This window comes from Mytilus galloprovincialis, chromosome 12, assembly GCF_965363235.1.
Source record: "Mytilus galloprovincialis chromosome 12, xbMytGall1.hap1.1, whole genome shotgun sequence".
In the NCBI taxonomy this organism is placed as follows: domain Eukaryota; kingdom Metazoa; phylum Mollusca; class Bivalvia; order Mytilida; family Mytilidae; genus Mytilus; species Mytilus galloprovincialis.
Window position 1 is genome coordinate 25,049,500 of NC_134849.1, and position 72,089 is coordinate 25,121,588.

Sequence of the window (72,089 nt, forward strand, 5' to 3'; positions counted from 1 at the left end):
TAATACAAACTATGAATATAAATAAATAAATGTAAATAAAAAATATCATCGTAATAATGTAAATAAGAGGTACTTTAAACAGGAAGAACATACATGTATGTGCTGTTTAGTGTTGCATCTATTTCATTGAAAAAGTACATATAATTGTTTATGGCTGTAACAATCCTCCGAAAGCGGGGTTTTCTTGCAGCGGTGATGACTCATTTAAGTTTCCTCGGGATTATTTCTGCTTTTGGTTTTGTTGTTGTGGTTTTAACACATTCCCTATTTCCATTCTACATGTGTACATTCAAGTAATAATCAATCCTTCAGTAAATTTTCAGACTGATCTACTACGTGAAAGTCAGTACTGTTCATGTAATTAGCTAGCTGTCAAATATTAGCACATACTTACAACTTCTCGTCCAATCAAATTGCTTGAATTTGCCTTCTAATTTTCATAGTACATACTTTTTGCGTGTACTAAGTAACTACGCATGAATGACCACAAGGGTAAGATTTCATTGTATTGTAATCAAGATATTAGAACAAAAATTGCTACTGGCTATTTTGAAATAAATGATGTGTTCCAAATTTAACTTAAATAGTTTGTAATTAGTTTTCAAACAGATTTTTAACATCCTACTAATCAATCTTTTGCTCTAAATTTTGTTTTGACAATTAAAAAAGTTTCTTTCATTTAAATAAAGAGTAATAATAATGGTGCTTTATACCTTGATTAAAGTACAACTCAATCTAAAATGTGTAATCCTTTATCTTCCATGCAATTACTTTGTACACAAAAAGAGTCAACCATGAATCTTTTGAAGGGAAATTATTAATAAAGCAATTTGAAATATTTAGTCATAAATTGGTCGATAATTGCCTAATGTCCAGTGACAAATATTTCATGCATATAAACTACCCACTAGACTACCTATGGGTACATACCAGGGACAGATCGAGCCATTTTTAAAAGGTGTTTCAACCAAAGATGTGGGAGGGGGATCCAACTGTTTGTGATAGTTTTAGGTTTTATGTGAAATAAAAAAAATGTTTTCAAGAATGTAAAGCTTTCACTGCAATTTAAGAATTGTCTGCTCTTGGTCAATTCATTTTGTCCTCTTACCATGTAAATAAGTACATGTATAGTAAAACAACGCTTCGTTCATATCAATAAACATACTTACACCAGCAGCTACCTTCTTTACATTCTAAAGTCAAGGGCCTTTTGAAATCCCATTTTTACAATGATATTATAGTGAGTAGACTTACTAAGCTACGTAAATGAGCTTCATCCAGTCAGCCAAAACATATCAATAGACTAATTACAGGATTACTCAAGTTGTAAATATGTGCTAAATTGGATATTGCATAGAAAGGTATATACTATGAAAATAAGAGATTGGGGCAAAGCCCCTCGCTCTAATTTTCATAGTATATACCTTTCTATACAATAACCGAGACATATTGGTCTGACCGTACAGTACAAAAACATACTGAAATATCTGAAAAGCTATTATTTCATGAAAGGTTGAAGGTTCGCCCCTGTTAAAACGGTGTAAAGCGCGGCATTTTTTTGCTTCTGTCCTAAATCAGGAACTTTTATTTCAGTGGTTTTGATTTGCCGAAGTTATTTCGTAAGTATTTACCGTTGGGGTTTCTATTTGAATTGTTTCACACTAATCATTGTTTGGCTTGAATTTTTTTCCCTGTGTGAGACACGACTCAGTGTTAAAGGACGTACTAAGACCCATTATTATGGGTCAGCATTAAGCCAGTTCATTAATTGATATGGGTTTGAGATTATTACATGAGTTTCTGTGGATCTACATTATCCTTTTCTGCGGTATATGAAAATTAAAGATTTTAGGTCATTGAAATAAATACTTTTTTGTTTGTATTAATTTTCATATAAGAAGATGCCAAGTAATTATGACAATGAATGTTAATTGTTTTTTATGCACAGAATATGTGACCCGTATGTTGGGATTGCCCAAACAATGTTTTTTTTAAAGAAAGGTACCATTTTCTTGCATTAACTCTCGCTTGGAACATAGGAAATGATTTATAGTATGCGTATCTGTAACCAAACAGATTGAAATGAAAATATCATGTCAAGGATTTGTCATTTGTTACGAAGAGAATAATTTGCTTTACTGTATGAAGCTTTCTGATTTAAAGTTGCAGTATGAAGCAGTTTTTGTAGTATAAGATTATCTTGAACTACATTTCACTTATGAGTATAAACTGATTAAAGTTTGCGTTAGAGTCCGTATCTGAGATACAACTCCTGGAGAATAACATTTTGTCAGTAGATGCGTCTGTAATAGTCACAATCGAGGTTCCTAAAAAATATGTCATCTTCACATAAAATTCATTAATAAGTATATAAAATGAAAGGCTGCGTTTAAATCCATATTTGAGATGAGGAATACAAATATTTTGTCAGTAGATGCATCTTACTTTAATAGTCACGAGTTTCAAAATCAAGTCTTGAAAATGAATTAGATAATATTCAATATCATCAACTGCACAATTAAGTTATATTTTATAGCATTATCATAACTAATTAGATTGGACTAGTTCTGGCAATTGAGGATAAAAGTCAATTTAACATACAGATTGTTTATATAATATTTTGCACTTTTTTTACACCTTATAATCCATTATTCCGGCCAAAAAATTTGGTGTGTGCACCAATTGTGACCGTGACTGAGAAAATGGGTCCAGATGAGATTTATACATATTTTCAGTTTTTTACATTTTCCAATGCTACTAATGCGCTTACTATTAATACAAAATTTTATGATGATATTTTACTTGGTTTCGAAAATACAGCACATTCTAATAATGAATGCATTTGGGTACATAAATTTAAAAAAACGAACAAAACAATCTGACTCTTTTATTTTCTTTGGCACTTTGAATGTACTAAATAAGTCCAACCTCAAAATTGCCATGCTAAGTAAATATGTGGTTTCTATTGAATCAAAAAAAATATGATTTTTCAGTTTTTTAGTTTTTGTCATATATTTCACAAAAGTCATACTGTTTTGTGTGTTGTTTCTATGGCATTGTACTATTTCATATCATTACCCCACATCTGTTATTAAATGAATGAAAATGTTGTGTGTTGCCTTCCCAAGGCTAGAGTTAGTAGTGCAGTGGTTTACGTTGGTACATGTATGTCATATTTCATTTTTGTAAATTGTTTTTCTTCAAATTATGTCTTTAGTTTTCTCGATTGAATTGATTGATATTTTTTTATATTGGGTCCTTTTAGCCAACTATGCAGTATGGGGTTCTGTTATTGTTTAAGACTGTACAATTGCCAATGCTTAAAAATCCACAGCATTTGAACTTGCTGAAATCCGCAACATTTGACCTTTGATGGGTAGTTGGCAATCATACCACAGCTCTTATCTTTATATTGTTGACGATATCCATAATTTTGATATTGTTATTAAATGAGAAAAGAAGACAAAAATCTATTTGTGTGTATTTAAATTAAGTAGATTCTGCTTCCTTGATGGACATTTGTTTTTATTGGTATCCACATCACTGGTCAAGTCAACCTCACTTTTGGCAATTGTTGGCTTTGGACAAATGACATCTTTATTAGCCTCGCTATCACAATATTCCCTGATTTGTTCGTACAAATACCACTGTCTGGTTGCATCTAATCCTTTCGATGTTAAAGTGTTTGGCATAGTAAATTTGAAATTCTAGTGTTCCTTTTTTTAACAAATTGATGGCTATATGAACAGAGTCACATGACTCTTTAAAAACAACATATCCTGGTTTGGTTGAATCAACTATGAAGTGGTGATAAATGCTAATATGATTAAGTGTTTTAAAATACTGCTGAAGGTATTTATTCCAATCATAAAATATGAACGGTTTCTCACTATCTTTAACTAACTGGGAAATATTATGACCATTTCTGATGGATTATTTCATACGTTGTGCAATCTGCAAGATATAACAACATTTTTGCTATTACACAATCAACATGTAGTGTGCATGAGTTTGATGTAAATGTATTTAGAAGAGACAAGAAATACAAAATGGGTGTGACATGGACATGACTTTTTTTTCCTGCAATGGATATACTAGAAATGTTGGCATGCATATATGTATCTATACTATTAAACGAGAAGACCTCATTTTGTGTGTCGCTTCTCTTTTTTTCCACAACAAATTAATAATCATGCCTCTGTGTATTATAGGTACAGCGCATAGTCGCATTTGTCATTCATTCATATGAATATTCAGATTGAGTTATTTTGGGAGAAAAACGAGAAAAAAGGTGTTCGGCTAAAGTGTCCGTCATAGGGCAAAATTTTAAGTCAGGTTATACTTCAGGTTTGTGTTTTCTGTATACCTTGAACATAAATATACTTCGAATAAAGTGTATTTTCTATTTGATATCATAATTATATGGATCATTATGTAAGAAAACAATGAATAATAATTGCAACTAACCCATCAATGCAATTTCAAATTTAATATGATAAGAACTTACTGTGTCTATGAATACTTATAAAAACAACATTAAGAGGATTTTAAGACGTGTACTTTGTTGAACTTATGAAAGTTAATGATATGACAAGTTTAGAGGTGATTCATGTTTTTTTGTTCATTTAAAGAGAACTATAAATGTATTGTTAAGGCTGTAAAGTGATATAATGTTTTTTTTTGTTTTTTTTTTTATAAAATCACGACATCAGTATCATATATTCGACCTTGATAAATGTAAATTACAGGTGTTTAATGTTTAATGACGCACTTAATAATTGTGTTGGTCACAATTTAGAACTTTAGCACGGGTTACATATTTTCACATTTAATTTGAAATATAAATTCGGTGTTCTATTAATATAAGTTGCATCTTTGTTAAACAATTCTCAGATTAAGAATGGCCATGGTATAACAAAATCACACGTATTTTCAATTCATGCTCTGTATCAGCATTGTATTACTCTTCCAAATAAAAAAAAAAAAAAAAAAATACAAAACAAAACAACAATAAACCAAAAATGAACCAAAAATCGTCTTTATCTTTAAACGGAATGCTGAAATCATCAAAAAGAAAACAACAACGATACAATGTATATATCGAAAAGGGACCTTACTGCTATTAATCTGTGGTTACATGTTGTAGCGACTATTATGTTACTCATTTGTTCGTTTCACAGAAATGAGTGTTCTTGTGTTTGCCATGTTTGTTTGTGCTGTATTTCTGTTATGTAATGATGTCATTTTAGCGATGTTTTTTTTTAATATTGCTATATACGCAGTTTATTTAGCTAACCATTAACCCTGATTCAACCTACCATGTTTTTCTTTAAATGTCCTGTCGTTTGCACTTTTTTTTGTTGCACTTCAGTGTTTCTGTTAATCCTTTATTTTTTCTCTTGTAGTTGATGTGTTTCCCTCGGTTTTAGATTGTCATCCGAATTTGTTTTCTCTCAATCGATTTATGATTTTTGAACATTAGTATACTACTGTTGCCTTTATCTAACAATAAATATTCCTTTACACCTTGTATAAAAGTATACAACTATGTAAAAATGCTTCCCTTCTCAGTGACTATAAAGACAATTTTAATCAAACGTAGAAGGTGCTTTGCTGTATTCACTGCATGCGCTGCTTATCCATGTCATCCTAGATCACTTTTCGAAATAAAATACCCAACATATTTGAAACAGTTTTTGGAACGTAGCATAATATATTTATTATTAATTCAAAAATCATAAATCAAATACCTTATGCTTTAATAAAAAAAAACATGTTTCTTGGATAATGTACACCAAGCATGTTAACGACCGCCATAGGAGAGCTAAAAGTGCGAGACTAAACCCACTTTGATAGTTGTCTCACCGTGAATCGTACCACATCTCTTTGTGTACATACTGGAATCATTAAATTTAAATTAAAGACAGAGATAGTTTATTCTTTTTTGTTCGGGACAATGCATTTACAGAGCATGAATTGCAAATAAGTGTGATTTATTTTACCCATTACCAGTCTGAATATGAGAAGGTTGTTAAGGCTATCTCTTTCATTTAACAAAGATGTAATTTAACACAACACGGGATTTCTATTTTAAGTTAAATGTGAAAATATGTCAGCTATGCTAATGTTCTAAATTTTGATCGAAATATTTACCAAATGCGTCATTTCATACAACACATCCGCAAACTATTTACCAAGGACGAATATATTATACTGATGGCGTGATTATATACAAAAACATAATATCACTTTACAGCATTAACAATACAATATATTTATAGTTTCTCTAAATGGACAAAAACATTAATCACCATCAACCTTAAAAATGTCAAATCATTAACTTTTATAAGTTTAGCAAAATACAAAACTGCAAATCGTCTTCAGGTAGCTTAGATGTCTTCGTCCATCTTAAATTTTGAAATAAAAGATACCAATCGGTCCAAATCTTATAAAGTAATTGATATTAAATACTTTTTATTCTTATAAAGAACATAAAAAACATTCCTTTTTTCGACTTGGTCAGTATTAGGAGAAAACTCAGATAAAGTAATTTTCATTATATAATGTGTTGTGTGAATTTAACTATTTTATTATATAGCGAGAAAACGAGTCCGGTGACCCCATTTTGTTCATTTTCTTAACTGAAAGCATGTTAATAGAGATATAATTTCATAGTTTATCAAACTTATATGGTGTAGTTTTCTTTTTATCAATAAAAAAAGGGTTTCCAGGTATATTCTATACAAAATCAAAATAATTTTGCACAACCTATATCTTGATAAAAAAAAACGGTGATCCATACTATTTGATCACTCGTTTGTATGTATGTTGGCATTTGTTTTTGTAGAAGTTCAGTGTTTCTGTTGTTCCGTTGATTGTCTTATAATTGATGTATTCCCATCAGTATTTGGTTTGTTATCCGGATTTGTTTCAGTTAAATCGATTTATGACCATTGAACAGCGGTATACTACTGTTGCTTTTCTACAATACATTTTGACACAAATTATTAATAAGATCTACGGAATTTAATTTATACTTCCCGTTTTACCTTAATGTTGTAGGTTTCCTGATTTTAAGTAGTTGTAGGCAGGGGCGTAGCTAGACTTTAATTGAAGTGTAGGCACCAATCGCCAGGGGGTCTGGGGGCCGCTTAAGGCCCCCTGTGGGTCCAGGGCATAGCCCTGGTAGGGGGTTCAGGGGGGCGAATCCCCCCGACGGAAAACGGTTTTCAGCATTTCTGGATGCAAACTTTTCGATTTCGTTGCAAAGAAAACATTCAATTTACTGGCAATTTTTCTCATGAAATATACAAGAAAAAAGTTCTAAGTTTAATTATTTATTTAATAATTACAACTGACTGATGAAGACTGTCCAGAAATTGTTTTCAACATTTATATAATATGCACATGAGGACAATGTAAAAGTTCAAACATAAAATTAACTAATAAAGTACTCAATTTTCAGGGTAAACTATGACAAAATCACAACGTTTAAACGAAAATAAAGCGTCTGTTTTTTTTTCACTGAAAATTTGTCAATAATGTCTGTGATATTTACACTTCTTGCTCGGTGAATATGTAAAATGGACAAGTTCGAAAGCCTTTCATCCCCCATAGTCGCCCTTAAGTAGCTTTAAATACGGCGCATAGCGGTGAATGAGCGCTGACTGGAAGCTGAAGACACAGGCATTGTAAGAAGAACTGTAAGGATTGAATAAATGTTAGGATATAAATCCTTATTCGTAGCATTTAGTGTCTCTAATAGTTTCTGTGGACGCTGGCCGTCTACTATGTCCCATCTTATTTTCCATCTAGCAACCTCGTCATTAAATGCTTGTCTGTCCCCAAGATCTGCATGGAAGGTTTCGAAGATTGAGTTTGTAGTCTGATCGGTTAAGGCTTGGAGCTTTGAAGGAATAAGGTACTCAGCGGAGAACCTTCCTTCGTTCTTTATAACACGACTCGTTATTTCTGTAACTAGGTGATCAAGAAAAACCAAGTAAAGAGACACTCTCCAATATCCAGAAGGGTAATTTATTGGATGATTCTGTCGGTGCATCTGACGTCCAGCGCGCCTCGGAGTACTTGGAGGAATCTCGAATTCCTCTCCAACTTTAACTGCTTTCTCAAAAAGTGCTGTCCATACATTTGGATCAGTCCGTTCATTATCTAATCTTTGGACTACTATACGAGCTTCCTGCACAGCGTCTAACAAGTTGATATCAGTTTTTTGTAAATAATTTGTGAGTGCAACTGTAGCACTCAGGAGATTTTCAGCTACCACCAGTGCTATCATAAAATCGAATTTCAAAATTGCGTTTACATATTGTGCTGCTTTATCATCTCTGTCATCCTTCAAAGCCTCCAATGATGACACAACAACAGGAAAGGCATCGAGAAAAGTAAACAGAGAATCTGCTCGACTCGACCATCTGGTTTCGCAAAGTGTGCGTAGCTTTGTGCGTCTGTCTAGTTGTTCTTTAACGTTTTGATTATCTGATAATTCCTCAGAAAAAGCTAGAAGTCGTTTTGCAGAATAATCAAACGAAAAGGCGATTTCTTGTACGGTTGACATCATGCTACGTACACATACATCTTTGCTGCTGTGAATCAAAGCAATATTCAATGCATGTGCCTTACAGTGAATATAGTTTGCCTTAGGATTGAGTTGAAGGATACGTGCTTGTACACCGCTGTACTTGCCTGCCATGTTTGCAGCCCCATCATAGCACTGTGCACGGATTTTGTTGATATCAAGTTCGAGATCAGCTAGAAATCGAACAAAAAGATCAGAGATGGCAGCCCCCTTTACAGACTCGGCATGTCGAAAGCCTACAAATTCCTCTCTGATTATGACAGTGTTGTTTTTTTCGACATCCAAAAAACGCAAGCATAATGACGTTTGTTCCTTTGTTGCCTTGTCTGTACACTCATCGGCAATAACGGCAAAGCAGGATGCACTCTTGCACGCACCAATAACTTGATTTAAAACCTCTGTACCACATAACTCTACTTACTCATTTTGAATGTCTGGCGAAGTATATTTTGCCCTTGAAGCAGCACTAAATGCTAGATGATCGGACAATATATTGTCTGTTTTTGCTTTCTCGTGCAAAATTGCCATGAAGTTGCTCCTTTCTTCGACGTGGCCCCGCAAAGGTATATTCTGCCGTCCACATAACAAAATAACTTCAATTAATTTTTCTAATACATGTCTATTTGTTGCGACGTTCGTTTTATAACTTGTGGATATCATACTGGCAATTGAGGAACTTTTATTTTCCATGATACGGAGATATTCACTGCTACTTACTACACATCCTTGGTGTTGGGTTGAGCTCTCGTGCCTTTTAACAATTAAGGGAAGATTCTTCCAATCCGAAACAGGCGTTTTTGAGAACGACTTTTCTTTACTGTCTTTTGGTGAGAAAAGCGCACAATAAGCACAGTAAAGTGCGTCAGTTGATACCGAATAGCGCATCCATGGATGATTTTGAAGCCAGGAACTTTGAAGTTTTCTCTGCTTTTGTCCAAACACCCTGAAAATACGAGTTGTTTTAAAGATGATCATGTGGTTTGATAGTTCCCAATGAGACAAATATATCCACCAGAGCCGAAAGCTCGAGGATGATAATATCTACCGATATTATAGGTAACCGTACGGTCTTCAGCAATACGAAAACACATAATTAGATATAAAAGGTTCTTGCATGACAAAATGTTAGTTTCTGAGCAAAAGTTGTAAATCGAAGCAATCAAAGTAAATGTTAAAGAACAATACAAAAATCTACACATATACAACATACAACTCAACAGAAGTCGTAGTGGAAAATCACATTAAAAAAAAATGTTCTGACAACTGATGGACAATATAGGTACGTAATTTAAGCTAGATGCGTGCATACTTAAATTCAACACAAATTTATCAAATATATATTTTCTGATTTATGTACCTACCTGCTTGGGAATTTAAATAAGTGAGAGTCATTCCACTTTGTAGACAACAGTTTTTGTTTTATTAAGTCATCTATATCTAAATCTATAATTTAGCAATGTCAGGGTATGGAGGTTCAAATTTGCTGATTAGACTAAGAGTGAAATCTGAACTGGAGCTACATGTAGAAGGCGTCAAATCGGACGTAGCTGTCACTGCTTCACCTAAGTCAGTCTGGCTCTCACCCATTACAACTGTTTCTTCATTTTCGTCACTTTCCGGGATTTGATTTAATACCTTCGGCGTTTCATTTTGACTTTCTAGAGATTCACTTTCTCTTATTTTCTTAAACATTTCGTCTATAGTTCTATTTTTTAGTTTGGGTTTTTCTTTGGGTTCTGACATTTTTCACAACTGAATTCAATTACCGGTAAATGTCTGACTCGATCTCTATAGTTAAAAATTAAATACGGTTAACTCAGTTACTGTCTGCACATAAATTATTCTTTCAAACTTCTTCAATCAACAACAATATAATCAGGATATACTAGATATTTATATACAGTGTCGTTTGACACGATGATTAAAGAGTTGTGATGACTTCGCATGCATCTCGAAAGGGGTTGGGAAGGAATCTAAAACTTAGATTATTAAGGCTGTAAAGAGTAAAAAAAAGGTTTAAAATGAAAAGAAATTGCGTTGTCAATTTTTTCGACTTTTTATTTTTTTTTAGAATAATGTGTAGGCACGTGCCTATAATGCCTAACGGCAGCTACGCCCCTGATAGAGACATTATGTTCTAATTACATGTATGTTACATTTGTTAGTGTTTTGATTTTGGTTGGTTGCATTTATTATCCTTTGAGAAAAGAGAGGTATACGATTTGTCGTTCAATATGCAGTTTAATTGAGTTTTTCTTTTGTACTTCTGTTCTTTTTTTCTTGACTTCCATACTAGTATGTGACAATATCTTATTGGTTAATTGCTTAACTCGCAAACACGTTATTTGAATCATGAAGAAGAAGAAAAGACCCGAGGCAGAGATAGGTCTTGAAAATACATGTAACTAGTTAACACTTAACATAACATACACCGACTCCGTCATCATCGCTCAGATTTTCACTTTGGGAAATTTCTATTTGGGCAAAATACAATACGTCGACAATATTTAGCTCTTCAATAAACTCATCGTCTTGTTTGTCTGTTATTTCCGATGGAATACTTGGGCAAAACGATACAAATCTAGTTTGACTCATGACGATGACATTTCACTTCCACGTTCGATTTCGGAAAGGGAAGTAATTATTTGGGATAAGGCTAAAATACGGAATCAGGTTAACAATAGATATTGCAGACTTTAATTCAAATAGATAATAACGATAATCGCACACGTGGTAAGAATCTATCACAATATAATAAGTAAAGCTACATTGTTTTGGTCAGCAATAAATTAATTCGCAGGTGCTCGTCGACGTTAACTTTGCAACGTCATAGCCAAAATTACGTTTTACCGCATCTGGGCCCATTTTGTCAGACGTCGTCACAATTAACTCTCTTGTTTCATGTGTGGTAAGATTATAGTAAAGGACCTGACCATTCACACGTTCGTCCGTCCATGTGCAAACTTTGAAAAGACAATTTGTAATTTGAAGCAATACCAAAATGTTTGTTCTCGTTTAATGTTTGGGGTATAGTTTGGGAGCATTTCGCAAGATAATATTTGCTGTACACATGTACTACTGTATAAAAACTACAATTAAGTGCAACAACGAATATTCATTGGATAACGGCGTGATTTGTTACCAGCACGATAAGTAATTTAAACTAGTTATTTGAAACTACAAACAACAGCGAGCATTCTTTGGTACGTTTACATTCATTTTTATTTTGTATTTGTTTTACCTGTCATATTTTTGCTTATGTTTATGAAGTGGTCTTTTTGTATGATTTTATACACTCTTATATCGGTGCTTTGTGTCTATTATTTTTATGTTAGGCCGTGTTCACATTGACCTAAACTCGTTGTTGTGTAAGTGTAACTGACACGTAAACTAAACAAAATTACGTTCTCATTGATAAAACTCAATGTTTACATGTAGTGTAAAACATGTTTTGTCTACATGCAGTCGATACTCGATGTAAACCTTGCGTAGATTAAGTGTACACAAAACTAGGAATTTAAAACATTGTTTCACCGTGTATATTTAAGGAAGAAACAATTTTTGAATAAAATTGATATTTATAACAAATATTAATAAAGTTCTTAACAGAAATATTTGTCTTAACTTGATATATATAATATATATATATTTTAAACAACGTAGCTTTGTTAAGCCCTTATCAAGACTCAAAGCAGCATCATTGCCGAACACATAATTCATTTGAAAATTAAGGTCTTTCCGAATCGACTTGACTTACACAGAAATGTTTATGTACATGTATCTCACTTTCGTTAAATTACCCTTAAAACTGAAAAAAAAAAACATTACCCCATCCTTTTGCCAAATACTCCTTGGAGAAGAAATACAATTTGAAGCAAACAGAAAAGATAGGAATATAGTGATCCCTAATATATCATTCCTTCTTCTCCTTCAATCTCTGTACCGATGTAATGCATTGTTTTTATGAGAATAAAAATATTCTTCGCCTGTAAGCACGCTGCTGCAGCCTACGTTTTCTAATGCTTAATCGAGACATCTTTATTATTTTTAAACTACTGCAAATCATGAAATTGGCTTTCATAAAGAAGCAACCACTTAACTTAAGAAAGGGGGGGGGGGGGTATTTTGTTAATTTATCTGAGCCAGAAATTTTTCCGCGCAAATGTTTCATTCCGGTATTTTTTCGATGTTGGTAATCATTTTTTTTTTCAACATTTCATTTAACACTATAATGTATGGGGAAACTCTTGATTTAGAATATTTTTGTATCATCTGTAGGACTTATTTTTTGTCCAATTGGGGTTCGGAATATTACCATCGACCCCCCTCGGTCCCCCCCCGCCGATTTGAAGTCAAATGGTCGTTTCTTTACTGCTAGAAAACTTTGCATTCGGTTCTACGTAATGAACATTAAAATGACATAGAGTTTACAAGTGTGAACAAATCTTATGTACAGATAATTAAACAAGGTGTATAGATGTGAACAAATTTAATGTGAAACCAATGTCCAGTAATAAAAGTAATTGTAAACAAGTTTACTGTACATGGCGTTTGATGTGAACACGGCCTTCGATGGTTTTGTGATTCGTATCGATATGTTGTGTTATGTAAGCCTCTTGCAACTGAATTTTACAGCTTGTTCTTATGTTGTGCTGTAACATCACTGTCCCTGGTTCGGCGTAGGCCTAGGATTTTCGCGTTGCAGATAATAAACTAGCGCAAGAACTAAGCCTTGACCAATAAACCATGAACATAAAGTTATTGTAAGGTGAAGACTACCATACGGACCTAACGTAAAGTGACTTTTGTCTGTCTTTCAATGAAAAAGAAATGTCTGCATAATGTATTAGTGTCAAATTTTACAATGTGGTTCACCTTCTACATACTACAATGACCATATTTAAAGATGTTGGGTTAATTTCTCTCGCATTTGTTACACACAAGGATCAAACTAATAATCCTTAACTTCAATTTCTAAGGCTGAAATATAAAAAGATTGATAACCACGTATGTTGGTTTCAGTTAATTTGCGAATATTAAATATTCACCTTTTTAAACAACATGCATATTTTTGCAGTTTTCAACCAAACGAAAACTCATGAGACAAAAAACACCGCCTCAGTTATCTCGTGGTAGCGTGTTTGCCGCGGTGTCGAATATAGTGGTTCTGATCCCGTACGGGTTCTAATCTCCGCTGATCACGTGGTATTAAGGGATAAGAGCACAGACTTGTTATCTCAGAGTCAGATAATAGTGTCCAGGTAGGAGGTATGTCTTTCTGTGGACTGTTACATTGTAAACTAGCACGTTACAAATCATGGCACAAACAACCAATGGAGGGGCACGATATCAAGTAGTCAGCATTTCTGTGTTAACATGACTCAAAATTGCTATGGTCATATATTTAAATTGACTGATTACAAAACTCTGAATTGTTTGAAAAATTACGGATTTTCTATTCAGAAATAAGTCACATTACTAAAGTAGATGTATTTGGGTTTTGGGTCATTTATGGTCTTTTTTAATTCGACAGTCTTTTGTAGACGAAACAAGCATAATATCTTTGATTATGATGAGTTTTATCCTGTGATATTCTATATTCGTTTTTTCATTGTTACTGGTTTTTGAAATAATAGAAGACGTTTAAATATTTGATCAAAGATCAAAGAATTAAACAAATCTTTTATTAATGCAATAGTGTTTCATTCATTATAGAACGGTAACGTTAGAGGAAAATCAATATGATAAAATACGTCCACTGGCAAATACGTCATGCATATATATGATCTTTATTACTGTTGTACTTACATACTTGAATAATCAAAAATGTCACAAGGTGTCTTCGCATGTCGTATGAATTATAAAGTATGTTATTGTTCAAAGTCCTGTAATTTATTTTCGCCATCCGTAATAATTGTGTAAAATGTTAACTTGGCATGCCATACTTAATAGATATGCAGACGTAAAAGAAAGCCCTCTTCCTCACAAGAGCGTCATTAAAAAAATTCTGAAGTGAAAAGTTTTCCTCAAATTTAATGTTGACACCAATATGGATCTGGTGGGTATAGAATTTTATATTCAAATGGAATTTTATTTTGAAATAGAAAACAGTATTCCACGGAGATTACATGCTTAACAAATGTTAGTCCAAATAATTATTACGTCCGGAATTTAAATAGCCTTGTAAGACGTCATAAGACAATAACAATCAAAACCAAGGAGTAAACAAAGACTCACAAAACCAAAAGACATTTACATCAACAGTTATATATAATAAATAAGAAACAACACTAAAAACCAGAAGTGAAATCAGGTGCTCCAGAAGGGGAAGCATTTCGTGCACAGTATACGGCACCTGTCGTGTTATTTCAGTGTTCAGTTCGGTAATGATGGAAGGTTATTATGACTGAGGAAGATCACCAGATATGATTTCTGGCACACTTTTGTCATAATTGCCTATCAGCTCATCATGGCGACCGTAAAATTTCTTGAGTGGTGACCTTAATTTGATTGATTCATAGCCCTGTCTTACCAACTTTTGAGAAAGCAGTATTCCTCGTTCAACAAAATCAACGTACTGTGAGCTAACTCTAGAGTAACATATACATATACTCCATATGTTGGTGCCGCTTGGATGTTTCTACACAGAAATGGAAAGTTGACTATAGAAAAATTAAAATCATCGCGTTTGTCATAAATTTTGGTATTTAACCTACCATCAGAAGTCATTTCGAGAAAAAGGTCTAAGTATGAAGCAGATTTATCTGTGTCGGTAGTAACTTTAATTTCAAGTTCACTTGGATATATTAAATGTAAGTAATCACTGAATGTATTATTATTAAGAGACAGTGCATCAACAATATACCGAAAGGTGAAATCAAAAGACTGGGCTAATTGATTTTCTCCTTTCTGTACAAGCCCTTGGATAAATTTTGCTTCATAGGAATACAAAAACATATCTGCAAGTAGAGGAACGCAATTGGAACCCATTGGGATTTTAATTTTTTGTTGGAAGACCATAACTCCAAATTCAACAAATATGTTGTCAATCAAAAATTCCACCATGGCAATGATATCTTCTAGATATTTAAAACGTCTACTGCTCGTTTTGTTAAAGAAACATAAGCTGACGAGTTATTTCAGTCGAGCTTTAAGTTTAGTATGTGGAATAGTGGTATAAAGAGTTTAAAAATCTAAGGTTTGAATGTTGGTACCATGTTTAAATGATTGAGATTGAAATTTACCAATAACTCTTTTGAATTTTTCAGTATCCCCATCTGATAAACACCACTTCTTAAATATGCCGTTTCGGAATATTTCTGAAGTCCTTCTTTAACTGCAGTAATAACTTTAGGAAATGGTTAAATGGAACACTTAAAGTTGAACCTACAATATACCTTTCCTTATTAGGAATCGTGTGAAGCTTGGGAATCCAATATAAGGATGGAAAATCCTGGTCTTCTTCCTTTGAATTAACACCAAAGGAGATTAGAACCGATTTGTGGTTTTCCAGGATCTCCTGCTTCGTAAGTGTACTTAATGTACATGTATATGTAGGATTTCCAAGTATGTTATTTATCCCGAGTTCCTTAATCAGGCAGACGATGTAGTGTTTCTTGCATACAAAAATAATATTGTTTGAGGCTTTGTCAGCTGGAACGACAACATATTTGTCATGGAGGCAAGACAACTCCTCTATGATCTGATGGTCCTTAAAGATGGAAGGAGCTTTGGTGCTCGTTGACATTTAAACTTACTCACTCTTATCTGAATCAATGACCTCACTGATTTTACCTACTCCGAAAAAGTGTCAACTTCAACCTTTACTCTTTTTGCCCAGTTTTTTGCATAATCCTCAACAGAGTTCATTAGTAGTTTGAAGTTCTGCTTCAAATTGATTAACTGTTGCTCTCTGTATTTCGGACCCTTGGACAAAAGTTGTCTCAACTTGTAGTTATTTCCTATGTTTAGGTCTCCAGAAATTACATGGCCAGCAGGGTTATACACGAAAAGCGAATGTGAACAGGCACAATCAGGTGGTTTAGCTTTGAGGTCATCAATATAATTATTTGGATAAAAAAGTATCTGCAGTTTTTCGTTACAAAAGACGTATTTATGCGTCGACATGGGACAATATCCCTAATGCGCCTTGGAATTAGGAATTCACGTGTAAACAAAAAATCTCCGTGTAGTGATATTTGACACATTTCTATGATAAACAAATGACTGAGCTGAACCATTTGTGTTAATTTAGAAAGTAATTGAAAACAGAATAAATGTGTAAAAACTATGGAGCTATTAAATGTGTTCAAAGTATTAAATTTTTAAAGAACTTATTGTGTTAAAAATGGGATTTTTTCCATGAGGAGCCACATCGCAAAAGGATACTCGGTGTTTGCTAATTTACGGGAAAATGAATTACACTTCGTACCCCGAAAATTTAACCACATATGTAAAAATGTCTCAGCTTCGAAACAAACCATCATACATATACAAGTTTAAGATATGGGCTGAGCAACAGAAGAAAACGTTACCATTACCGCCTATGGAGAAACAATTACGCATATTACCCCCAAAAGCCAACCTAAGATTAAGGTTAATGTCCAAGTTGTTTATTTATTGAAATTTAGTAAAACAAAAAAAGTTTGAATATAAACCACTAATAAAATAACTCTGGTTTCATTATTCCCAAAAATTGAAGTTTGTCACAGTTCCTTATGATTTTGTGTCAAAACTCGACGCATTCTGCTAAACTCTTACTTTAATTTCATACAATTATAAATACAGGAGTATCCTGTGATCCTTTTTCGTATATGTAAAATTTAAGTCATACAAAAACTAGCCATTACAACACGAACAAAAATTTGTCATCGGATCCAGAGAATACCGGATCATTTTCGGTCTGCAGTTCGTTTAAATATTTCGACTATCCAATGAAAACTACAACAATTTTTTTTTCACATTTAGATTTTTTTTTAACTATGAGCGTACTTTCCGCCGACAAAGATATTTGAAATGCATCAACATTTAAATCGTAGGAATGCCAGGTATTAATATGATCGTGGGCAGTAGGTTCTGTCATAGTTTTATTTTCCGAAAATCATTTGAAGACTGCCATGCGTTTACCTTTCGCGATTCTGGAGGTGTTTACCGCATCAAAACATAAATAAAATCAGCGGAAATAGACAAAACTATTGAAGTTTACCAAAATATAGATTTCAAACTTTAAAAATATAGTATACGTATTATCATTGATGGCTCATCATCTTTAATCTAAATGAAAATTGGGGGCCGTTCTCTAATACTTATCGTACCTTGTCATTTTAGTATTTATCACAAAAATATATATCAAACCAAATCCAAAACTATATTTGAAGTACGGTTATGTATTAACATTTGGGAATCAATTAATATTAATTTTGCTACTGACGCTTTTTGGTGCAAAATTTTACAATTGTATCACTGATTGATTACTGAAGAAATTTATTTGTAGCAAACCCATATGAGTAACCATCTTTACTAGAAATATATTCAAAAACATGTTTAATCCCTACGCAATTTTGCGCCGGTCCCAAGTCAGGAGCCTCTGGCCTTTCTTAGTCTTGTAGGATTTTTAAATTTAGTTCCTGTGTATAATTCAGAGTTTGTTTAGAATGACGTTCAGTATCACTAAACTAGTATTCATATTTGTATAGGGGCCAGCTGAAGGAAGCCTCTGGGTGCGGGAGTTTCTCGCTACATTGAAGACCTATTGTTGACCTTCGGCTGTTGTCTGCTCTATGGTTAAGTTGTTATCGCTTTGACACATTCCCTATTTCCATTCTCAACTTTACTGTCATTGGGATCCTTTTGTATAATTTCGTGATGATAACTTATTGTTTGAAATTTTCGAAATTATTTTAAATTAAGGAATAAATAAGTAAGAGGTTTAGCTAGCTATAAAACCAGGTTCAATCCACCATTTTCTACACAAAGAAATACCTGAACCAAGACAGGAATATGACAGTTGTTTTCGTTTAATGTTTTTGAGATTTTGATTTTGCCATTTGGTATTTTGTTACTTCTTACTTCAATAACGCTCTGATTTCGTTTCGTTTGACCAGCTCTGAAACACTTGTATAAGAATTTGGATTTTTAAATGTTTTAGCCTCAAGCAAAAAAATTGCAAAAATACGAGATCGAAAATGCAAAATCGCGGAACTAAATAATTTCGTGTTTTCGCTTTCGCGATTTTACGGGTATCTTTTCCGTTTTATTGCTTTAGCATTGGCCTCTTTGCCTATAAACAATTTCGCGTTTTCGACCTTTTCCTTTAAATTTACAACGCAAAACGCGAATAAGCCGCATCCCGCATGCAAAAAAATGTTATACCCGCTTACAACAACATTTAATTCTTATATTTTGAATTCTTTTAACATTTTCAATCTGCATGTTAAAATGATAAATGCAGTTTCAAATTACGTAAAGTTAATGTTACGTCTTATCGTTGAACTTTTTACAATGCCGTTAGTTGTCTCGTTTGATTTGTTTTACATTGTCATTTCGGGGCCCTTTATATCTGACTATGTGGTATGGGCTTTGCTCATTGATGACCTATAGTTGTTAATTTCTGTGTCATTTTTGTCTCTTGTGGATAGTTGTCTCATTGGCAGTCATACAATATCTTCTTCTTATTTTTATATTTGCAGTATGAAGATGTCGATTTTTAAGTAGAGAGTATAGATAATGGTTTAAGAATGTATTGTTGCAAATTCCCTTTCATTATTCATGTAAACAACAATGTATGACAACTACTCTTTCTAGATAATCAAGTTTGCGATTTTCAAAACATATCTGATTGCTCTAATAACACGTTGATTGTTTAGGTGGGCAGAGTTGAAAATACTTGATTGAATACGATTCAACAAACTTACTAGACGTGTAAATTCAGAAATCATTGCGTGCATTTATTATTGCGATTTTTGAGAAATAAACAATAATGCAAGCTTAATTAATGCGATTTAAGGAAAATCTGGATACAAATATATGTATTGGATATATCAGAGGGCGAGTTTTTATTATTGCGGTACTCACCCAGTCGCATTACTCGAATTAATCATGTTAGTAAAAACCTTGCAATAATTTCTGAATTAACTGTTTCTCTCCAATGCAAGCTTTCATTGTTCTTTTTTTGAATGAAGGTTCAAAATTTGTTTACTAAGCAAACGAATTCCTTTTGCTAAAGAAAACTCGTTTTAATCGAGAACAAACTATTTTTGTGCGGTAACTGTAATAATATGTAATCATCTAGTTTATAGACAGTATAAGAATGGAAGTATGACTGTGTATGACCTTAAATATGCTATTTCAAATCATTGGTTGTGTTTTTTAAGATTTCACATTCAAAGTAAGTACGTTCTATCAAATTTGAGTATGTCGCAATGAATTGCAGACATATTTCCCTAAGGCTTTTGCATTTTGTTTACTAATTTTACCCTCCCCGAATTTAATTCATTATTGGTTTCGACCGTAGGATGCAATTCTCAATGTGTGGTATGTGAAGCAAGATAAGTTCAATCACCAGGAGCACTTAGTTTCACTTTCGATTTGATAGGAGTTGTTGTTGTTGAAGAGAATGTTTTGTTTACGCTTATGACGGTTAGTTTTGGTTCGTGTACCAGTTTTAGTGATTTTTATTAGTTCGATCGTATTTTTTTTTATTTTTATTTTTTCATAGTTGGTTTTAGTATCTTTAAAATATAACTATGTTTAATTATAGTTCATTTGTAAATACGAAAAACTCTATGGTAGAGGGATGACATATTTGATCTCATGTTCGCTAAAAAATATGTTTTTTTAGATATTGATGTATCTGTTAAAAACTTCCTCACACATAGTTGTTTTAAGTTTCAAATGAAACTATATATTGACAAATAAGTGAAAATCTTTCGTCCGTGAATACTTTACCTGTATTCAATTCTTATGTCTAGCTTATTACTATTAGGATAGTAAGTCGTTTAAAACCGTAGCTAAATTATAATTGATTTGTATAAAATCGTATATAAAACAATATATAAGAGATTTTACCACCTTTATTTTTTTTATGTTTACCATGTATGACTACAAGAATTGACACTTGAACAAAACAATGGAAATTTGAAAAAGGGCTACAAAATACAGTGTCTGCATAAGGGAAAGAAGTCAATATGACGGTTAGTTTTGGTCCGTGTACCCGTTTTGGGGATTTTTATTAGTTCAATCGTTTTTTTTAATTTTTATTTTTTTCCCGTTCTGTAACATAGTTGGTTTGATATTTTTAACCTTAAACTGTGTTTTAACTATAGTTCATCTGTAAATACGAAAAACTCTATGGTAGAGGGGTGACGTATTTGACCTCATGTTTGCTAAAAAATATGTTTTTTAGATATTGATATATCTGTTAAAAACTTCGTCACACATAGTTGTTACGTTTCAAATGAAACTATATATTGAAAAATAAGTAAAATTATTTCGTCCGTGAATACTTTACATGTATTCATTTCTTATGTCTAGCTTATTACTATCAGGATAGTAAGTCGTTCTAAACCGGTTTTCACACGTAGTAAAAGTATGACATTGAGTGATTATGGATTTACATCAAATTTAGCGTAGTTTTAATGGTTTAAAAGCATGGCAATTTTTCGTTGATCATGAATAACAGTATTGTGAGACTATATAATATTTTGAGTGTATAACCACTTATCATATCTTGGTGTATCGGTCATCTGTATTATATTACTCTTTTTCTATTTTTGGATATACACAAGGAGTGATTTTTAGCCTGTTTCTTTCATATAGTGATTTGAAAGAAAAACATTTTTGTTACGGTAATGGACCACTGGTCATTTAATTCATCCAACAGATACTTTAATGTAGCAATGGTAATCGATATGTTCCAAGAAGTACAATAAAAGGGTACGTAAATGTAATGACAGATAAATTATAATTGATTTGTATAAAATCGTATATAAAACAATATATAATAGATTTTACCACCTTCATTTTTCTAAGTTTAACCTGAATGACTACAAGAATTGACACTTGAACAAAACAATGGAAATTTGAAAAAGGGCTATGAAATACAGTGTTTGCAAAAGGGAAAGAAGTAAAAAATCAGATATCAAAAAGTAGGCATAAAAATGGCTGTTTCCTACGTACACATGGTACAATGATTCCTTTGAATTATTAAAAAGAATTACAATGTTCTTGCAAGTATTACAATTCATTTTTGAAGTTTATATTTCGAATTTACATCAACGGTGGTCGAATATATCCCCGATCTACCAGAAATGAAGATATTTTGTCTTTAATGAGAAATTGTTTGGTGTTTACCCCCTCTAAATGACATTTGACAATGCGTTTGTGTTATCTAGAGTCATGAGAGTTGTCCTTGGTTGAATACGATCATATTCTTTCTATGTATTAGGAATGGTGGGCTTTTAATAACGTCACAACGGCCAAATGAGATGGAGGCATTTTATTTGTGCCACTGAAAAACTCAGATCAAACGAGTGTTAATAACCCTTTCCAAGAAAGTAGTCGGCCAAAAGTAAGAGAAAGTTAAAGAAACAGGTATTTATTAAATTTCATTTGAATTCAATCATCTTTTAAAATAAAATATAACCATCGCAGCTTTTATAGTTTAAAAGCTGTTTTCTCACTTTAAACAGACCAAATGATTTTGAAAGTGAATAAAATAATCCAGTGTTTGATTTTATCAAATAACCTTTTCTATTGAATTATCCTACATCCTATACATTTGTAGAATTATCATTGGCTAAAAGCAAACACGTGGAGACCCTGTATATTCGATATATGATAAGTGGTCGTGTTTTTGAATACACGGTAAGGACATGTAGCAATGTAACGTCCTTTTATATAAACAGCATGACGTTGAAGAAAAATTACAACGTTTCGTCCATACAACAGATGCAGTAATTGATAATAAACGATTAAAAACAAATGCAGAACTCGTCTTAATATCAGCCAAACAATATTAATCTGTTAATTTGCCAGGCCGGGATTCGAAGTCAAGCTACTAAGATATCGTGGCACTAAATCGCCTCGCACTATGTCCGACGCACTGGCCCTATCGACCACCTAGACTTTCGATAATTAAGCTTGCGGTGAATTTACAGATCTAACATTGTTGGGCTGATATTAAGACGAATCATATGTACAGAACGTGTTTTCAGCCTTGCATCGCCATCACTGGTGATCCGATGGATAAAATCTGTCATAAAGTTGTCACTGGTTCCGACGTACTTATAATATAATCATTTCTGTGACTTTATCCTACATTTATATGTAAGATCCTGTACCATGGAAAATTCTGTTGAGGTGTAAAAGTTACATCTTCATGCCTTTTAGATTATGTACTGTGTTAAACGAAGCTAGATAATAACTGAGGAAGAAAAGTAACACCCGGCCACCGAAAGCTTTATGATTGTAGATTATAGTTGGTAAATAAACTCATCATAGATACCAAGACTAGATTTTATATATACACCAGACGCGCGTTTCGTCTACAAAAGACTCATCAGTGACGCTCGAATCCAAAAAAGTTAATAAAAATAAAGCCAAAGAGGTCGAGCGCGTCGGGCATAGTGCAAGGCGGCATGAGTATGAGTTCGAATTCCGGCCAGCGATGAACAAAAAAATTACTTCCGCTAATTTACAGTTGTTATACTTGCTAGTCAAATGCATTTTGATAAAATATACTTTATCACTTTTATGGTCTTTTGGGAAATGTTGTTTGTGTTGTGTTTAGACCCCTCTACGACAGTAGTTTTACATGCACACGTATAACAAATGCAGTTTTAATGTTTGCAGTATACCATCTGTTCCACAAATTTATTGTTTTCTCTTTGATAATAAATTAATAGTAAGATCCATTCTGTTACATATGGTGATCCATTTTTGGCAATCGCCAGTGGCAGTCAGCAGGTCTTAAGAACATCTGTTGTTCGACCTGCTAGTCAAATGCGTTTTGTTAAGATATACTTTTAATTCTATTTTTGTCTTTTGGAAAATGTTGTTTGTGTTGTATTGTACCCTTCTACGAATAAATTTGTTTTACATGCACACGTAAAAAAACTGACGTCCAACGCCATCATTGGATTGAACATTGTTTTCAATTTAGACTTAATATATACGAAAATACATATATTTCAAACGTCCTTTGCCATACGTCTTTGTATAAAGGGGAACTCGTTGTTTTCCTGATTTCCTGTAGTCTATGTGGTCATATAACAATCAAAGTTATTTTCATCCAAATATTGCACTGCAATTATTTAGCGCGATCTTATATTGTAATAGACCTTGAATATAATTTATCATATAGATTCAGGAAAAATAATCCCAAGGCGGCTTTTAGAATAGATGAGACATTATGTAATAAATGACAAACTAGTAAGAAAAGTATTTGACCAAAAATGATTTTTTTTTTTGTTTATCTGAGACTTTTAACGGCCAAACTATTTTCCGTTCTACTGATAAGTTAACTTAGATTTCTTTTCTTTTGAACACAATTTAATTGCAAGGTTGATAAACAATTTTATCCTGGTAACTATGATGAGTTTATTTGCAGTCCAGTGATATAAGATTTAAGGCATTTTAAGGGATTTTGTATAAATAAGGTATTTAGAACTTGGATCTGGATGGGAAGTTATCAGTGTTGCCTTTACCATTGAAGTCAATGAAACTGATTAAAATCTGAAAACATAGCAATGATGACATGCGCGTGGGATATAATATTGCATTATGTGCTTGTAAATATGACCTAAATCACAGCTATTATTTAGAGAAGCCTAAACGAGTTGACCGCATCAGCAAAATATTAGAGTCGATCCAATGATAATTAACAATTGTGTGAAATGATTTTCCCAAATTGGCCAGTTTACATGAACGTACGATTATTTTTCTCGGAAATGTATTGCAAATAAAAAAAGAAAATTGTCATGCGGGCAAATGAGACGACTATATACCATAGATGAAATAACTAAGATGTAAGCAACTATAGGTCACCTTACGGGCTTCAACATAAGAAAACCCGATACCGAATAGTCAACTCTAAGAGGCCAACAAAACGATTCAAACAAAATAATCAACAAACAAAAATATCAATTCAGCGAAAAATACATTCGCTGAATCATAAGCTCCTGACTTGGGTTATGCACATAATGCATGTGGCGAAGTGAAATTTGATAGCAAGCACTTAATCATCTCCTCATTTGAGATAGTGGTATTACGGCGAAAAAAATAAACAAACTATCGAAATCAGATAAAAAATGATTGACTCCTCAGTTCAAGACAAAGCACATACCAAACTATCAAAATGACTAATAACACAAAGTACCGATCTATGAGTACTAGCAGTTACTGTGAGCTAGCTCAGAGCCAATTGAAACAACTGAAATGACCAGCATAAGTATCTTGATATAGGAAATTTGGTTTACCACTGTTTGATATAACATATATAAATATAAGGATAATGATTTATGAGACAGCACCTTAATGACAAAATCTAAGAGATATCTCTCTGCGGTGATTTATATCTTCAAATTATCTTTGTCTTACGTATGTGTATTATCGGAAATAATGAATTTACTTATTGAACTTAATTGTACATAAATTACCGATAGAGGAATTTCCATAATCGGATATTATATGCAGAACTTTTGTAACAAAACTGTAATTACACATGTTATACTTTTATTTTTTTAGTTATATCATATGAAGAACAATGGCTCAAATACATATCAACGAATTCTCTTATAAAAAAGTTCAAAAATCAAGCAATTTTCTGCATTCTGTTTGGCAGCCATCTCAGAAACATGACATTGAAGCAAATGTTTATCATGATTATTACAAAAAGGGAAAATACAACTATGTTAATGACTTCTCGAATAATTGTTCGAAGAAAACCTCAGATTTATCACCCGAACATGTGGTATGCATCCACGAGTCCAACAAATTTGAGGCCTGGGAAAAAAACACATTACATTTAAACAGTGGAGTATTTGGAATAGACAGAAATGTTTCTCCGTTTCTTAGCGAAAGCATCATGTCATTGATATCTTCCGAAAAGGTAGATACTGATGAATTCCTAGATAGTTTGCAAATTCCAGAAGGTATGTTACGTTTTAAGGTCAAAGATACTTTGCAAGCATGTGGAATTGTAGATGCTTATTAGAAAAAGTGTATAAGTAACTTCATATTGTCGAAATAATACAATTTAAGATTGAAGTAGAAATCTAAAGGAAGCACATGAATATCGCAAAAATTATGAACTCATTAGACTTTTAATTGACTTTTCGCAGTAAGCTTTCCTCCAAATTTTCTTTGAAAATATGTTATTGCTACTTAATTTTCAGTTTTTATTGAGATTAATTTGTAAGGTGTTTCCGAATTCATGTTTGCTGTTTTAATCTAGTAAATCACTCGAGTAGATTTCGAATATATAGAAACAAATATACAGGAAGTAGAAGTAAAATCAGTCATGACGACAAGCTTACTTTCTTTTTAATAATTTTTGCATGCTTTTATAGAAGAATCAACTTTTTATACAACCATTAGAAACCCCATTTAATATAAATAATTATACATAAAACGAAAATTTCAGTAGCACTTATATATGATTTTAAAGAGAATTCATAGGACAGGATAACCATTCCAACTAATGATGGCTGATATTTTTGCGATAGAGGTATTTTATACATTTGTTTTTCTGCTTTCCAGTTATTTAAAATTTTCAATATTGCGAACTATATCAAAGTGACAGTTAGCCTTTTTTATGATATTCATATGCAGTTCTTTATCCACTGGCTGATTGTAAAATTGAGAGACCACACATTAAACTACCTTGTATCTTATGTTTACGTTCTAGGTATTTCTAGGTAATAGCTAGACGACATCGGGGAGATGAGATGGTTAATGGCCCATCAAACTACCTTGTACCTTAAGTTTAAGTACTAGGTTATTGTAGATAATAGCTAGATAACGTCGGGGGACACTTGTAAAACACAAGGAGACCAAAGAACCTAGATTATGCAATTCAAATACAGTTATATTGATGATGTTCTTTCTAATGACAATCAAAACGTTCGTGGTTGGATCCTATTAATATATTTTCCTGATAAAATGATTGAAGAAATCACAGATACAGCGTATGGGGTATACATTTCTCTACTCGTACGATATTCAAGAGTTTGAAGATGCTACTCAGACTTTGTGAAACGCTATCGTTGTGTGAATACAGACTTACTGAGCCAGGGCCTTGTCAAAGAACGTCTCGTCAATTTTCCCCAAAAGTTCATCGGAAAGTATCAAGACCTAGTGCTAAAATATTCAGTGTCCTGCTCTCATGCTTCATTTGGTCGTTCCTTGTGTAGGAGGGTCCTGAGTTGCGATTCGGACGCGATAGGTTTTGACAGTTTTGTTTCAATTTTGTTTACCCTTGTAACCATATTTTACTTTATTTGTACTGTATCGAGAAAGTGTATAATAAAAACATTTTGTGTTTCGGATGCTGAATCTCAACAACCAAGAAATGTTTGAGGTATAACGTGTTTGGTAACCAATTCATCCACTTATATTTTCCTTAACAAACGGAATTATGATAGAAAAGTTAAATACATTAAATAAAACGTTGAAATTTTTATCGATTACAATCGTCTAAATAAGCTGATTTATATATCAACATACACAATTAACATTTATAATTAGAAAACAAATTCTTCTAATACATTTATTGCTATGAATGTAGAATGTTTCGCATAGATTTATACATTTTTATTCCAAAATGAAAGTTACATAGATATAGTTGTTCTTGTTTGCCTTCACTACAAAAGTCAAAAAGTCTAAAAAGACCAGTTTTTGTCTGAATTTGCATGAATTTTTACTCGACATTCTTAATTTGTCTGAATAATTTTTAAAAATTCTTGACATAGTATGAATTTGTCTAAAAGGTTCTTGATTTTTCTTGACAAGTGTCTCGACAGTATGAACATTGTCTTAAAATTTCTCGATACTTCCTGTATCATCTGATAAGAGTCAGGATTAGTCTGGACAAGTTCTTGACTGTCTTAAATTTGTCTCGATCTGTCTTGACACATTCTTGACATTCTTAATAATGTCTGACTATGTCTTGACATATTCTTGACATTCTAAATAATGTCTGAATATGTCTCGACACATTCTTGACAGTCTTAAATATGTCTTGACACTATCTCAACAGTATAAATTGCGCCTTAAAACAATATGAACAGACTAATTCTGTACTGTTTATGACATGATATTGCTGTTATATACTTACTTTGGCTAAACTAAACTTTGAAGAATCAAGGAATAATTTGGTATAGTAAGATACCTTTTTGGTGCAACTTAGTTGGAATACTCTGAATAATCACCCATGTAGTTTCATTTTGATTAATTTTTATTAAACGTTTAATTAATTGTTTTCACTTGGAATATAAGTTGAAGTTACTGACAAACAGCATTTAGATTTTTGCCGTTCGCAAAACCGCCAGTCAAATTTGCCTTACTAACATTGACTAAAATAGGTGTCTTGTAGGCAGTTTTAAAATGTGACCATGCGTTTCTTCTGAACCCCAAAATTCACCTTTTTAGTTTGTGTGCCTAAAAAAAGAGGGGGCGGGGGGGGGGGGGCTTTCGTGAAGGTCAAGGAATTAGTTTCCATCTTGATTCAAAAACCTTATTCATTTTTTAGGACAACCAAAAACCAATTATCCAATTTGAGTGTTGAATTTTATAATTTTTAAACATAAAAAAAATATTTGTGATAACTCCTTCCGGAAAGCAAAAACTGTTTAGATCTATAAAATGTTTTAAATCCATTTCATAAGACCAATGATTTCTAAAGAAAATGGATCCATTATAAGTACTTTTTTTTTTATTATTCCTGGAGTAGATATTCTTTTCTTTTAATCGTTTGGAAATATTCAATTTTTGTTTATGTTAAAATATTTAACTTCATAATTTTAATGAAGAAAATCAGTTTAAATTCTATTTTTTTAATTTTTTTATCAAAATGATGATTTTCATTTTCATCTAGGAACAAACTTTTTAAATAGTAGTGGCATGGTCGGTCAACTGATAAGTTGTATGGATTATTAAAGGCAAAGCAGTAATTTCTATTTGACAGTTGCGTGTACACTGTGTCTAAACCACACCGGCAAAATTTGCTCGGACTCAATGGTATCTAACATCCGGCACAATGACGGAACACCAATAGACAAAAGAAAGGTAAGTTTCTCCTTATTTTTTTATTCTTTTTATGATATCGAAAAATATATATACATATACAACTATTTTCTATTGTGAGATGCAATATTTTCTACAACCGTTCTATATTAACGGAGAAATAAGTCAAAATGCATGTCAAAATGACGAATTGAGTGAACCTTGCCTCGAAATTGTTTAATTCTCGTTAAATTGTTCACATTGTACGGAAAGAAAGGTACGGGAAGATAGATATTGACACGGAGATTGCAAATTTAGTTATTATGCGCATCTCAATAATTGTATTTCTGTGTATGGAACGAAAGAAAAGGGTCATGTCAAATTAAAATAAACCGGTTTCGTCAATGTTGTTACTACACAATCACCCGGTTTCGTCTATATATATCACCCGGATTTTTTTTTTTTTTGAACAAACAATTTAGGAAAAGAAACTTTGGCATGGATCTGAACATTGTCTTTCGAGAATTTAAATATATATTTATTGTAAAGTAAACTTGGCTTGTTAAAATCTATTTTAAACGGGCACTTTAGGACATAGTTAATTATGATAATACACATTTTCCTAATGAAAGGCGTATCCCTTATTTCACTTAACTTCAAACTAATTTTATATGGAATATAAATACTCAATAGCAAACACTGGTATCTAATCATTTTGTAAGATTATTATATTTTCTTTGTTTATAATAGTAGTATGCAAAGATGAAAAAATAAAAGGATGTGTTTTGATTGTGCCATAATTTTAATTTACTATACTATATTATATACACTTAGTTTACAATATTTACTATCAATTATTAATACATTTATGCATTCAATCATTGACAAACAGTCCAAAACCGACTATAGTCTATACTGTTCTGCACAAATTAATCATGCATGCAGTCCTGCCAGATTTTCTGGTACTATATATACTGTGTTACTTGCGCACTAAAGCGAGTTTTCACACTTAAGCATCCATAACATAGCAGTGAGATTTGTAACTTTCTCACCGTTTCTGGTAGGCATATTTATTTTCATAGGCATGTTTTTCACATTATTTTTACAGTTCAAATTCATTTTTTGTTCAGTTCAAATTCAATTGAAACTTCAAGATAACTTTCGAAAACAATATCTGACAGTTTTGTATTTTCAATATGAATAAAAGTTGGTTTGCAAAACATGACCGTCATTTATATCTAGGTCTTATTAAGAAGAAGTGACGATAACCACTTATCCCATAAACATTGACAATGAGACAACTTTCTTTAAGACACAAAAATTATGTTGAATTAATCAAGTGTAGGTCAGCGTATGCCTTAAACAATGAGAAAAACACACAAACTGCATGAAAGGAAGCTATAACAGATCCCTAAATTATAAATGTAAAACAATTCACACAAGAAAACTACCTGCCTATTTTATGTTCAAAACGCATATGGTATAAAGCAACCACAGACAACCATGGAATTACAAGAGTGTGTTCGGGAATGGACTGAGTCAAAGTATTGTCGCTGACACAAACAGTACAACAAAAGTACAAATAATAAAAAATGATGAAAAAAACTTAACTCGTCCGATGACAGACCTGGTATAGTAAATGCGCGATGTGTGCCAAAACTTGTTTCATAGTTAAAATTATCCTTTAAATATAATAAATATACATGTATTCGCAGTTTACTATGAAGTCCACTATCACTGAACTAGTATAAATATTTTTTAAGGGGGCAGGTAAAGGACGCCACCGGATGCGGGAGTTTCTCGCTTCATTGAAGACCCATTGTGGCCTTCGGCTGTTTTCTGCTCTATGGTCGGGTTGTTGTCGCTTGGAATTTGTATGAACTTTTCATGTTGATAGACATTTTTGAATAATACGTCCACTTTGAAATAAACTGAATCCGTCTGTCCGTATATATTGTCAAAATGTATTGACCAACGTCAGTGTACGATCATCATACGAAACGGCGACAGTACAGTCTCGTTTTTTTTTAGTAATATTAACAAAATAATTATTATTGAATTTTGTCGATGACCTGAGACTATTATACTAATTTGTACATAGCAGTATAGTTACAATAAGGGATCAAAAAAATTATTTTAATGCATGGTAGTTGTAATCCTACATTCATTTTCTATGTCGATTATGCATGCATATACAGTTGTCTTATTATCAACGTTTATCCTTAAGAAGATTTATTTTTAACGATTGTAGAAAAGATTACATACATAGAATGATTAGATTACTTATAAAGGTGTCCATCCTTTTGTGCGAGAAAATCACATATCAATTGTGTGTTTCGATTTTTAAGACCGTAAACTTTAATTTCAAGTTTAAACATGTTCAACATATTTTCCCATAACTCATATAGAAAACGCATATTTAGAGAGCTTTAATCTCAATGCGCTGTTAAAAAATTTCGGAATGCAAAGTAAATTAAAATATTTGTGTTCTATAAGAGTAGGAATTCAAGTTTTTGCTTATTATTTATTTGAATCTAAGACTCATATAAATAATAAGCCGTTGTCCGGTGAACGAATTTGTTTTCCAACGACCCACAAAACTCCTTTTGAACGCTGAAGTTAAATAATCAAGTATAATGTAATGAGATTATGATTTTTTTTATTTGACCAAACCGGGTTATGCATTTTGAAATCTATGACGAAACCGGGTTGTATACATTGACGAAACCGGCCAGTTCCATTTTGACATGACCCATTTCTTTCGTTCCATACACAGAGATACAATTATGGAGATGCTCATAATAACTAAATTTGCAATCTCCGTGTCAATATCTATCTTCCCGTACCTTTCTTTCCGTACAATGTGAACAATTTAACGAGAAATTAAACAATTTCGAGGCAAGGTTCACTCAATTCGTCATTTTGACATGCATTTTGACTTATTTCTCCGTTAATATAGAACGGTTGTAGAAAATATTGCATCTCACAATAGAAAATAGTTGTATATGTATATATATTTTTCGATATCATAAAAAAAATAAAAGAATAAGGAGAAACCTATCTTTCTTTTGTCTATTGGTGTTCCGTCATTGTGCCGGATGTTAGATACCATCGAGTCCGAGCAAATTTTGCCGGTGTGGTTTAGACACAGTGGTGTACTCCGGGTGTGGAATAGCTTAATTTTATGGGGAACATCCTGTCCATGTGTAATACTTAATATATATTCCAACAGATGACATTACACAAATTTTTCTTCTGTTAAATGAATGATTTGTATATCATTATAATTTGCAATTTATATAAACCACATTTTGGTACAATAATTAATTACCATATAAACATTGAATATTATGAATGCAGAATGAAATATGTCTACAGTATGATTGGTTTTAATCATTTAATTTATAAGATTTAGGAATCAAAATTTGTAATTGTTTAAAAACCCAATTTTAAATCGTTTTATATCAACACACCAACATTTAAATTATTTTATACATTAGATTTCATAGCCATATTTTCATTTGTAAAGATATTTATATACCACCATTTTCAATTAATTTTACATGCCCAACTATTATTTTTATGCCCCACCTACGATAGTAGAGGGGCATTATGTTTCTGGTATATGGGTCCGATCGTTTGTCCGTCCGTTCGTCCGTTCGTCCCGCTTCAGGTTTAAGTTTTTAGTCCAGGTAGTTTTGATGAAGTTGAAGTCTAATCAACTTGAAACTTAGAACACATGTTCCCTATGATATGATCTTTCTAAATTTAATGCTTAATTAGAGTGTTTACCCCAATTTCACGGTCCACTGAACATAGAAAATGTTCGTGCGAGTGGGGCATCCGTGTACTTTGGACACATTCTTGTTGAAGTGTAACTTGAAACAACAGTATATTATATAAAGAGAAATAAAGATTAAAGTTATATCATGAATATTGGTCATGATTTGTAAAACTCAGAACTGTCAAGTAAATTGAAGACACAATTCAAAATGTTAAGAATATGTCAAGCCATACTGAGAAAAAATAAGAATGTCGAGAACATGTCGAGAAATTTCAAGACAGTATTGAAATGTGAAGAATTTGTCAAGAAATTGTAAGACCATATTCAGAATGTCGAGAATATGTCAAATAACTTTCATACAAATTTAATATAAATGAGAACTTGGCAAGAAATATTAAGACACAAGTCATACTTTTGGAATATGTCGAGTAAAAGTTCATGCAAATTAAGACAAACTCTGGTCTTTTCAGAATTTTAGAATAGTGCTTGATATCAAAACTGGACATCTTTCAAGAGTTTTAGTTTGCAGGCCCCATTACCATCTAATGCCAGCAATATCACGTACAACCTGCAACAGTACTTCATGATTTCAAGTTTTAAATTTAACACGTAACATTTTTATATAAAAGATAATATGGTTAAGAGTTTCTTTGTAAATTTGAAAGTTTTCTGACGCTGAACTAATATTTAGAACCCTCTTAGCATTCACCAGGAAGTTATATCAACTCAACAGACATATAATAATGATTCAGTTCAAACCAACCATTGTTATAATTACTATTTACTACCTAAATGAAGGAGACGCAGCAAATAAAAAGCATGAACTCATTGGTTCGCATTTGACACGAGATTGAGCTAACCATCTATTGCATTCGAGGTGATATCGCAAGGTGTTCATTAAATATATTAAGTATAATAGTGTTATATGAAATTATATAAAATTCAGATATGAATGTTTTGCATTACTTAACTAGTTATGAACGTTAAACAAATACATTTAATGTATTGTGTCAACCAATTCATATCTTTAACAATATTTCAAAGTGCACATAAGACTAGTCATTACACACATGACTGTTTTCAGGAATTTTGCATAATTAATAAAATCATTACTGGTTATATCTAATCCTTGAACAGAATTTACATAATCACTTAAAATTTTCAGGGATAATTAATAATGTGGACAGTGTTCATTTCCTGTACATTTATCAAATCTAACGTAAACAGTTTAAAACTTTAATTCATTGTCTCTTCATTCCAGTTAATATGTATAATCAAGTGAGTATGTATAATTCCTGAAAATTAAGCAATTATATATAATAAATATAAATCAATTGCTTTAAAAAGCAATTGTAAACGGTCTTTCCTCCTTTGAAACATGATTGATTGATGTGTGTGTAAGTTTGTTTGTTTGTTTGTTTGTTTGTTTCATTCTTTCTTTCTACAAAGGGCTCATATTATTTTTACTCATGCCAAGAAATTCTAGCTAAAAATTCCGGTAGACCTCCTACGGCACTCATTAGTAGTTAAAGAGTTGATTTCATTCAACAATTAATTTATGACCTTTATGTACGTGTCGCTTAGACCACGGTCATATAACAAATGGTCAATATTAATCATCCATGTAATTTGCTCTATGGGATATTTGCAGAATTTCAACGGAGGCAATTTCTTGGCATGGTAAAGTTTTATATTTAGTTGGGAAAGTTTTTATTTTATTTCAGATCCCGCGCGCGACTCTCGCTCCAGATTGAGGAGACAATACGTGACGCGTGTTTATAATAGCGAAAACTTAGTATTTTTCTTTCTTTTTAGGTGGGGACGTTGAAGAGGCAACATGTATAACGACGGAATGCACACAATGTATTTCTTTTGTCATTGTAGGAAATTGACGTTTCGATCACAGTTCACGAGCAGTGCATGCTTTGAATTCTATTGATCCGGTGTAACTTTAAAACACGTTTATCGATTATTTTCATACAATGCACATCTCTCATCATCAGCTAGTAACATAGAATTTGTATTTTTATCTAGGAACAGATATTTTATTGTTGGATTTTACTGAGATTTACGGACCTGGCAAGCGATTTTTACGGCATTGTTATTTCTTTTCTCTACAACAATTCTTGGGAGTTAGCTGCACAACGTTGTGACAATACGATGAAATACATGTACATTGTATACCCTGGTGGCTGCCAAGTTTTTGGTCAATTACCAGGCTTCTCACAAAAAAAAATCAAAGTTACTCAATTTTATTACGGCACAATATATACACAAGACAAACAGATCGATATATTTCACAGCACAGGACAAACACTCGACTATACCACTGACAGTCACATATAACATGTAAAGTTAATGTTAAAGAGCAAATATAGCGTCTAGCCATTAGAAATGATAAATATATTCATCCAAACAGCTCGAATAAACACATGAGCTAGCCGCCAAGCCAACGGCCGCCAAAAAATAAACAAACAACTGTGTTGAACAAAGAATTAAGCAGATTAATTTTAACTATCATATAAATAATACACAATTTTAGCTTGTTAATCTAGCATGCAAGAAATATTATCAAGCAAAAACTAAATAATTAAAGCAAGCAAGGAAGAAACAATATCAACCCTGAACATAAACTTTTCTCCATACAAGAAACAATATCTCATATGAAAAGAAACAGCACCCAACAGTGTGAACAATACTAACTGAAAAGAGTCCCTTACCTGCAATATAAAATAAAAATATTAGTACATATTAATATAAATAAACCTAACTACAACTTAACCAAACAATCTTCAATAATACCAATACATATTAAGGAAAAAAAAATTAAAATAATCCAAATTTTAGTATGGAAGAAATAATATCAACCATAAACTAAAAAAAAAAAAACCAAAGGAAGTATGGTAGAAACATAAAATTCAACCATATCTAATCCTTTAACTCCACTTGAGAAATAAATAATTTCAATGAAAAATTTCAAATGTACCGCGAATCCCGAAACAAAGAAATATATAAGAGCATCCTGTATCCAGGTAACAAATTGACCAATCAAAATAAGGAATACTCGGAACAATTTCTTCCGAGTAAATGTAAACAGTGATTCACGTGGTAATTATCCATTTTAATAAAATCAAAAATTACACGACTGGACATGTATTATTAGTACAGTAGTGGACACAAGAATTTTGTCAATTTTTTTCGAGAAGTATTGTTATAACAATTAAAAACCAATTGTTCAGAGAACAATTGAAGGTCTTTCCACCAAAAAGCAATGTATTTTAATATGATAGTTGTAAAATTAAGTTTAAAATGTCATTTTAATCGTCAAATGAAAGCTGATTGTACGCTGCTTCCAAAATTATATGGTTTCTATACAATATATTTAAAATAAGGGAGATAATTTGTTACTTCCGGTTTGAAAAATGTTACTTCCGATAAAATTTTCATATTAACTTGACACTGATTCCAAAAATATCTGGTCCTATATACTTTTATATTAAACAAATCAAACGACCATAGGTCTTAATTATATTTGGTTAGTGAGTTATATCACTATACGTGTATTTTTAAATACAAGAGGGAAGAAAACTCCCTTTTACCTTCAACGTACCCTTGCAATCAAAATTAACGTGTTACGACATGTCGCAACTAACAATTTAGTACAAATAATTTGTTGATATCTTATACGGTTTGTGGGAATAAGTAAAAATAAGCCAAATTCAAAAATTAGAATATGACCTTGTCTTTTGACCTTGACCTGATTTTCAATTTTTTGGACCAAGGACCTCAAATCAAAAGATCCTAGAAAAGTGGAAAGACCTAATAATAATAATAATAATCAGAACATATACAATAGGTCTTTCCAATCAATTGTTTCAAAAACAATTCTGAGACGGTCTTTCCCCTCTGAGGCATGAATAATTTTTTTTTTAATTAATTGATTGGTTGGTTTGATGGTTGGTTCGTTGGTTGGTTGGTTGGTTGGTTGATTGATTGCATTGATATACTAATTGAACCCATGGGATAGGGTCTATTTGAGCAAGCAAAAAAGAAACAAATGCAGTCTTGGACTCTGTAATAAACAGGTGTGCATTTTGTTTGAACTTGTAGGAAAAAACTAAGTAACATTTTGTCTTGGAAGTTTCACTTTCCATATTTGGATAAGGAATATGTTATTCTAAATTTAGGTCCACGCGCGTAATGATGTTTAGAAGTCATATGACGAACGAATATATATGTCTGGAGTTTAATTAGATTCTTTTCAGGGGAGACCGTTGGACAGAGCATATGTGTATTGACCGGAGAAACACAATCACCATTGGTTTTATGATTTACAGGTCATTGACGACGGAAAATGCATGCCTCTTACGTTCACATGTTTACGTGAGCACAGAATTGTATTTTGATGCATGATTTCAAAGTTGATTGTCGGAATTCATCAATATTTAAAAATTTAGCAGCAATTTCTACGTCATTGAATTTTATTTCTCAATCAAACGCACCGCACCTAACGGGAACTTTTTTTCTTGATTCATTTTATATGTTTTACATGTTAACTATTGTCGTTCAATGCATTCACACAAAACATACTGCTGTTATCTTAGTATTTTAACAAATCATTCATAGAGGAATTTCAGAAAACACATGAATTGGAGCAGATTTTTGTCGGGATGAATTTCTATTTTAGACGTTTGTTTATGAGAAGGATTGCATTTTAAGATTAAAATTCATAGGACTGAACTTCAAAGCGAAACGGGATTCCTTGAAAAAAGAGAAACCAAAAAAGGGGTTGGGGGGTTGGAGGATGGTGGACCTTGTTTGATAAATCACAATAAGTTGCATGTATACATCATGAAAGCTGCAAAGTTTGAAGCTATACTTAGTCATTTTGTTCATTTGGCCATTTCCGTAGCGTGGCGCCCCTTAAACAAGGACGCGTACCATTTAAACTAAAACTTTCCGCTAATATCATGTCGCGACTAACACTTTGGTCCAATTTTTTTCATACAGCTTAAGGATCACGTGTTTCCAAAACATAGCTACAAATTCATGTTCTTAAGGAAGATAACTCTTATATAACTTCATCGAATCAATTCGAACCAAATAAGCCAATTATTCCTGAGGATGAAACGAACAATTAAGAAAAAAATTTGTACCAATATCTTTTTTTGTTACAAAGAAGATGCACACAGTGAATAGGGAGATAACTCTTACAAAGAAAATTGTTCGGCTTAGCACGGTGAAATTTAAAAGCGTATAAACTGTACGATACTATATAAAAAACATCTAAGCGCCATAACGCGAAACAAAAATTTATAAAATTTGGCGGAAATGTTTTTTCAATAATAATTAAAAACCAATTGTTCAGAGAACAATTGCAGGTCTTTCCACCAAAAACAATGTTTTTTAATATGAAAGTTGTAAAATTAAGTTTAAAATGTCATTTCAATCGTCAAATGATAGCTTAGTGTACGCTGATTCCAAAAATATATGGTTTCTATACAATACTTTTTAAATAAGGGAGATAATTTGTTACTTCCGCTTTGAAAAATGTTACTTTCGATAATATTTGAATATTACTTGACACTGATTCGAAAAATATCTTGTTCTGTATACTTTTATATTAATAAAGTGCAAAAAATAGCTACTTCCGGTTTACACAAGATCACTTCCGGTTGTTTTTTCAAGGTTAAATGTTTTGATACCTTTTGCCAAAAGTCTCATGGCTTTATCATGTATACATATGAGGTAAAAGCAAAGGTCAAAATCTAGAATGTCAAATTAAGCTATGACCTTGAGATCAATTTCAAGGTCATAAACCAAGGACTTCAAATCAAACGACCATAGGTCTTAATTATATTTGGTTAATGAGTTATATCACTATACGTGTATTTTTAAATACAAGAGGGAAGAAAACTCCCTTTTACCTTCAACGTACCCTTGCAATCAAAATTAACGTGTTACGACATGTCGCAACTAACAATTTAGTACAAATAATTTGTTGATATCTTATACGGTTTTTGTAAATAAGTGAAAATAAGCCAAATTCAAAAATAAGAATATGACCTTGACCTTTGACCTTGACCTAATTTTCATTTTTATCGTACCAAGGACCTCAAATCAAAAGATTTTAGGTCTCTATCACTTATGGTTTACAAGATAGAAATGCATATCACCTATATCAAATGCATAAGGGGAAATAACTCTCATATGGAGCGTTCATATTGCTTCGGTCAAAATAGGACAAATCATGCGAAGGATATAACGAGCAATTTTATAAAATAAAATTGTTGTAATCTTTTACGGTTGCGAAGGAGTAGTGGACACAAGGAAAACAGTGTTTTGGGAGATAACTCCCACAAAGAAAAGTGTTCGGTTACACAGGGTAAATTTCAAAAGCGCATAAACTGTTCGATATTATATACCAAATATCTAAGCGACATATTGCGAAACAAATATTTATCGCAAGAACTAAAATTAGGCAGAAAAAAAAAATAATTAAAAATCAAAAACCAATTGTTCAGAGAACAATTGAAAGTCTTTCCACACCAAAGGAATTTGGATAAGAAGGTAGTTTCTTCATACTGATGCGATAAATGATGGTTTAATTATCTCTTTGAGTGATATAAGGGAGATAATATGCTACTTCCGGTCAAAAGAATGTCACATCCGGTCTCATATGATAGCTTCTTTCACACTGATTCCAAAAATATATAGTTTCTATGTACTTTTGTATGTAGAATGGGAGATAATTGGCCACTTCCGGTTTGTTGGAAGTCATTTTTAGTCTTCAGTAATCTATTCATCTATCTATATGAATAAATATATGGATTCTGAGTACTTTTATGTGACAAAATTGCAAAAAAAGCTACTTCCGGTTTTCTAAAGGTCACTTCCGGTAGCCATTTTTCAAGGTCATTTGTCACCTAACCTTTTGTACAAGGTCAAGTGCCTTTATAATGAACTCAGTTGCAGTTATAACCTCATATTAAGACATTTCAGGGGCACTAACTCCTATAAGATGCTATTTAATTGTATAAGACTAAATGTAGCATATCTTCAGTACAATTAAGCAGACATTTTGCACTTGTTCTTTGATATGTATCTTTCAAAGTGTCAGAGAAAATGCAAAAACAAGCAAAAGTCACAATTGAGAACTTGACCTTGACCTTTGACCTTGACCTCATTTTCTAAGTTAGGACCTAGGGGAGTCAAATAAAAACATTCCAGGGTTATACGGTTAATGGTTTATGAGTTATATAAACATACCGACAAATTTATTTTTTAAAGGTAGATAACTCCTATAAAATTTCATCGAATCGCTTCGATCCAAATGCGCCAAAAATTACTGAGGATGTAACGAACAATTTGTAAAAAAAATTTTGTCGCTTTCTTTTTTTGTTACGAAGGAGATGCACACAGATGTTAAACAGTGAATAGGGAGATAACTCTTACGAAGAAAATGGTTTGGCTTAGCAGGGTGAAATTTAAAAGCGCATAAACTATACGATACCATATGTAAAATATCTAAGCGACATATTGCGAAACAAACATTTATCGCAAGAACAAAGTTTGGCGGAAAAAAAAAAAATAATAATCAGAAGAAAAACAATAAGTCTTTCCACAGAAAAGTGGAAAGACTTAAAAAACAATAGGTCTTTCCACAGAAAAGTGGAAAGACCTAATAATCAGAACAAATACAATAGGTCTTTCCACAGAAAAGTGGAATGAACTAATTAATGTAATCCCCAACTTTACACATTCACTGTAACATATTTAGATATATACAGTAATCAATATTTTCACTATCACATACATTTTTGTATTGAAGGTAAAAGAGAAGAACGAATGGCTATTATGAAGACACAATCAGAATTTTTTTCCCGTTTTGTTAGTCTTCATATTGGGACTGAGAAAATAGTCAAACTTCGTCGACTGTTAATAAATAAGTTTTTAAATAAACCTGGTAATCCTGATTCAGCCGGAATGGAAGTTGTTGGTAGTTTATCTGAAGGTTTAGACACGATCGGAAGTGACATTGATTTACTTTATGTAGTACATGATTTACTGGCATATGAAAGGGGAGATCAAACAAATAATTTTATACAGGATGTTGAATATGATTCATTGATGGATAATATACACCCTGGATATGTGATGTTATCAGAATTTTGTTCAAGTAAATGGATTAATAATTATATGAATGTATTGTGTAATATATTTACGAAGAATTATTTTGATTCAAAACAGCACGGACCTGCACTAATGAAATCAACACCGGGTGTAGCTATTGACTTAGATGAAATTTTTTCAATAAAAAGTAAATCTTGGCCGAAAATTGCAATGGAATGGATATATCGTAAACGGCAATTTGGTTGGCCTTCTCAGGAAATGATTTATTCGATTGTTAAACAAGGGTGCCATATTGTTCCTGTAGGAAGCAGCAGAAATCATGCTGAGGATGAGGACTGGAGATTATCATTTTGTACAGCGGAAAAACAGTTAGTAGCAACTTTCAATCATACACAGATATCAGTTTATGGGGTTCTTAAACTAGTTTTGAAAGATATTATAGACAAACAAACTATTGCACAAGTACTTTGCTCCTATTTTTTGAAAACCGTGATGTTCTGGGTAGTAGAAGACACTAGTTCGACTTATTGGATTCCTCAGAATATACTTCTTTGTTTTCGACTATGCTTAAGACGATTAATAAAGTTTATAATTGACGAGGATTGTCCAAATTATTTTGTAATAGGTAATAATATGTTTCGTGAAAGATTCAATACTTCACAAAAAGAAGTTTTGTTGCAGGTTTTATGTGATATTGCTAGCAATGGATGGCAATGGGTGCTGCAAACTAAAACTCTTGCACGATTTCCGTACTTAATGACAAAACAAAAGCTAGATATAAACATTTTAGAAAATACTGTTTACAAAAAGGAACAATTAGACATATTTAAATTAGTTGAATTTATAATTCGTCATTGCAGGGAAGCAACGTATAATATGAAGTCTAGAGTTAATCCTATCAATAAATCTTTTCTATCAACCGTTTGCAAAGTGCCAGTCGTAAGACAAAAAACTATTGCAGTGTTATGCCATTATATAGACACGGATAATACAAATCTTGGAAACAAAACGCTTTACGCATTACGTGAATTGCAAGTGCAATTGCTGACTATGGAATCTAGAGACAGTATTATATCTGGTAAAATATTATTAGCCTCATGGCTATACACTCGAGGGAAATATTATGAAAGTCTACAAGTAACCGATGCAGGTTTAAAAAATTTAGATTTGTGTATGTTTCATGAAGGAAAAAGAATAATGCAGAGTTATTTATTTGACAACATGTTAAGGGTTACACGCGATTTCACTGAAATTTTCTACTTATCATCATCAGATTATGTATTCCCAGAGAGATCGTTATTAGTCCCGAGAGAAGTATTAGAAATGTATGAGGGAAAGAAAAAAAACCAATTTGACCAATATGGAGTGCTAGTTTCAGGATTTTGTTCAAGAAGTTACATTTACTTTCTACGATTTTTATGCTATTTTAGACTCGGAGATGCACAAAGATATGAACATGAATATAGCCAAATGAAGTCAGTGTGTAGTACGTATTGTTTGAATATGAAGAACCGGCATTCAACAAACAATTTTTTCCTGAAACTTTTGTGCAATAAAATACGACATAACATTAATTTTGACGTAAGTGATAAATTTCAATTTGACAGAGCTGTTAAGGAACACTGGAACGAACTTGATTTCACAATGAGCGAATGGTTTGATTTAATGAGGAATGTTCATGAATATCTTATTCAAGCACCAGTTCATGTAATCGATAATTTCTTTAAAGACTGAACACCTACGGGACGAAGGAAAGAAATATTATATGTTTGTTACCTTTTTAAGTCATTTCTAAATCGATTTACAAGTTTTGAACATCGCTCAAGTACTGTTTTTTTTTCCATTACAAATTTAATTTATTACACTATTAGTTGTTACTTTATGAAATGGTACAAAAATCTATTCGTTTTGATCCTAGATGATTTTTAAAATGTTTATCATAATTAATGATCTATTTCTTATACTGGTGTCATTTTGGTCTTTTGTGGATAGTTGTCTCATTGGCAATCATACCACATCTACTTTTTTATATATCATTTAAAAAGCTCCAATTATTATTCCTTTGGTGAAAAATTGTCATTGTTTTGCATTTAAATTGCAATGTCTTTTTAACTGATCGGAAATATCTATATTTTTTCTTGAAATAAACTGTACCTAAACTTATAGTCCAGTCAAACTAATTTTGAACCTTAAAGTAATTGCAACAAAAATGTGTTAGTTTTAATCTATAGCACTTAGCCCCAAACATACGCAGAAAAAAGTCCCTTACAATTTAACTTGAGGAAAACTCAAATTTTGCATTTTTAATCTCTTATGGAAATTAAAAACCTTGGAAAGGGGGAGATAACTCCGCAAAAATTAGTCTTTTTTGTCAGTTGTTTGTCGATTTTTTATAATATCATGTAAAATTTGATACTTTGATGGGGTTATAAGTTCTGATTAGACTATAGTGTATAATCCTCTGCACATGTGTTATGGGTATTTCTTTTTTTTGGCACATTTGTCATTAAAGAAATTGCAAATTTATGGCTTTGTGATCATTTTGAAAAAAATAATGTGAACATTTGATATTCTTTATATCTGCAAATTATATTATTTAGCATCTACCTTGTTAAGAAAAACTCCACACCGCAAAAAGAAGAATATATGCTTAATAAGTTTTATTCAATTTGAGATACTTTACCTTGACATGCTAAAAAATCTAATGAATTATGAAAGGTAGGTTGTAGTTTGATATCAGATATGAAAACACCGTTAGAATTGTTTTAATAATCCAAAGACGGCTAAAATATCAAGAATCCATACATTCTGGTGAACAGAAGCGGTAAAGTTACAATTTTGTATCATTTTTATTGATATTTCTGCCTATTTTGCAGTTATCTCCCATATCAATTCAGATCTCCATAGGAAACTTAAAACCATGATTTTTTAGTTTTCTCAAATTAGATTTTATTGAACTTTTGTCGAAGTATATTTGAGGTATAATGCTAAAAATTAAAACTGAAAAATCTTCTGTTGAAATTACGTTAAGGTAAGGACCAAATTTATGCTAGATTGACTGGACTATTAACTATTTTGTAATTTAAGCAATTTCTGTAACTTAGTTATTTTTATTGCGGTATTTCCTTTTTTCACGTAGTAGTTTAACATAAAAAAGTACCTTAACAAAAATGCATGCTTTTTTGGAAGGCAATTTGTGAATTAAAATGAACGATGACCACCTATTTTTATTTTATTTTACTATTAATTATTGGAAAAATTTATTTATAGAAAAAAAATAGCGAAAAAAAAAATGGATCTATACCCGCGAGCTCCCCTAAGGATGTTCGATTGCCATGTTTTGAAATTTTTGTCAGATTTTCGGAATCCTCTTGTTTGATACATTTGAATGCCTTAAATAAATTTTGCCATTGACCACCATTTTTCTCTTTATAAATCTTTCACATGTATAATTATAAGCCATCTGTGAAAGTCTAATAAAATCTGTTATTTTTCAATAGATTTTTAGAACTTAAACTTTTCAATGATAAACCTATGAAAAAGCAAGAGACAACATTTTCCCGCCAAATTTTTTAATGCCTTATTTCTTATAAACAAGCAAATTGACCTATATATCGTTAAGATGTTTTTAGACTGCCGCCTCCCCTTTCCGACCCCTACTTACGTTTTCTTTTTGGGTTTTAAAAAATGTTTATCATTTTGAAATAAACATTTTAGGAAGGACACCTCCGGGTGCGGGAATTTCTCGCTACATTGAAGACCTGTTGGTGACCTTCTATTGTTGTTTTTTCTATGGTCGGGTTGTTGTCACTTTGACACATTCCCCATTTTCATTCTCAATTTTATTATTTAATCATTTCCCTTTTATAACAAAACAAAAGGGGAAGGATCAATTTTCCATGGATCCATATAAAAACAAGGGCGTTTTTCAAAAAGGTCTTTCAATCTTATCTAAGACACATTATGATATCAATATACTTATAGCAAGGTATTATCAACATCTAAGTGTGACTATTGACAATTCGTTAACAGCAACATATTACTGCATATATAAAAAAACATGGAAAATACGGTTAAGGTATCATAAAAACGTTATATAATAAAACAAACAATATACATTAAGAATGTGTGACCAGCATCAATATCAAGTGACAGTTTCGTTTTGCATTGTCATATTGGTGTTTTGTCTTAATCAAATACTAGGTTTATGAATTTAGGAAGAATGGGTGGCAATAAGACAACTCTTCATATACTTTCTTTGATGTTTAAAGTGTACAGTGAAACGGCTTCTTTTTTTATCCTTTGAGTTATCAATTTTTTTTTTCAAAATCGAAAAAAACGTCACGCCAATAAAGTTGTTTAATTTTACTACGACATCTACGAATTACATTGAAACCCGTTTTACCATCGTACATCAAGATGTATAGACTCAGATAAAAGATGACAGCAGTTCAGTTTTCTTGCAAATATTAGCTATTTTATGTGAACATAATGGCTATTTTATATGTAAAAATTTACTTTTTAAATATGATAATATGCATCTTTATTAAGGCAAGACTATGCTTATTTTCTTCTTTATTACTTATTCTTTTTGTAAACTAATAAAATTATCATAAAATATGTATTTTGCATGAATTAAAGGCAAGGAAGCAACTGCCCTAGACGTATGGTTTAACACAAAAAGAGATTGGTCCTGTATTTTGTTGATTCGTTAGTTATTAGGAATGGTTGAAAGACTTGCATTTCCGTGGGTATTGGATTTCGTGCTTTTGATAATCTCTGCACACAAAGCGTATAGAAAACTTGCAATTCGTTGAACATATGAATTCGTAGGTACAAGTTCCTTATAAAGAATGACCATGCACACATTTTTAAAGTTTCGTGTAAAGAATGACCGTGCACACACTTATAAAAGTTCCTTTTAAAGAATGACCTTGCACACACTCATAAAAGTTCCTTGTAAAGAATGACTGTGCACACACTTATAAAAGTTCTTTGTTAAGGATGACCTTGCATACACTAATTAAAATTTCTTGAAATGAATTACCGTATAGCTGGCATATACATTTTTAAAGATTAAAGATATCATACCATATGCATGCACTTAAATTGAGTTAAGCTTTCTGAAGCCTTTTTGTATGTGCTAGCACGTTTAAAAAGATTCGGTATGGTTGCCTATATAAGATATCTATACAAAAGAATCAAATGACTCGGATTTAAACAAACGTATGCAACCAGAGAGCACCATACGGCCAACAATTACGAGTAAAACGTGAATTGTATATGAAAAATTAATAAAAAACATAAAAAAAAAAACAACGGCTTTATTTATGACAAAAAAATAAACAAAATTCAAACATGACACACTGCAATGAAAGACAACAACTGAATAGAATACTTCTTTATTGTGACAGACACAATTGTAATACGCAAAAAAGAATAAATCCGGTATGGCTTAATCGTGGCACAAAAATAAGTTTGTAGTGTTCCAGAAATTTTGTGTTGATCCAGCAAATGAGAGAAAAAAAAGTGATTAAAAATTTGGTATTGCATTAAAAAGGTTGTTTATGGTCAATATAAATACAATTTAAATTGTGCAGAAGTTGTTGGATTTTATGTTAAGAATAAATACAATTTGTTGAATTGTTCGAATACAAGTATTGTTATTTTATTTTTTAAAACGTTATTTGGATGCACTCGAAACATAAACGTTTAATTTATGATGCGCATCAAACTACTGACAGACGTCTAACGTAGCATGCATTATATTTAAAAAGTATCACTACAAGTAATATGTAAGTGATCATATTGATGGTTTTATTATCATTTCAACATGTCGTTTTCAAGTTTAATTTAAGTTTTATATCAAATTGTTTAGAAAAAGTGACGTGTCGGTCTAGTAAATTGTTTTAAAAAAAATCTGCTTAATTATCTACTGTTTTCATCATTTTGAATTATTATTTTCCGTGTGACAACATCAGTCAGCATGATAAACGCCGACTATGCGGTATGGGCTTTGATCATTGTTGAAGGCCGTACAGTGACCTATGATTAGTTTGGCTTTTTAAACTTATTTGGATTCGAGCGTCACTGATGAGTCTTTTGAAACGCGCGTCTGGCGTATATATAAAATTTCAATCCTGGTATCTATGATGAGTTTCTCTATAGTTGTTAATTCCTATGTCATTTTAATCTCTTGTGGAGCGTTATATAATTGGCAATCATACCACATCTCCTTTTTTATATTGTTCAAACATTACCGTAATGAAACTTCACGTCTGAATGAACTTGTCATGAATATTTTATCATCAGTAAAACTTAATATAGAAAAAATTCTAATGAAAGATCGGCCTGCATTTTTTTATATATATTATATTTCACACTAAATCATATTGTATTATCAGACAATCGACAAACATAACTACTTTAACTAAATTGGTTGACATATCACGTCTCAATAAACTCATTATGAATATTTTTATCATTATTAAAACTCAATATACTGACATTGCAAATAACAGATCGACCTGCGTTTATTTTTGATATCATATTACATATAAAATAACATTAATTTGTTTGGCAATGGAACAAATATATAAAACTACTTAAACTTAATTGGTTTGTATACCTGGCCTATAGCTTTTGCTTTTGTGAATATTCTCGTATATTTTAGTTAAATCGAAAACAATATAATAAACCATCAGAATAAGAAAAAGATTGAAGTGAACGGTATCAATTCGCCTTTTCAGAATGTATAGGACTATGGGTAATCTCATTGTTTAAACAAAAATGTTTACAGCATGTCATTGGTTGAACCTTTATTGTTTTGTACGTTTTAAACCAATCACAACGTTTAGGTGTACGCTTCTACAAATATTACCCAGAATACATTAGATTCTGATACATCGAAAAACCTTTTTATAAAAAAGGTCAACTGAAATACGTTGTTAACAAAATCATCATCAAAAATCAAATGACGAACAAATAGATAATCCCCAAATCAAGAAATAATCAGTTTATATCTAATTTGTGTTATCGTCGTGTTATATTTAAAGAGGATATCATATGAATTTTTCAATATCCGTATCAACCAGAAACACCAATATAATTCCATGAAATCTGTTCGAGGAATTATATTGGTTGAGGATTATTGTGTTATGGTAAATGTGTTTTTTTATTCATATTTGTTTCCAATTTGTAATCCTATTTTGACATTTTTACCTATTACATGTATATCTGGTTGCGTTGTACACACATCGTTGTCAATATAATGGAAGTTTATACGACAGTCATAGAAGTGAGAAGTAATGCTAGCTATAACAAAGTTGGTATATTGCTACTACGTTGGGGGGAATTGATTATAATCATCGAAGATTCAGTTACATATATTGATTTTTACCGATAGATATGATATCTGTTATTTTTAAATTCCATCCAGATCATTTATACGATAATTTAAGGAATAACTGTAATATGTTTTCGGTCTATGAAGAAATAACATAAAAAAATGTGGTGCACAAAAAAATATTTTCTTATAATTTAATTCTAAACTCCATTTTAGGGGGCGTTGGGGGTATTGAAGATTAAGTTGCACATATACGATATGGAAATCTTATTTGATGGGAATGTCATTCATGTGAGAGGTTTAGCGCTATAAAACCAGTTTCAATCCACCATTTTCTACATTTAAAAATGCCTGTACCAAGTTAGGAATATGACAGTTGATGTCCATTCGTTTGATGTGTTTTGTCATTTGATTTTGCCATTTGATTATGGACTTTCCTATTGAAGTCTTTTCGGAGTTTATCATATTTTTGTGATTTACTTTTTAACAATTAAAGTTCCAAAATTATTTTACTGTTTAACAACCAATATTGATTTTTACCGATCAATATAATATCTGTTCTTTTAAAATTTTATCCCGTTTATATATATAAATACGACACAAACAATAGGATGGATTTCCGGCTTCTTGTTTTTAAAACAAAACTTAAAAGCATTAGATACATTAACGGTTTAATTATCATTTTTGTTAACCAACTAAGTACATTATTGCCAAAAATGACTGTTTATTAAAAACTCTAACTCTCGAATTGTCCTTTTAGCGATCATGATCTTGTGTCGGTAAAATTAAAACTTGATGAAATACAAAGAGTCCCGGGTATATGGATAATGAATATAAATACAATAAAAAGTGAAGAATTTAAGAATGCATTCAAAATTTGGTGGGAAACCTGGAAAACTGAAAAAAAAAAGGTTCGAAAAAATACAAGATTGGTGGGATGGCACAAAATCAAAAATAAAAAAATTAACAATGGAAGTAAGTAAAACATTAAACAAAAATTCTTAAAAAAGTTATATTATTAACCTTGAGCAGAAATTAGAAAAACTAAAATTAAACAGTAATAACTCTGGTGAGGTTGAAAATAAGATTTCTGAAATAGAAGCGCTAATTAAAAAATACTATGAGAACAAATTAGAGGCGTCAAAAATAAGGGCGCGTGTAAAATGGGCGGAAGAAGGTGAAAAATCGTCCAGCTACTCTTTCAATCTTGAAAAGCAAAACGGTAAAAATAAATTATGGAGTCGAATAAAAACAGAAAATGGGCTTTATAAACACAATATAGACGGAATACTAAATGAACAAGTTCAATTTTACTCAAATTTATTTAGTTCCGAGGGATGGCATTTGGAAAATGCTCAATATTTAACAAGCCATATCGAAAACAAACTAAATGAGGACGACAAACAATTACTAGACCGTGAAATTAATGCGGAGGAAATAATGAAAATTCTAAAAATTATAAAAGCAAATAAATCCCCAGGGGAGGACGGGATCATAACAGAATTTTATATATTATTTTGGAATACAATTCAAGAGGAATTTTTAACGTTATTGCAAGAAATATTTAATAAAAAAAACAATGTCGGACTCATAATATAAAGGAGTTTTAACACTACTATTTAAGGGCGGGGAACGAGAAAACATACGGAACTGGCGCCCTCTTACATTACTGAATTGTGATTATAAAATTATAGCAAAAATACTAGCAGAAAGATTAAAAATAGTCCTTGCTAAGCTTATACATCCCGACCAAAAAGGGTTTGTAAAAGGCAGACATATAACGGAAGCAAATAGAATGATACAGGATATCATAGAATATATTGATAGTGAGGATGAAGAGGGTATAATTGTCTTTCTTGACCAACAAAAGGCTTTTGATAGGATGGAATGGGGATGGCTAGACTTCGTTATGAAGGAATTTAATTTTGGGGACAATTTTCGTGGTTGGGTTCAAATGCTATTAAAAAGTGCTAAGACATGTATAAAAACAAATGGTTACGTCTCTAAATATTTTTCAATTTCTAGATCAGCCAGGCAGGGCAGTCCTATAACCCCTTTTTATATATATATTACAAGCAGAGCCCCTGGCCTGTGCAATAAGGGCAGACAAAGACATTGCAGGTATTATGCTGCCCGGGGAAGAAAATGGGGAGCTAATAGAAACCAAATTGAATATGTTTGCTGATGACACGCAATTATTTAATAAAAATGAAAGTTCTGTTAGAAAATCTTTTGAAATATTAGACAAATATGAAAAGGCCTCGGGTTCAAAAATAAATTACGAAAAGACTAAGGGAATAAATATTGGAACAAATAAACGCAAACGGCCTACTATTAAAAAGATAAACTGGACAACAGATTACATAAAAACACTAGGTATTCACCATGGTTATAACATTGATAACGACAAAATATGGAAATCAATATTGGAAAAAGTACAAAATTGTGTACACATCTGGAAAAGTAGAAAATTGACATACTCTGGAAAAGTCCTTATTGTTAAAAATTTAATTATTTCAGTGTGTGGTTATGAATTAGAAATAAGAGGTATACCTGAAAAACATAAAAAAGACTTAAATAAGATAATATGGGATTTTATTTGGGATGGTAAAGTGAATCAAGTAGACCGGAAGGTTTGTTGTTTAGACGGTAAAAAGTGGGCATGGGGATGGTAAATTTGGATAGTTGGATAGAAAGTAAATATATCAAATCGATATATTCAATATTACACAAGCCATTATCAAGTTGGAATGCGATAGGTAAATTTTGGTTAAAAAAATATGATAAAAAATTTGCAGATAAACTTTTTCTGTGTAGATGTTCAGACCTTTCAGGTCTTGAGATAAAAAAAACTACCCCATTATTACAAAAACGCTTTACAATCGTGGTCAAAATTGACAAGGATCACACAGGGTATAATAACTAATAAAATGGAAGTAAAAAAACAGCCTTTATTTGGAAACTCAAATATTTTATTTCAAAGAAAATCTATATTTTATTCTTCTTTTTCAAAAAGTCTAATAAAAACTATTGGTGATATATGGGATGATAATACCAATGAATTTAAATCGTGCAATGAAATATTTCAACAACTTATAGATAAACGCAATTGTATTTCGGAATATTCACGAATTAAAAGTGCCGTACCGCAAACTTGTATACGGGTTTTAAGAAATAACGATGTACAACGCACTTTAAAAAACTACAAAATCAAAATTTCTGAAAACTTTGAATTTATAAATCCAGATAACAAAATCATTAAAATCAAAGATTTGACATTAAAATATCTTCAGTTAAACTTAAACATAACTGAGACCCCTAAATGTCAAACAAAATGGGAAAATTTGTATAGCGAGTACACAAATTGGGAAAAAAATTTGGCTAAATCTCAGTAAACTGGATATTAATAGAAAAGTTAAAGAGTTTCAATGGAAATGTATACACAGGATTATATATACAGAAAACAGACTGCAAATTATGCGTATGTCAAATGGAAAATGTTACTTATGTGATGAAAACAATAACATTGAAACTCTTGAGCATTTATTTTACCAATGTAACAATGTTAAACCATTGATAGAAACAGTTCTCAGAAATTTGCAACTGTGTAACTTAATAAATAACGATGCACTCGTTGAAAAAGATATTCTATTAGGAATCTGTTTAGATAATTCGAATAATATAATTGTTAACGCAATAATACTTTATTTTAAATGGGCTATTTGGAAAATACGTAATAAATGCAAATTCGAAAAAAATAAACTGAGTATGCAGTCTATACAGGCTTTGTTGAAATTGCATATGAAAAACGAATTAAATCTACTTTTACTACGGTCAGATATAAAATATATATGTAGATTAAAAATTGAACTCTTTATCGGAAATATGTAGGTAAATATTTTTAGTTCAACTGCTCTAAACTAAAGGTGTGTTTGATTCCACATGTAATAATAATATTAAATCTTAGGAAGAACGTAGGGAACACTATGTTTGTTTGGTATGGGTTTTTTTTACAGAAAAAGATTTGTACTGTAATTGATATTTGAAGCTATGTCTGTGCATTTTAATATGTTTATTAGTAAATTACACACATCACGTTTCTTATACATCAGTACTCACCACATGTGCTTTATACTTTTATAATCCGTACGTCAGTCACAGAATCATTTCAACTTTTGTTCATTCACATTAATTCAATAATTTCCAATTCTAACTATAACTATTATTATTTTTTCAATCAAATATAATTACATTAGATGTATGTTTCATTATAATACGTTATTCTGATTGGCCAACTGCACATCTCGTGCTTTTCCTGAAACAATTGTATTAGACAATAACATTTATCATTCATGATGACACGAGGTCCCACAATAAAGTGCACAGGTAAATTAAATGAAAACTTGATAAAAATCGTGTTTTTATGATTCTAGCTAAAAAAAATATAATTATAAGTATTTAATGCTTCTTTTTGTAACTTTATGGGGTTTTAAAAGCGTTGACCGTGTGCACATTTTTAGTATAAAGCGCTTCCGCGCTTCATACAAAATGTACTTCGGTCAACGCTTTTACACCCCAATAAATTTACAAAAAGCAGCATTCAATTCTTAAATATAGTTTTCACGTTTAAATCAACACATGTATGATATAAATCAGTGAACCGGATATACGTTAATTATTATGAATTACAGTGCCAGTGATGCGTAGCAGGTAAAATCAATTGTATTGGTTATTTTTAAATGTATACTTATGTAAACTATGGGAAGTTTAAACTCATTTGATATTTTCCCTGGTCAAGTGAGGATGTTAAAAAACAGGGGTCCCTAAGTATGCGACCTGGGCTACTTAGGTATTTATATAGTAGGAAATAATTGAATAAAAATATTTGTTATCGTTAAAAAAAACAACCTCTGACTGGGTTGAATACAGACAAACTGGGTATTAATACAGGGTCATTACAGAAAATCAGGGCCATTACAGAAAAACAGTGTTAATATCAAATATAATAAATTTAACATGGCCACTGATTTTCAAAACGGATCGCCTCGAAAAATAAAGTCATCACTGATGATCATTTTATTCTGTAAAATACGGTAATGCAACGGTTTTCGTAAAATCAATATTTTTGTAATAGACTGTAAGTTGACCTAGTTGCATTGACCTTAAACCGGAAATTGACATTTTGACTCGGTCAGTAATAATGGCCTCGGATGTCTGTACTGGCCCTTGGTGTTGCCTCGGGGCAATACAGACTTCCTCCACCATTATTACAGACCTTGGCCATTATAAAAACACCCATTCATAAATACTATAGTATTAAACATCCTTAACAACTCGGCGGATTCCGTAGATCGATAGAGAAGCGGAATTATCCGAGGTTTTCTGTTTAATAACTCGGCGGATTCCGTAGATCGATAGAAAAGCCGAATCATCCGAGGTTTTCGATTGATGTATTCAAATATAAATAGACGTAAAATTGTACTTGCAATTTTTATGTTAGTGACCTTTTAATGATTTTTGAAAAGTATCGTTTTCGAAAGCCCCTTTCGGAACACAACGTATTAGGAATATTCGTCATGTAAACGTAAAATTATTTAATCATTTCATTCTACTTCTTTATATAACGAATGTTTTCAAGTGTTAAGTGAAAAGGAAAGAAATTGTACTTCTTCAGGTTGCTTTGATATTGACCAAAACACTACGTATGAAAGTCAGCATATTAAACGAGAAGTCAACCTGAAAATCGGAATACACATTCAAGTGTTTGGAAATTAAACGAAAATTTCAATTTTAGGAACACAGAATGAAAAAAAAATTATATTAGAAAATAGTTTTTGGTGATTTTTCTTAGTCTCTCACGTTCTTATAATTATTCTTATGATCATCAATCATTTTATATCTTATTTATAAGAAATTTATCTTAAATGCATGTACCGTGATTATAGTGTTTCACAGTAGATGAGCTTTGTGCATGCCGTTAACAAAAAACTTATCAGCGACGCTCGATTATAAAAAGTATTAAAAAAGTGAAAAACAATTACAAAGTTGAAGAGCTTTGTGGGCAAAAATTTCGAACGGTTTTGCAAATAAATCTTCATTGACCAATACACTCATATTATACCCATTGATGTCCAGATTGTTTGTGTGCAAACCGCTTCTGCCATTTTCTTTCGCAAAGTGCATCAATTGAGTATTAGTGTTAGTAACTAGAAACATTCAGTTTGGTGTCTCAAGTATTGATATTTGCCTAATGTTCTTATTTTCTGTGAATTATTCATTTTTAAATCTATTGTTACATTACAATACAAACGAACCATGAATAAAAATAATTATGACACGCTGTTTGCAATTGATATTTTATATCACAGACCTTCCTTGTAAAAGATAGGCATAGTCTGTGACGGTTTTGAAAGTTAAAGACTAGAGAGAATTTTTCTAAAAGTTTGATTGTAGAAAATGCGTCTTGATATTTATCAAGGTCTGTTGTTACTTTATAAATTCTTCCAAACGTCTGCTGAGTAATGTACATCAGAAACTTTTCGAATAAATCCAGATAAGCGAGTCGTAAAGTTGCATGGATTTACTTATCGTACATTTGAAAAAATATCACCGAGGGCATGCTTCCAAAAATGTATCCGACGAAAACGATGTCATTCTTACAACTATAACAGAGCTTCTCTTAGATGTGAACTTAATTTGAAATCAATGTGTGTTTCTGATGGAAATTTTCAGAATGAAACTGGTTATGTCTACGTTGAGATTAATCATTACAGAGGGGTGAGTTTAAAATTTAAGTTAAGCCCAAGTCCCACTAGACCACGATCGCACCACGCTCACCGCGATCTAAGATAAATTCACATCGTTGTGAGCTCGCAGTATGAGCGGCATGAAATTGTAAATTTCCGTTTCAATCACGTTGCTACCACGTCCACAATACGAGGACGGCATGGACGTGCTTAAATCGTACTATGGTCTTCAACAGTGTGGTATAAGCGTGGTATTAAAGTGGAATAGTCGTAGTTGAAACGTGTATTGGTCGCGTTAAGAACGTGATGCTCGTAGTGAGGTCGTAGTAAAGTCGCTGTGAGATCGTAGCGCAGTTTCTTCGCCTAGAATCGCGCTTACGCTACGTTGTCGCTACGATGGAACAGCTAGATTTGTGATCTAACTACGACCTTACTTCGTGTTACTACGCTTCTACTACGACCTGATTTCACCACACGACCGCTTCACGATTGTTTTAAACATGTTCAAAGTTGGCCATGCTCATCACAATCATGAAGACCTAACTACGCCTGTACTACGACATTAACTGCGATCTGCACGATACCTCTACGATCGTCAAAATTTTCATTTTTTCACAGATCATCCTAGTGCGAGTGTGGTATAAATGAATAGATACAAACAAAGTAGGCAAATAAGTTAGCTTTTCCTTTTAAATCCAGAGAAAATATAATTTTTCTACATGTAACCAACTATCATGTATTCAGACATTCTGGTACTCCGTTTCTCTCACAAAAGAGATAATGAAAATTATAAACGCTGGATTTTTTGAGAAAAATATCTGTTTAATGTTTTTTATACACGACAAAATCATCGAAAACAATACCCGCATCAAATTGGAGGAATTCAAAATTATCAAATTTGCGGAATATAGGAAGGAATTGTGGTTACAAAAATTAAAGTATACCCGTCGTCATCGCTGATCGTGATGGAGTCCGCACATTTATGAAGTGATTATTATAACTTCCTCCGTATACTATTATATGTCAGTTTGTATTTTTTCAGGCCATATTTTGGTCAGTTTATTTCCAATCTATGAGTCCAACTGGTATATTTCACCCCTGTTTGTAAATTACTTATTTTATTTCTTTATGTTTAAATAAAGCTGTTATTTTGAAAATAATTTAAAAAAAATGCATAAGATACCACAATTTTCTATCGAATCTTTTACTTAATGTATTTCACTTGCCTGGGCGGTGTTTGGATGGTTCGTTAATCATAGACCAGTGCATCTATAGAAAGGTGTTTTTGGTTTAAAGTAATCAATGAAAGGTCCAGATATGGTCATTGAAGCTATCATATGTAAGCACTAAATGTGTATTCTTTAAGTTAATAGTGAGCCACTGTTGTTGATTTTACTTGTTAACATGGTTATTCAAACCATGTAATATTTCTCACATATATGTAGTTGTGGATATGAAAGAAAAACTATGACGATGCATATGTTGTTATTCTATATCTGCTCTTTTGTTAAATCTGATTTTTAATGGTTGTTGAGTGGGTAACCCAGGGGCACATGGACAATTTGTGAATTGACCTTATTGATTTTTTGTATTGATCAGCAAGAAAATTTCTTGAAAGATTTTCCTTAAATTTGTTTGATTGTTAGTACAGTAGTCTTGCTAATAAGGTACCGTTTGCAGTTCTCTTCGTAAAGGCATTTCCTGGAGTAGCCGTTTGTTACTGAATATGTGACTCGAAAAGCTGATACGTTGTAGACTCTTTATTTTGACGACTGAGAGGATTGTCACTTTCTTACGCTCTTTCATGATTCTTAATACAGAGTGATTCGCTCAAACTAGCAGACGTGGTAAAATAGTAAATGAAGCAGTTAAAAATAGAAAGGAAAATAAATATGTTATGTATACTTTTTAAAACACATTTAATATTAGTCTCACAATTAGAAATGTTTTAAACAGAATATTACAACAGCCGATGCTTTAAGGTACATTTGATGTAGCACAGAAATATAAATGCTTTAAGTTTTAAACTATTATATTCGTCCCATATCATACACTCAGTTCTTTTATGTGATAGGTAATTATAATATATAATATATTAAAGATAAATAATAATTATAACAGCAATCATCACACATCTTCAAATGGACTTTTCCTATGTAATGTAAAGCATAAGCTCCTCTTGATCAGTTCAATTGTTTATAACTTATATTATAATTTCCTTGAGACAGACTGGTGACTCAGATGCCTTCAATCTCAAATTTGGCAAAAATGTTTCAACGATGAGGACCAACGATAATGGTAAATAATCAGTATGTGTTATTCCTGCATTCAAATGCTTGCTTTATCATAATTATAAAATAAGTAATCGAAAAATTCAAAAAGAGGAAAATATTCAACGAGTGACCCAACATTACATTAACTCACGAATGCGCGTATTAATTATTACAATTGCAGTTGTCTTATTTTATAAAATTCAAGTATAAAATTAAAGGAACTTTATCTTTTTCTACGCATTCACAATGTGTTTTAATCCGACGTTATCGACGTCTTGACAACGCCTATTATTGTATGACGTCAGAGGAGTGAAAAAAAAACAACGTTTATTTCATATTTGAAATTATCGGTTTTTATTTTACTGTGAAATCTATACAATGCATTGCAACCAGTGTAAATATTGCAATTATTTGGTTTGATAGTATTTATCAGCCACCAGTTATATATGTTGTTGTAATAAAGGTTGCTGACGTATCTTAACGTATGTTGTTTTCAATTTTTTCTTTGAGACGATACCTCTGCTTGTGGACTATCAGTCCCCGAGGGTATTACCAGCTCAGTAGTCAGTACTTCGGTACTGAAATGCATTATAAAATTTCTTTCTTATCCGTCTATAAATTTTAGAATTATAAAGAAACTAAGGTTTCAACTCCCTTAGGCAAAGTTGACCTTAAATGAATTTTGCTATTTGTTGAAGGAATTTTGTCATATAGCTCTTCAACTATTTCGGTACTTATACATCCCTTGGATTTCAAATGTTTGGCATTGAGCGTTCCTGATGAAGATAAATCCAGAAAAATGCTTCGGACGCATGGAATTATTAAACGTGTTATTTTTAATTTTCAATGTCAGACGGTAGATTTTTCTTAAAATTATGTTACAAAAAGTCTGCTTGATCAATGTACTTTCGAATTTCATTACTTTACCATGTGCTTTATTTTGAGAAAATAAGCAATCGATATGGTTCTCTCCAGACTTATCGGACAATTAATAGTGTCACAATTAGACCTAATTAGTGTATAGGTCAGGAAATAAAATCAAAATGCTACTTTAACTTCTTATCATTCTACTATTTCAAATTTCAATAAAGTGCAGGTTTAAATAGGTAAGCAAACGAGTATTTATTTAAAGAGCAACCTTCAAACTTTAATGGTTGGGGAGGGGGTATGTTTTTTTGTCTGAAGCTATTGATAAAAAAAAACTTTAAAACTCTAACAATATTAGGTATTGGGAAAATCTGGATTCAGACATTTCTGTAATCTGCCGACCACAATATTTTTTCATTAAATTTTGTATCAGAATATTTTGTTTTGAAGACCCCCCTCTTTTTGATGCTAAATGTTAGTACCCTTTTACTGTTTAAGAATACTTCTTTATTAAGTAGTAGTAATTCATCCTTCATATCTCAAACCATCGAAGGAACTAGCATTCATTGACCAAATTTAAGAATGTTATTTAAAAACGATTCTCTGCACTTTAATTTTTCTATATATCATGCAGTAAAAACTCCGATAACTTATCTCGAAACTGTTAAAAAGCGTTCACATGATCCAAAAAAGAGATAGAAAGGACTTTCTCTATTTATCTTTGGCTATTTTTCTAACATCAGTTTTTCTTTTATCAATTGTTGTTAAATGAAAATTTTTGATAGTTGTCTCATTGGGAATCATATCAAATCTTCTTTTTTATATCATGACCTAGATGCAGCTCAGCTAAATCTTTGTTGTTCATTGAATTTCGTTTTGTCTAGAATCTGGGATTTTGTTTTCTAAAGATAACCCGGCCCTTCGTCAATGATGCTCTTAAGTTAAAGAATAACTAATCGAAGAATTCAAATAGAGAAAATATTCAACGAATGACCGAACAACACATTTATTAACGAACACGTGAAGAGCATGAGTTAATTATTAGTGTTGTTATGTCACTAGTTGAATATTGTTCTCCACTTATATTTGATGCGCTTTCCTCAGGTTTTGTTTGTAACCCAGATTTTTTTTTCAATTGATTTATGAGTTTCGAACAGCAGTTTACTACTATTGACTTTATTTATCTTGAATTAACGAAATTATGTTTTTAAAACGGCCTTGAAACAACGCAGGAAAGTCCTGTTAGACCCATTTGGAACCATAGAGGGTTAGAAAGCTCCATATGATTTACAATCTAAGGATAATAAACAGTTAAATGATTATTTACACAATAATGAAAATGATGTCTTCCGTACAACATGTTACAATGTGTTGAAGATGTGGATTAATTTTATTGCACAAACTTCCAAATCGATTAATGATCCTTTTAATTTAAGTATTTTGTTTTAGAGTCTTCCAAATTAGTCATCATCTTTAACCTGTTAAAGTTGTTAACGACATACAGTTTAAGCACATATGATATTGAGAAAAACGTTACTGCTATTTTGAGTAAACGACTAGAATGTTTTTTGAAAGTCATTGAAACAACGTTTATGATTTTTCAAAGAAGTCGAAACATTTGAGCAGACACAATGTGTTCACAAAAGGATAGGAAGCCGAATGACGTTCTTCATTTTTGTAGTTGTAGGCCCGGATTAATCGTCTACACAGTGAACAATGATCGTTATTGCCTTTTCTGACGATTGATTGGTATATCCTGCAAGCGCTATGCATATGATGTAATGTTTATGATGCGCTGAATCCTGACAATGTCCATAGATCATTCCGCAGATCCGACAAACTATAAGATTTTCCATGTAATCCATTATGTTCGAGTTATATCTATGTGATAAGTAGAGAAAGTCTCCATTCTAGGTGCTGTACAAGCATACATACATACATGTATGCATAAATATACACCCTGCTGTCTCTACTTCATATTAAGCAGTTTATTGATAACCATACATATGATTCATATAATTCATATACTTCATATGGAAGCTAAATGAATGTTATTATTTTCAGGATCCACTCTTCGATCCGTGTGTTGGAAATCAATGCGCCGAAGGTGAAGTGTGTGAAAGCCTTCAAAACAAAAAGGTCGTTTGTCTAATGGACGGTTAGTATGAAATCATTGATAAAGATAGTAGTATAGTATGTCCATTAGCCTTTGTGCGGCGGAAGATATAAGCATAGCGATAGATATTAGCATCACGTCTTATTATTTCCTAAAACACTATATAAGAAATTAAGACTATGGTGGGGTGAAAGTTGATGAAGAAAGGAACAGTAGTGTTTTGACACCAGTGTTTCCAACAATAGTCTTGAATAAACATTCAACAACTATCAAATAAAATTATTACACGAAAAAAAAAATTGACGATCATGTCACAAGGTAATTGATCACTTGAATTGTATGAAATAGGATATAGTGAATGTATATAGTTTCACGTTGTGCGATGTTGTCATGCGAGAGAACGTTCTGTGCTTGTAATTTAGTCATGATTGGTGCTGGTGGGTCCTGATTTTGTTCTGGTGGGTATGTTTATATTGCATCAGCACGACAATCGGACAACGATTCTTTTGCTTAATATTTCACTAAAACGTTACATGTTTCTCGCAAGATATAATACAACAATTTGTGTATGCAACATCCAGTATATCTGAACAAAATCGTCCCGATGATGTGCAACAATTTCCTTGTTCTATGCTTTTTTTAGTGCAAATTTTTAAAGTGGCAACTAGTCAAGATCATTACAGCATAAAATATTTGGAATTGATAGAAATAAACTTATCATAGATACCTGGATGAAATTTTATAATTACGCCAGACGCGCGTTTGTCTCAAAAAGACTCATCAGTGACGCTCGAATCAAAAAATGTTTAAAGGGCCAAATAAAATACGAAGTTTAAGAGCATTGAGGACCAAATGTTGCAAAACATTTGGCAAATACAGCTAAGGTAATCTATTCCTGAGGTAGAAAAGCATTAGTTTTTCAAAAATTCAAAGATTGTTAACAGTTAATTTATATTTATGAACATATCAATGATAACTCAAGTCAACACAGAAGTGCTGACTACTGGACTTGTGATACCCTCGGGGAAAGACATTACATGAAGCCTTCTTATATAAGGGGGGATAGAAGTTTGCTAAGTTACGTCGATAGAGCAGATGCGATGTTTTTAATTTCCGTTTATTGTCTAAAAGAAATGCGGGCCTAATTGGGAAGAATAAGGATCATTTTGCACAATCCAAATACTATACAGTATATCCTATGCATTGTGTATGTGTTATAATTGTCAATAAGACACCTATCAATCAGAGATCAAATCTCTTAGATGTAAAAACTTAAGATCATCGTACGACCTTATACAATGAGCCAACCTATACCGTATGGTAAGCTATAAACGACCCCGACATACAATGCAGACGAAACAAACTAACTGCCTGATTTATGTACAAAACAAACAAAGATCAAGTATGTATGACAGTAATCAACGACCACCAGTGACTTTAGACTCCTTACTCGGGCCAGAATGCAAGTTTAAACGGGTTTTAATCCTCTCGCTAAAACAGGGACAGTGGTGGGAACGCACAACACAATAACAACTGCAAAACTCAGTTGAAAGGGGCTATACCTTGTTATTATTATGATTAGAAAGTTATGATGTTATATATATTACTTAAGATAAAATTATATATAATTGATTAAAATATATAGTATAAATAAATTAGACTTTTTGGGCAAAAAATATGAGTTAGTGATGAATCAAGTGCTTTGGTATGAAAGTCGGTAATTTCGGTGTCATGGAGGTTTTTTCCCGTAAACTCAATCCTGCGCTTCTGCTTATTTCAACATTGACTGATTTATATCTTTGAATTTAAGTACAATAATTCATATTCGTAAAGTTTGATCTTTTTATTCCAGATCTTCATTAAATCTGAAGGATGGCTAAGTCAATTTTGTGGATTATATTTATATATAAATCCATGCGCAAATCATCGGATGAAACATTATCAATGTTTTGTTCATAATCCGTTCAAATGTCAAGTTAGTAGCCATATAAATATTGCGCTCGAGACAACATCTAAAGCGGTTTCTTGGTTAATTGTGTAGATTTATATCAAAATGAATGCAAATATCATCGGATAAAACATTGTCAATGTTTTGTTCGAATTCTGTTCAAATGTCAAGTTAGTAGCAATAAAAACTGGTGTGCTGGGAGAAGCGAGACCAGATCGTTAATGTCAGCATTTAAGAAAAACAATTTAGAGTTCATTTAGTTTCAATTACAATTGTTTTATCAGTTTCAAATAGTAGCATACAAGTTAACAAGTGTAGTCATTTTTTTTCTTGAGTCCAGCTAAGTCTTCTCAAAACCCTTTGAAGCACGGTGCCTTTTGTGACAACCCTTCCAAAGTAATGCATTAAATGTTGAAACGTTATCTAACAACTTAATTCAAAGATATCTCCTAATAACAAATCGTTTAGATGCAAGAAAGAAAGACTCTTCGGTTAATTTAAATCTCTCCAAGTGAAGCTAGGGGTGTGGAGCATGTGAATACACAAATATATGTTTTGTTCGTTGTATTTTTAAAGCGTCTGTGAAATCATCACCGGCAAATTAAACATTGTTATCGTATTTAGCTAAGTCTTTAGGCGCAGCTCTGGTTCGATATTAAACATTCTTGGTATCTTGATGAATTAAACACATACAAGCATTTGCCTTTTTAAAGCACTAGCTTTTACGTCATTTGGTATCTGATGGAGAGATGTCTAATTTACAATCATACCACATTGTGGTTTTCTTTAAGCTAAGCCTTAATTTTCCGTTATGAGCCGTTATCACATGGATATAGTTGAGATAATTAAAGTAAGGTTAAAGTTTTTTATTGACTATAAAACTTCTTAAAGTTATTGAATTAGATTAAAAATCAAATAGTAAAATTAATGACAAAACAAACCGTTCATTTTTAGATTGTAAAATACCTAATGAGGAACCTCAAGATGTTGCGCTTGGAAAGATTGCTGATCAAAGCTCACAAATTTATAACCAATGGGCAAAATATGCTATCGATGGATTAAATAATACTTATCAATTTACGGCAACGGAAATGTCCCCGTATTGGTGGGTAGACCTAGGAAACATCTACAACATAATGAGAATTGAAATCATCAACATGTCCGGGGATGGTACGTTTTTCAATCTAAATTTTAAATATACTTAAAGACTGAAGTTTATACGCGATGTGATTCACATATTAGAATATACAAGAGAAATGAGAAACAGTACAAAAACTTTTTAAGTGTTTTTTTTAATAGTAAACAGTTTTAAAAATTGGACATTTCGTAGTATATAGTTATCAAAGGTACCAGGATTATAATTTAGTACACCAGACGCGCGTTCGTCTACATAAGACTCATCAGTGACGCTTATATCAAAATATTTATAAAGCCAAACAAGAACAAAGTTGAAGATAAAAAATCCCAAAAGTTGTGCTAAATACGGCTAAGGTAATCTATGCCTGATTGCATTAAGATAGGCAAACTAACTATTAAAGAGAACAGTTTTAATTATTTGTCTTCACGAAGAGGCTGATGGTTGCTTTCAGTTTTCATATAATATGCTTACTTAGTACTCATATTGGCTAAGCAAAAGACATGAACTATAACACACTATTATTCATCATTAAGTACAATAATAATCTGCTTTTCTAAAGGTAAGGCAGCTAGTACATTGACTCTCATTCACGGAAAGATGGCCAATTCAAAATCTAAAGGGTTACTGGTATTTTCATTGTTCGCTCTCAAAAAAAAGATAATGTCCATTCAACGGTTAATGTCAATTGCGTAAAACGTTGTTACCTGTAGCCAACAAATCTGAAAGTTTTTATAATATTTTTCAGTATTACTAGCTTTGAAACGGTTTATTTAGGCTGAACCATTTCTATTGCTGTCGCTTGTTCTTTAAAGCTGCTAAAATATAGAAGAGAAAAAAAAGATTCTTGTTGAACACGATATAAAACACAAATTTAACTTTAACATCAACTTTTGCACCGAATTAAAGATTTTACATTATGTATAAACACGATAAAGATGGCTTAAACATTGTGCATTTAATAATTTATTCCTTATCATTTTTACATAGGCCACGGCCACAGGCTTCATGACCTTGATATTTCTGTTGGACCATGCCTTGATGATTTGTCGGTATTTGCACATTACAAAGGACCCGGTAAAAGTGGAGAGCATCTGGTATTTCAGCGCAGACGGTATACTGATGGTCGTTTTGTCAAACTGTCCATCATTAACGTTCTAGGAGCTTTGAACGTGCACATGGTTAATGTATTTGCTTATCCAATATGTTGATGAATGTTAAAACTTTAATTTTTATGTCATTTTACTCTTTAGTAATGAAGTTAGATTTGGAACGTCCAAAATCATGAAACCTGTTTTATTTTGTAATCTGTTAACTAAAAATTATATTGGCTAAATATAACTCCATTTCCAATTATCGTAATCATGCTGTTTATTAGGCTATAGTTATATGGTGGGGGGTTGAAATGTTCAAATAAATTAACAGAAATACAGGTACAAGTTTACTGTAGAAAAAGTTCTATTGTATAACAACGAATGTTTTCGATGAATACATTGAAAACTTAATGTTCTTGAAATACATATTTTTATTTTTTTTTACAAACCGAGGGAATAATTTACTCACTTTGTAAAGATAACAAAAGCGAAATTAATTGTTTACATATGACATGTTTTATCGGCAACTTTTTCCCCCAATGTGATGCATAATTCTCCTAAAGTCAAAAATAGATAAACGAATTGTGAATATCATCAAACAAACAATATACATAAATGAATGTGTGTCCATCATGAATATATATCAATTGACAGTTTCGTTTCGCATTGTCATATTGGTGTTTTGTCTGAATCGAATACTAGGTTTATGAATATAGGAAGATGTTGAATGAGTGACAATAAGACAACTATCCATAGACTATCTTTAATGTTTAAAGTGTACAGTGGAACGGCTTCTTTTTTGTTATCCTTTGAGTTATCAAAACTATTTTTTCAAAATTGAAAACAACGTCACGCAAATGCAGTTGTTTAATTTTACTATGACATCGACGAATGATATTGAAACCCGTTGTACCATCGTAGATCAAGATTTCTCAGATGTATTGTCTCTGATCAAAGATGATACCACTTCAGTTGTCAGGAAAATACTCTCGATTCATTAATACTAGTTGGATACCAATTTTCGTGGCTTCGTGGGTACAGGTGAACAACGAATTTCAAATATTAAACGAATTGACAATTTTCTGAAGGAATGTACGCAGGCTCTGCAAAAACCACGAAATTAAATATCCATGAATATGAAAGTTTCACTCAAGCCACGAAAATTGGTACACTCGAAAATAAATTAATCCATAGTATTAACTATTTTTATATATTAACGTAATGGCTATTTTATATGTAAAAATTTACTATTTAAATGTGATATGCATCTTTTTTAAGATAAGACTATGCTTATTTTTTTCTTTATCAATTATTCTTATTGTAAAGTAATAAAACTATCATAAAATATGTTTTTTGCATGAATTAAAGTCCAGGTAACAACTGCCTTAGACGTATGGTTTAGCACAAAAAGAGATTTTTGTATTCTGTAGATTCTTTAGTGATCAGAAACCGTTGAAAGACTTGAATTTTGTGGGGTATTAGATTTTGTGGTTTTGATAATCTCTGCACACAAAGCCTATAGAAAACTTGGAATTCGTTGAACATTTGAATTTGTTAGTACAAGTTCCTTGTAAAGAATGACCGTGTACACACTTATAAAAGTTCCTTGTAAAAAATGACCGTGCACACACTTTTAAAAGTTCCTTGTAAAGAATGACCTTAAACACACTTTTAAAAGTTCCTTGTAAAGAATGACCGTGCATACACTTTTATAAGTTCCTTGTAAAGAATGATCGTGCACACACTTTTAAAAGTTCCTTGTAAAGAATGACCGTGCACACCATTTTATAAGTTCCTTGTAAAGAATGACCGTGCACACACTTTTAAAAGTTCCTTGTAAAGAATGACCGTGCACACACTTTTATAAGTTCCTTGTAAAAAATGACCGTGCACACACTTTTAAAAGTTTCTTTGTAAAGAATGACCGTGAACACACTTATAACAGTTCTTTGTTAAGAATAACATTGCACACAATAATTAAAGTTTCTTGTAATGAATGACTGTTTGGCTGGCATGTACATTTTTACAGATTATAAGATATCACATGATATGCATGCACTTAAACTTAATTTTCGTTTTCTGAAGCCTTTTTGTCTGTGCTATCAAGTTTAAAAGATCCGGTATGGTTGCCTATATAAGACATCTATACAAAAGAGTCAAATAATACGGATTTAAACAAACGTATACAACCAGAGTTCACCATACAGATTAAAACTTGCACTATATAGGAAAAATCTGAAAAAAATCAAACAAAATACAACTGTTTGATTTATGACAAAAAAATAAACAAAATTCAAACATGACACACTGCAACGAGAGACAACCCCTGAATAGAATACTTCTTAATTGTGACAGACACAATTATAATACGCATAACAGTACACATCCATTGTGGCTTAACTGTGGCACAAACATAAGTGTGTAGTGTTCCTGAAATATTGTGTTGATCCAGCAAATGAGAGAAAAAAGGAAAAAATTGGTATTGCATTTAAAAATTAATTTTAGTCAATATAAGTACAATTTAAAATGAGCGGAAGTTGTTGGATTTTTATGTTAAAAATAAATACAATTTGTTTGATTTTTGGAACAAAGGATTTTTTTCTCTTTCAAAACGTTATTTGAATGCACTCGATACATTAACGTTTAACTTATGTTGCGCATCAAGATACTGACAGTTGTCTAACGTAGCATGCACTATAGTTTAAAAGTATCACTACAAGTATTATGTTAGTGATCATATAGATGGTTTTATTATCCTTTCAATATGACGTTTTTATCTGAAGATTTTATTAAAGTTTTATATCAAACCGTTTAGATCCTTTGAGAAAAAGTGATGTTTCGGTTTATCAAATACTTAAACAAAAATGTTTTTATTCTCGACTGTTGTCATCATTTCGAATAATTGTTTTCCGTGTGACAGCATCAGTATGCATAATAAATGCTTACTATGCGGTATGGGCTTTGCTCATTGTAAAGGCCGTACAGTGACCTATAGTTGTTAATTTCTGTGTCATTTTGGTCTCTTGTGGAGAGTTATATCATTGGCAATCATACCATATCTCCTTTTTTATATTGTCCAAACATTATCGTAATGAAAGTTCACGTCTGAATGAACTTGTCATGAATATTTTATCATCAGTAAACTTAATTTAGAGAAATTTCTAATGAAAGATCGACCTGCTTTTTTTACATATATATTTTTTCACACTAAATCATATTTAATTATCAGACACTCGAGAAATATAACTATTTTGATTAAATTGTTTTACATATCTCTCGTCTCAATGAACTCACCATGAATATTTTATCATTATTAAAACACAATATGCTGACATTGCAAATAACAGATCGACCTGCGTTTATTTTTGATATCATATTACAAACAAAATAACATTAATTTGTTTGGCAATGGAACAAATATATAAAACTATTTAAACGTAATTGGTTTGTATACCTGGCCTATAGCTTTTGCTTTTGTGAATATTCTCGTTTATTTTAGTTAAATCGAAAACAATATAACAAACCATCAGAATAAGAAAAAGATTACAGTGAACGATATCAATTCACCTTTTCAATTTCTAAAGGACTATGGGTAATCTCATTGTTCATACAAAAATGTTTACAGCATGTCATTGTTTGAACTTTCATTGTTTTGTACGTTTTAAACCAATCACAACGTTTAGGTGTACGCTTCTACAAATATTACCCAGAATACATTAGATTCTGATACATCGAAATACCTTTTTTCTAAAAAAAAAAGTGAACTGATAGGTGTTGTTAACAAAATCATCATCAAAAATCAAATTACGAACAAAAAGATAATCCCCAAATCAAGAAATTATCAGTTTATATCTAATTTGTGTTATCGTAGTGTTATATAAAAAGAGGATATCATATGCATTTTTCAATACCCTTATTGACCAGAAACACCAATGTAATTCCATGAAATCTGTTCGAGGAATTATATTGGTTGAGGATTATAGTGTTATGGTAAATATTTTTTTATTTACATATTTGTTTCCTATTTGTAATCCTATTTTGACATTTTTACCTATTACATGTATATCTGGTTGCGTTGTGCACAAATCGTTGTAAATATAATGGAAGTTTATACGACAGTCATAGAAGTGAGAAGTAATTCTAGCTATAACAAAGTTGGTATATTGCTACTACGTTGGGGTATTGAAGATTAAGTTGCACATATACGATATGGAAATCTTATTTGATGCGACTGTCATACAGGTGAGAGGTTAAGCGCTATAAAACCAGTTTCAATCCACCATTTTCTTCATTTGAAATTGTAAGTACCAAGTCAGGAATATGACAGTTGATGTCCATTCGTTTTATGTGTTTTGTCATTTGATTTTGCCATTTGATTAGGGACTTTCCGATTGAAGTCTTCTAAGAGTTTAGCATATGTTTGTGATTTTACTATTTAACAATTAAAGTTCCATCATTACAAAATTATTCTACTGTTTAACAACCAATATTGATTTTTACCGATAAATATAATATCTGTTCTTTTTAAACTTTATGCAGTTTATGTATATAAATACGACACAAACAATAGGATGGATTTCAGGCTTCTAGTTTTTCAAACAAAACTTAAAAGCATTAGATACATTAACGGTTTAATTATCTTTTTTATTAACCAACTAAGTACATTATTGCCAAAAATGACTGTTTATTAGACTCTAACTGGGCTTAATACAGACAAACTGGGTATTAATACAGGGCCATTACTGAAAATCAGGACCATTACAGAAAAACAGGGTCATTACAGAAAAACAGGGCCATTACAGAAAATCAGTGTTAATATCAAATATAATAAATTTAACATGGCCACCGATTTTCAAACGGATCGCCTCGAAAAATAAAGTCCTCACTGATGATCATTTTATTCTGTAAATTACGGTAATGCAATGATTTTCGTAAAATCAATATTTCTGTAATAGACTGTAAGCTGACCTAGTTGCATTGACCTTAAACCGGAAGTTGACATTTTGCAAACGATCATGGCAGCAGTAGGAAATTCGTCTGCTCTCCAATCTAAGTTTCCAACAATTACGCCTGGAATTAACTTCTGTAAACTTAATATCTTGGATATTTGGTTATATTTGGTTATATTAAAAGCGTTATAATGGTGAGGTACAAATTTATATTTTCAAACTAAACTGTCATTAAAAGAGTAGAGAGTACATCAGCAATATATACACTTTTGTTCAGTTGGTTAATAAATGTATTAAGAAAGGGGTGTTTTTGTAATGTCCGCGGATGTCTGTAATGGCCCTTGGCGTTGCCTCGGCGCATTACAGACTTTTTCTACCATTATTACAGACCTTGGACATATAACAGGGCCATTATAAAAACACCCATACATTAATACTATAGTAATAAATATTCTTAACAACTCGGCGGATTCCGTAGATCGATAGAGATGAGGAATTATCCGTGGGTTTCTGTTTAATAACTCTGCGGATTCCGTAGATCGATAGAAAAGCCGAATCATCCGAGGTTTCCTGTTTTACAACTCGACGGATTCCGTAGATCGATATGGAAGCGGAATTATCAGAGTCTTCCTGATTGATGTTTTCAAATATAAATAGACGTAAAATTGTACTGGCAACTTTTATGTTAGTGACCTTTTAACGATTCTTGCAAAGTATCGTTTTCGAAAGCCCCTTTCGGAACACAATGTATTAAGAATATTCGTCATGTAAACGTAAAATTATTTAATCTATGTCATTCTACTTTTTGATATAAGGAAATGTTTTCAAGTGTTAAGTGAAAAGGAAAGAAATTGTATTTCTTCAGGTTGCTTTGAAATTGACCAAAACACTACGTATGAAAGTCAGCATAGAGAAGTCAACCTAAAATCGGAATACACATTCATGTGTTTGGAAATTAAACGAAAATTTCAATTTTAGGAACACAGAATGAAAAACAAATTATATTAGAAAATAGATTTTGGTAATTTGTCTTTGTCTCTCACGTTCTTATAATTATTCTTATGAACATAAATCATTTTATATCTTATTTATAATAAATTTCTCTTAGATGCATGTACCATGATTATACTTTTTCACAGTAGATGAGCTTCGTGCATGCCGTTTACAAAAGACTTATCTGCGACGCACGATTACAAAAAGCATATATATAAAAAAGTGAAAAACAATAACGAATTTGAAGAGCTTTGTGGGCAAAAATTCCGAACGGTTTTGCAAATAAATCTTCACTGACCAATACACTTATATACGCATTGATGTCCAGATTGTTTGTGTGCAAACCGCTTCTGCCATTTTCTTTCGCACAATGCATCAATTGAGTATTAGTGTTAGTAACTAGAAACATTTAGTTTGGTGTCAAGTATTGATATTTGTCTAATATTCTTATTTCGTATGAATGATTTATTCTTTAATCTATTGTAACTATTAAATACAAACGGAATTATGCATATACTTACTTACGACACGTCATTTGCAATATATATTTTATATCACTGACAATCCCTTATAAAAGATGGGCATAGTCTAAGACGGTTTGACATGTTTGATAGTTGAATACCAAAGAGAACTGTTCTAAAATTTTGATTGTAAAAAATGTGTCTTGGTATTGATCAAGGTCTGTTGTTATTTTATAAATTCCTCCAAACGTCTGCTGAGCAATGTACATCAGAAACATTCAGAATAAATCCAAATAAGCAACGCGTAAAATTGAGTTGATTTACTTATCGTACATTTGAAAAAATAGCACCGAGGGCATGTTTCCAAAAATCTATCCAACGAAAACGATGTCGTTCTTACAACTATAACAGAGATTCTCTTTTATGGGAAATTAATTTGAAATCAAAGTGTGCTTCTGAAGGCGATTTTCAAAATGAAATTGGTTATGTCTACGTTGAGGTTGATCCTTACAGAGAGCTGAGTTTGAAATTCGAGTTAGTGAATGGATAGATAAAATGTAGGCAAATAATTTATTTTTTTATCAAAAGAAATCATCAGGCCTTGAAGTCATAAAACTTTGCTCAGTGCTCGGAGCATAAAAGTCATGATCGAAACATCAATCCAGCAATTTGATTGGTTGATTTTGGAGTATGAGAACAAAAAACTGACTCGAAAGTTATATGACTTCAAGTTCTGGTGTTCTCTACTCTAGTCAGAAATACAATGTAATCAGTAAGTATTTTTTTCTGCATTTAAATGCTTGAATTATTCTTTTTACAAACATAATTGTATATATTGGTTTAATTATATTTATTATGCATCACTTATACACGGGTAGTAAGGTCGTCATATCGAGGAGCGTTTAGTACAGTGATTTTGTCATAATTTGGATAAGTTTGACATGGTTAATTTATGTTACTTTCCTAAACTATTGCCTCAGTTCTATTCACACGAGCAAATGAAATGCAATTAAGATCTTTGAATCTCTATTGGAGGTCAAACGATCTACATCAGAATTGTTATTTAACGAAATTAATGCAGAATTAGCAAGATATCGGAACTGCTATGGTTTGGTTAAGAGATTGACATGGTTCGGTTAAGAGTCTAGAAATTCGTCATGGTTTCGATCAAGTTTGTCATGGTTTAGATCGAAATAAATATATATGTGTTTCACTTTAATTCTGGAAATTTGTTTGATAGCGCCTTTTATTGAACGAAGTTACACTATATATTAACTGCCTGAGAAGAAAAAAGTCTGTTTAACCAACGTAAGTGTGTGTAATTGTCAAAGCGTTAATTAAACATGTCATGTTACTTTCGTAAGTTTTCTACAATATAATTTTAAAAGTCACTGCTCTTTTAAACTGGCTTTCGATATAATTATACAAA

The 72,089-nt window shown here is 31.8% G+C and overlaps 2 long non-coding RNA genes across 3 annotated transcripts; both read left to right on the forward strand.

Moving 5' to 3' along the window:
• The first annotated feature begins 21,159 nt into the window (after nt 1–21,159).
• On the forward strand, nt 21,160–45,345 carry LOC143054947 (uncharacterized). Of its 2 annotated transcripts, none has more exons than XR_012971891.1 (3): nt 21,160–21,529; nt 25,340–25,746; nt 40,432–45,345. It is a non-coding gene; the product is annotated as an uncharacterized LOC143054947 (long non-coding RNA). The 2 variants fall into 2 exon arrangements; XR_012971892.1 differs by lacking the exon at nt 21,160–21,529 and adding an exon at nt 22,046–22,186.
• Nucleotides 45,346–54,811: 9,466 nt separating this feature from the next.
• Nucleotides 54,812–64,292, forward strand: LOC143054240 (uncharacterized). Its single transcript, XR_012971610.1, has 3 exons — nt 54,812–54,855; nt 60,029–60,122; nt 64,154–64,292. It is a non-coding gene; the product is annotated as an uncharacterized LOC143054240 (long non-coding RNA).
• Nucleotides 64,293–72,089: the final 7,797 nt, after the last annotated feature.